Below are 72,089 nucleotides of genomic sequence, written 5' to 3' on the forward strand. Positions count from 1 at the left end.
AAGAGACGCAAGACCGGAAGACATCCTCTTGTTCTTGTGCTCCGAAGCTGCACCTCCTCGCTACACGTGAGCTCGGGACAGAACGAAGAGCCAATTTTGACCCACCCACCAGCCCCTGAGGACAGCCAGTTGTTGTATAATAAAGTGAATTTATAAGTATGTTTTCGTTCCGTTTACAGGTTGTTATGGTATCAGTTTGATGTTGATCATAATAAAGAATGGTGTCTGTTGTGTAGGTTTTACGATTAAAATGATTTGATATAGTGTTGCATTTGAAGCATGCTCTTTCGGTCGTAGCGACCAATGTTTTCATAGGTTTGAGTAGAATTGTCGTATTTATTTTTGGTAGGCGGTAAGGTCATGATCGGTGAGCACTAATTAGAAGATCCCTATGAGTGGGCGTCACCCAACACGGATGGGAGCGCTCGGGAGAGGTGGCCATTGGCCCCTCAATGGGGAGGCGGTCCCGTCTAAGGATGGGTCGCCGGAAGTAAAGGAAAGGCGGTCAAGGCCCCTTCCTTTGTAGGAGGGGTTACAGCCCCCTCCTGGTGAATTTCCCGGGGCCAGTGTCATCTGCGACGGCAGATGCTGTAAGTCGTGTGGGGTGGGGGGAGGTTCACGATACCTTCTAGATACCTCACACGAGTCTTCGAACGACCTTTAAATGGCGTCGAGTCTTAAGTGCCCCCGTCAAGTCAAGGGAAATTGTTAGTAGTTGCACTTGAGGTAAGCCTCTGTGCTGTCGCCCCTCCCAAGTGGGAGGGGTAAGTCTGGTTAGGGATCTTGACACCGGTTATGACCTTGCCGTTGGCCCTTAAACGTTAGGATGTACAATTTCAGTATTTCTAGAGAATGTTTTTTGTAGGATGCTAGTTCGGCTAGGAGAACCTCTGTATTAGAGAATATGTTAAGGTTAGCCAAACATCGCAATGTGGTAATGAAATTGTACATAACATGAAACGTTTAATGTTTTAATTTTGTTTTAATAAATACGGCCGGGAGGGTCACTCCCTCCCACTTCCAAAAACTTCAAGAACTGTTTCCGGTTTCCCTCCTTTTGGGGATTGTGTTGAGAGGGGGTGGCGGGTATCTCAGCCATATAATATTCCTGAATGATACCATTCAACAAACTACTTGTCTTGGTTTAGCTAAGATAAAAGACTTAAACAAACCGTCTAATCCGAAGCCCATACCTGATAGTAATAGCACTACGGATGTGGAAATAGACGTATCCCACATTTTTCACCAAAACAGAACAAATCCTGATTGGACAAAATGGTAGATCTGGCCCACATACACTAATAACTGTCAAGATCGATTCCTGAACAAAACACAGGGGTTCAAAATTACCAGGCCAGACCCAAGATATTCCCAGAGACAACATCCAGGGATAGTTACAACATACAGTGTAGGGAAACTATGCCTTGAGTGGCTACAGAAATCCACGCTGGCTGAAATTAAGCAACACTTGACTTTACTTAAAGAAGGTGCTGACTTGCGAGATTTCATAATGGGACTTCGCAAACAGTGTCAAAAACGTTTCATAGCGGCCGGTATATACGCTGCATACAACTAAGCTTGGAAAGTAATGCAAATTGAAACAGTGGAAAAAATACGAGAAATTGATCGTATAAATTTGGAAAAATCACTTTCTGTAGTGGACAATGGGTTAACGACTCTGTCCTCCAGAATATATTCACTGGACAGTATTGTATCATCTGCCTTTGATATAATAGAGCAAGACTTGCTAATGTTACAACATGGTCAGTCCCAATTGCGTTCTATTGTACAGCTTGGCTGGACGTTGCAAAACCTATGTTCAGGCTACGTGCCATGGCGTCTAATCAACATAACGTCATTATTTTCTATCTTTAACCTTACTGATAAACAAATCAGTTTGGCACAAAAAGGAGCAGACTATACGATTCTGAGCATTGAAAAACTTGAGAGATTACCATTGACAATGTCAGAGAGACCTGTCATTGAATGGATAATACACGGAACAATTACAATTCCGATAACAACTTTCCGGTTTAAATATTGCCAAGAATATATACCAGTAGGCCAGTATGAAAGGTTGGGTAAAGGATACAGCAAATCAACCTGGAATTTACCTTACACACACAAATGTTATAGTGAAGGGAAAAAGGAGGTATTCCTTAGTGGTAATAATTGTAAAAAAATCCCTAAGCGGTACACTTCTGTGTCAAGGTATTAACTTGCATGGAGCCTGCGAAGGGTCTTCAAATAACCTTTCATGTCACCTGCAAGGCACTCCTCCAACACAGATAGAGCCATTTTTCAGACAGCTATCCAACGGCAGCTATGTTCTAATAAATGACCACAGCTGTTGTGGAATGGTGCCAGGAAAATCCTATCTCGCAACCGTTACTTCCAGGGTCATTTGCTGTATGCAAGTATTGTATCCAAACAGCAATCCAGACAGGGAGGCGGCAATATGGCTTTATGTGAATATCTCTTCTATTCGAATTGATACTTTAAGCAGAATGAAGTCTATTCTTTTACAGACTACTGTGCCTTTGACCTCGTCCAAAGAAACGTATTATCTGCAAGTTGCAAGGACAGCGGCAGAGATACATACCCTTTTATCTACAAATTGCCCCGTGCATTTCGTAGAAATGTTAAGTCAAATCTTAAACATGTCTGATACCAGTGGCACCGCACATGTATTTAAGACAATTTTTTCTGGACTGTTAGCACCCTTTGAAACAGTTCTGGGCATCTTCCCGAATTTTGTCCATGCTGTCTTTGGCGGCCTACCTTTAATTTTGGGACTTGTAGCAGGAATTTTATTTTTGTTCCTTCTGCTCCGATATGGCAAGCCAAGCCCCAGACAAGACTCCAGCAACGATGGAAGGAACGATCTTAGCAATACGCTACCGAGACAAAATCACTAAGATCCTCGGATTAGCCCGGCTAAGAGATCTGAGTGCAACTGTTTTCTTTCATTCAGACCAATCTGGCAAGATTGCATCTTACCTGTGCTTTGATGTCTGCTATGCGGAGAAGAATGCGTGTTGGACGTTTGTCTTTCACTACCATCAGCAGTTCCAATGGATATCTACGCTTTGCTTTGTCTAGTAACGACTCATGCAACGTGTTGTCCCCAGCGGCTACCTATTCTGATGACGGCATTCGTTGAGACTTCACCATTACGAGTAGGTAGCGGTGAAGTACGAGAGGAAAGCAGCACCAAACAGGTACAACCTTCTGTGAGCATTGCTGATCCAAACATCGATGATAGCAATCACGCTCCAAACTGCACAGTTACAGCATATTCAAACTTGGTCGACCTTTCACCTGATGTTGTAGACCAATTTTTTGCAAGCCTGTCTGATATGATGTTCTCCCCTGAACAACGAGAATAACTTTTAAAAAAACATAAAGCACACAGCCTTCCCTGAACTCTGAATTTGGCCTTCAGTTTTGTTAAACAAAGCTACTAAAAACATTTGGAACTATTTTTTCCCCTGAGCACGAAATTATTTTTTCTTTCACTTCAAAAATATTTACTTTTTTTGGCACATGATACTCTGCTTAAAGTAGAACTATTCTTAGAGAACAGAACTTCTATTTTTAGAGACACTAGAGACAATCTTTTACCTCAGCCTCTAGTAGATGTACAGCATTTTTTTTAAAATATGTGATGAAATGGTCTTGACTGTCTTTTCTGTATACAGAGCCATTTCATGTGTAATTTTCGCAATTTCATTCAGCTGATATATATATGCATTTAACTGAATGCTACCATGCTTGAAAAACGTACAGTACCAATACTCATTTTTCCGTGTATACACCATACACCATTTCAAATGCAATTTATGTATTTTGGGGTGGGTTGGAAAACACACATGCATCGTTATATGTTTAATATTGCTTATTGTAGTAATGATGGACATTAATACGTGGAGTGGGTGTTGTGTTTCTATCTAGGACCCTAATTAAATATTCCCGATTCATGCCCTTATGTGGTTATAACAAATAATATCCTTATAAAGGCATAGGAATCATATCCATACTTAGTAATAGCCCATGCGGTCCAAATAAGGCAAGGCTACTCCCATAGACTCCTAGATGGCACAACGCGTTCTTTAAACAAACCAAGCCTCCAGCAGCCCGGGAAATCCCCCTGCTTTTGTTTTGATTTGCACAAGAACTTCCTGGAGTCCAGAAAGAACTGTTAGTTCTTAGTGACGTCTTATGTCCAACCTTACGTCAAACCCAGCACCTTTCAGGTATAAATATACCAACGTTGCCTTAAGCAAACACACGGTGGTTGGGAGCAGAGCGACGTTCTACTTGCCCGGGAGCCCAGCTGTTATGAGAGTCGAAGGAAACTGCCCCTCCCTTTGACGCACTGAGAGAGACGCTGTCTTTTTCTCCAGCCGAGAAAATCCAGCTCCGGTGTTCCCAAGTCACCCTCGCGGGTTGCTGGGAGATCGAGTCCTGAGAAGCGAGATACAATACCTCCTTCATTCTATAACCAAGGTACGGAGCTTATTAAAACCTTAGAGAGAATTCTTGATTCAGATTCTTGGCAAAAAACCTAACTTAACTTAAGACTGCAACTTACTTACTCCTTCCCACGTATTAGGCTTAGGTCAGGTACACCGGGGTAGGCGTATCTTAGAAGCACCAGTTGAGTTCGTTAGTCAATGTTTTTATGTATGTATATATTTTATCCATTTTAAAGTATCATATGGCTAAGAAACCATATCAATGCTTTTACAGTATTATTTCATAATACTACTTTTACTGTATGTACTTTACTTTATGATAAGTATTGCAATTGTGGCAATTCATTTCTCTTGCATGAGAAAGAAGACTGCTCAATAAAATAACACCTTTTATTGAAAACGCCCGTCTCTCTATTTCTCTGCACTCTGGTGCAATTAAGCATGCACGATTGACTGAGTAAAATAGCTGTCTATTGTTTTCACACGACTCTAGAGATACACACTTTATTCTGAGGGAGCAAAGTTTTAATGTTATATGGTTGTCAGAAGCTAATCCCTTCTTGTCTGAACCAGGGAAGTTTACCCCTCCCTATTCACTCGACAAAGTTTCTAGTGACCTCTGAGCTAGCTGACAAAACTAATTAAGTCTAACATAGTCAGTAGAGACCTAGATGACCTCAGTCCTACGTCTACACTGCTGCTTATGTTATTCCAATGCGCAGAGCCTATTGGGAATATAGGAACTACACTACAGAAGCTGTAGCTGACAGAGTTGAAAGAAAGCAACCAGCCAGGACAAACAGACACATGGTGAAATGCAGATGTGAACAACTGGAAAGAAAATGGCACTCTGGCAGAAACTGCAGTGATCGAGCCATCTTCAAGGTTGCCCTTACCAAAACAACTAACACCTCCTCCTCAAAGTCATGAAAAAGAAGAGCCTGACACACATTATCAAGACATCAAGGCCAGCACCAACCAGACCAAAGAGCTTTTTGCCATCATCAGAGAGTTCACCTGTCCATCAGCCACAAAAAACTCAATCCCTTCCTCACATGAACTCTGCGACTCTCTTGCACACTACTTCCACAACAAGATATCCACCATATACAGAAACTTTGATCCCCAAGCAATGGACCTACTCAGTACCCCCATTCCTGTGAAGACAGCCGCCGACCACCCGTTCACTACATGGGAACAACTCAGTACAGCGGACACCAAGGCCCCAATGAACTCCATCCACTCATGAGCACCCACTGACCTGTGCCCCCATCAACTGTTCAACCTCAGAAGAGACAAGAACAGCCACCAGCTCACCACCATCCTCAACCACAACCTCATTCCTGATGCGAGGAAACATTTAGAGGACCGACCACTCCTCAAGAAACTCTTCCCAGACCCCAACAGCCTCCAGAACTCTTGCCCCATCTCGCTGCTCCACATTTCCCGCAACAGTCCTGGAGAAGTCCATCAACCTCCAACTCACCAAACACCTGGAGAGACACAACCTTCTAGACCCTTCCCTTTCATGATTCAGAGCCAACCCCAGCACCAAAAGGGCCCTGGTCACCGCAATAGAAGACATTGGCACCATACTCGACAAAGAGAATCAGCCGCACTGATCCTTCTCAACTTCTCTGCTGCCTTCAACACCATCTCCTACCTTATCTTATCTTATCTTAATGGAGTTTTATATAGCGCTCTGTCACCATAGGTTTCCTGGCGCTGATTGGGTGCTGAGAGATGTGAAGGAGGGGAGCTAGTCAGACTGTGTGAAAAGACTGGTTTTCAGTAGTTTTCTGAATTCCAGAAGGGAGTTGGAAGATTTAAGCGGAAGGGACAGTGGGTTCCAAAGTTTGGGGGCCAAGTGGGCAAATCTACAGCCACCAAATTTTTTTTAGCTTAATTGGGGGTGCAGCTAGGAGATGGCGATGAGAGGACCGTAAGTTGCGTACCGGACAGTAGGGAGTGACTAAGGATTTGAGGAAGGCGGGAGAAGTTCCAAACATAGCTTTGAATGTGAGGCAGCCGATCTTGAACACAGCCAATGGAGTTTGTGGAGTAGTGGTTTCGCCGACTGCCGGGATTTTATAGGCCAGTCTGGCCGCCTGGTTCTGCACAATTTGGAGCCTGTGGAGAAGATATTTGGGTAGGCCATGGTACAGAGAGTTAGAAAAATCCAGGCGGGAGAGCACCAGGGCAATCAAGACTTGTATCAGGGCCTCAGGTGTAAGGAGATGGGAGACTTTCCTGATTTTTCTTAGCTGAAACATGCAAGATGATACAACAGCACCCACCTGAGGCTTAAGGGAGAGCTCTGTGTCTATGATGACCCCGAGACTCTTAGCTGACTTCGCCGGGACAGGCGGGGAGCCAAGCTCCACTGGCCAGAACTGTGGGCATCAGTAAGTGGGGCTGTTACCCGGGAGGATTAGCTCTGTTTTCCCCGGGTTTAACTTGAGCTGGTTAAGGTTCATCCATTGCTGGATGTGTAACATAACCGCTTGACAGTCAAGGGCTGCATTAGGAGAGTTGAGGGGGAAGATAATTTGTAGATCGTCTGCATAGTTGAAGACGGTAATGTCCCACCTCTTCAAGGAATGGATAAGCGGTTGTAGATAAAGATTGAAGAGCAGGGGGGACAGGGACGATCCCTGGGGCACTCCACAGGTGGATAGTTCCTTAGCGGCCATGAAAGGGCCTAGATGTACCGCCTGGGTTCTGCCTGTCAAATAAGATTTGATCCAGGCCAAAGCCAGGCCCCGGATGCCGGCTTGTTCGAAACGGTGGAGAAGGATGTTATGGTCAACCGTGTCGAACGCCGCCGAGAAATCCAATTAGACGTGCGCCTGAGGAGACCCTTTATCGGCATTGCCCCTTAGAGAATCCATAACTGCCAGGATCACAGCCTCGGTGGAGTGAGCAGGTCTAAAGCTGGCTTGTTTAGGTTTGAGGTAGTTGGTACGCTCGATAAACTGAGAGAGGCAACTGGTGACGTGTGCCTCCAGGAGTTTGGATAGGTAGGGCAGAAGAGAGATAGGCCGTTAGTTGCCGAGGTCCTCCGGGTCGGCTCCGGGCTTTTTCAGTAGGGGTACTAAGACAGCCTCTTTGAAGGAATTGGGTACCATGCCCGTTTCAAGGGAGGTGTTTAACAGAGGCAGAATGCAGTCCGGCAGAGCCAGGCAAATGTTGCCAAGAACAGAGGGAGGGCAACAATCGTTAGGTGAGCCGGATTTAACTCGGCCTTGCGAGTTTTGCCAGGGTAGGAGAATCAAGGATGGGTAAGCATGATAATGAGAGTGGATTTCCAGGAGAGGAAGCTGATTTAACAGCGGGAGAAACGGAAGGGATGGTATTCTTAATCTTAATAATTTTTTCAATGAAAAAAACATTTAAGGCGTTGCAGGACTCTTGGGTGGGGGCTTGAGAAGGGAGGGTTCTAGCGTCAGACGTGAGCTCACTCATAACTCTGAAGATCTCCTTGGACTTGTTAGGGGCAACAAGGATCCTTTCAGAGATCCTACCACAGACTCGTCAACCTAATGCACCCAGAGCAGAATCAAGGAGGACACTCTTAGAGGAACGGCATCCTTTCTCTCGGGGCACACACAGTAGATCCGTTTATCTCCCTTCACCTCACAGTCAAAGTACACCATTTTCGGCATCCCAAAAAGCTCGTCCTTCAGTTCCCCTGTCAATCAATCAATCAATCATGTCATTTGTAAAGCGCACTTGAGGGTCTCAAGGCGCTGGGGGGGGTGCTGCTACTGCTCGAAAAGCCAGGTCTTGAGGAGTTTTATGAAGGTCATCAGGTCTTGGGTCTGCCCTGGGTGGATGGGGAGGGTGTTCCAGGTCTTGGCGGCGAGGTGGGAGAACGATCTGCCTCCGGAGGTCACTTTTCGTGCGTGGTCGGTGGGTGTTGGAGCGGTTCCCAGTGCGGTCGGCCACCAGGAGTCGTCCCAGGCCAAAGGGGTGGATCGGAGGATAAGGACCTCTGTCTTGTCCACGTTCAGCTTCAGTCAGCTGTTCCTCATCCATTCAGCGATGGCCTTCATTCCTTCGTTAAGGTTGGTTTAGGCGGTGTGGGGGTCCTTGGTGAGGGAGAGGATAAGCTGGGTGTCATCAGCATAGGAGATGATGTTGAGGTCATGCCGACGGGTGACATGGGCAGGAGTGCCATGTAGATGTTAAACAGAGTTGGGCTGAGGGATGAGCCTTGGGGTACGCCGCAGATGATCTTGGTGGCTTCTGAGCGGAAGGGGGAAGGCGGACACTCTGTGTTCTGCCAGAGAGGAAGGAGGTGGTCAAGTCCAGGGCCTTCTCTTGGATCCGGGCGTTGTGGAGGCGTGTTCGTAGTGTGTGGTGGCAGACCGTGTCGAAGGCAGCTGACAGGTCAAGGAGGATGAGGGTCGCCGTTTCTCCTTTGTCCAGCAGGGACTTGATGTCATCGGTGGTGGCGATGAGGGCAGTCTGGGTTCTGTGGTTGCTGCGTAACCCGGACTGGGAAGGGTCCAGGGTGTTATTCTCCTCGCGGTAGCGGGTCAGTTGTTCGTTGACGGTCTTCTCAATGACCTTTGCCGGGAATGGGAGCAGGGAGATGGGCCGGAAGTTCTTGAGGTCCTTGGGGTCCGCCTTGGGTTTCTTGAGTAAGGCGTTGATCTCGGCGTGCTTCCATCTCTCCGGGAAGGTTGCTGTCTCGAAGTAGGTGTTGATGAGTTTCCGGACATGGGCTGCGATGGATGTGCTGGCTTTGTTGAAGATGTGGTGTGGGCATGGGTCTGATGGAGATCCGGAGTGGATGGTGTTCATGATCTTGATGGTGTCGTTGTTGTTTATGTTGGTCCAGGAGAGCAGTCGGTTGGTGCGGATGGTGGTCGTGGGGGGTCTCAGTTGTTGTTGGGGCAGTCGTGGCGTTGAAGCTGTCATGGATGTCTGCGATCTTGCAGTGGAAGAAGGTGTCCAGCGAGTCGCACAGGTCTTGCGAGGGTGGGACGTCTTTGGAGCTGGTGTTGAGAGTTCCTTCACGATGTTGAAGAGCTCTTAGCAGTTGTGCGTGTTGTTGTCTTGGCGGTTTTTGAATGAGGCCCTTTTGGCGGATCTGATGAGGTGATGGCGTCTGCGGGTTGCATTCTTGTGAGCTGCGTGGCTGTCCGGTGTTAATTCATGGAGCCAGATCTTGTCCAGCTTTCAGCAGGTTTGCTTGGAGGCCCAGAGGTCTTCAGTAAACCAGCTGGCTTTCTTGTAGGTGTGACTGTTGGAGGGTTTCTTGATCGGGCGAGGGTATTGGTGCAGTCATTGATCCACTGTCTGAGGTTGCAGGTGGTGGTGTCGGGGTCGGTGGGGTCAGCGAGTGGGCTCTGGGCGAGGGTGGTGGTTAGCTGGTGTTCGGTGACTTTGCTCCAGCAGCGGCGAGGCATCTGTTGGGTGCGGTGGTGCGTGGTGGGTTTCTTGAAGGTGTAGTTTATGCTGCGATGGTCAGTCCAGTGGAGTTCAGTGGTGTGGTTGAAGGAGACGTGGGGGCTTGCGGAGAAGATGGGGTCAAGCTGAGGGTGTCGTCTGTGTTGGTCGAAACTCTGAGAGTTTTCCTGTGGACAATGGCGATTCCTCTTCCTCCTCCTCCTCGGTTGGTGCGGTCCCTGTGGGTGATCTTGTAGCCTTCCAGGACAGCTATGGCTATGTCGGGTGCCGAGGCGGGGTTCAGCCAGGTCTCAGTCAGGAAGGCGACGTCTCGGGAGGTTGAGTCGAGTAGGTCCCAGAGTTCAACGGCGTGTTTGTGGGTGGAGCGGATGTTGAGAAGGATGCACCTGAGATGGTGGGGTTCTTTGCTGGTAGGCAGCATGGAGGGGCGGATACTTGTGAAGCTGCAGTTCTGGCCGCTGAAAGCTCCATGCGTGCGCTTCGGGCGCCCAGGAAGCAGGTGTGTGATCATCCGGTGTTGAGTGCGTGGAGGGTTCTGGCATCGTAGCTTTGTCGGGTGTTGTGGCATTTGCGGGATCCAGGGGTCCTGGCGCTGGGCGCGGTCCAGGCACGGACGGGCGCAGACAGGCTTGCCTTAGGCTGCGCGGCCTCCATGTGTGGGGATGTAAGAGGGGGAGCAGCTGGGAGGCGGGAGCGGGGTGGCGAATGGGATTGCGGGGGAGGCGGGCCGCAGGAACGCAGCGGCGTGAAAAACGGGCGGGCAGCAGGAGAACTGGGCACAGGAAGGAAAAACAAGTTTAGGCAAGAAAGCAAGTACAGGCACAGATGAATAAAAACAAGTCTGGGTAAGAAAGCAAGTACAGGCACAGGGGAATAAAAACATGTCTGGGCAAGAAAGCAAGTACAGGCACAGTGGAATAAAACAAGTCTGGGCAAGAAAACAAGTACAGGCACAGGGGAATAAAAACAAGTCTGGGCAAGAAAGCAAGTACAGGCACAGGGGAATAAAAACAAGTTTGGGCAAGAAAGCAAGTACAGGCACAGGGGAATAAAAACAAGTCTGGGCAAGAAAGCAAGTTAGACACAGGAAAAAAAACAAGTCTGGACAAGAAAGCAAGTACAGGCACAGGGGAAAAAACATGTCTAGGCAAGAAAGCAAGTTAGGCACAGGGGAAAAAATACAAGATTAGGCAAAAACAATGCAGGCAGAGCCGTGCAGCAGGGTGGGGATCGACCTGCCTGCGAGCAGGGTCAGAGGTCATCATCAACATGATGCCGCTAGCAGACATCTTCAGAGCCCACATCATCTCCCGCACTGACAGCTCCTCGTCCTGTCACTCTCAGCGGACCCCACAATGATGAAAAACACCTTTCACACTTGCATGAACAACGTCTCAGCCTGGAAGGACAACTCCCGAAAGCTCAACACAGACAAAACCAAAGTACCGATCTTCGGCAGTCACATTTCCCTCTGGAATGACTCCTGGTAGCCATCAGAGCTCGGACCCACCCTCATGCCCGTAATCTCAGCATCATCCTAGACAGTGATTTCTCAATGAAACGATAGGTCAACACTGTCTCCTCAGCCTGTTTCTACACGCTCTGCATGCTCTGCATTCTTTTCAAATGGCTACCCACCGGCACCAGAAAAACAGTGGCACGGGCCCTCATCACAAGCCGTCTGGACTTTGGCAAGGCACTCTATGCAGGCACCACCTGCGAACTCAGACTTCAAATGATCCAGAATGCAGCAGCCAAACTGATCTTCAACATGCCCATAATGATCCACATCTCCCAGCACTTGAAAGACCTCCACTAGCTCCACATCCAGAAGACATGCCATTTCAAGCTTCAGACCCACACCTACAAAACCCTCTATGACCAAGCACCAGCATGCATGAATCAATGCCTAAACTTCCACCAGCCACCCAGCAACGTCAGATCTGCTCCCCCCACACTCGGACAGACATTGCACATCTGCTGCATCAAAGCATAATCCTTCTCCCACCTCGCTGCCAAATCCTGGAACTCCCTTCTCCTTCAAACATCACCCTGATTGGTGGACTTCAGGGAGGGACTCGACCTGGCTCTTCCACTGAGATCCTCATCCCAGCGTGTGCATACCCTCATGGGAGATAAGTCATGCTACATAGGCACAGTTTAATTGACTGATTGATCTATCTTTCTCACAAATCACACACATTCTACATGCGCATATGGGCTGTATCATGGCGGGGATACAACCAAGCACAGCAAATTAATTTAATATAATATTTCTCTGAATTCTGGCTTGGTTTTTAGATTATACCACAAGGAAACAGTGAACAGGGTTTGCCTCTGTATCTGAGCTATGTTGTCTAAAGTAATGGACTATCTCATTGAAAAGTCGTGTTAAATATATTCACTTTACACACTACATGTGCATAAAAATAAGTACACACCTGTTCAATGAGCTCATCACGATAGAGCCCCCAGTCTGATATTCAGAAATGGGGCAAGCTCATTGCGGTTGAAGTAGGCAGGCTGTCAATGATGTGTTAAGGAGCACCAAAAATGCATATATGCATTGGGTCTTCCCTCCAGAAATTGTGAAATGTAGGTTTTGTACCAGGCACTATTCTATAATGCTTTTAGTAGTAGCAATGGGATTACTTCAGTTGTATGTTTGAACAATGGGATTTTGCATTCTGTTCTCATGCCTGTGTTTTTATTTAGACAGCATTTTTTATGAATGATGACAGTCCATTTAATAAAATGTGTACAGGTGTATCTGTAGGAAATCCGTATTTTCTGTGTGGATTCATGAGATTGTTTACCCTTTTCTGGACTCTATTTTTGCTGGCTTTAGAATTCTATGCACTTTATCTTTGCTAAACAGGTAAGAAAATGCATGTGGTCCCACGTAGGGTGAAATGTGCAATTGCAACAAATGATGGACGGAATGCTGAATGATTCAAACATTCTCTCCCAGTCAAGAGATCTGGGTTAAATCCATTGTTCTTTTGCCCATTAAGCCACCCCAGTTTGGACCCAGCCCTGTGCAAATCAGTCAACCTGTGCCTCAAAGGGAACAGTCCAGGGCTGAACTGCCAAGCCATGTCCTCTCTGGACCAGAAACAAGCATCCTGGGACCGGTTTCAGGGTATGTCACCCTTCATCAGCCAGGCTAGCTTGAATCCAGTGGAAGAGTGAGCAAGGGACCCATGGCTGGGCATAACCGTCCCACTTTGGGCGAAAAGTATATATTTATTGTATTTTTTATTGAAGAGTTTTATATAGCACTAGCCAAACCCGAGGGTATCAGAATGCTTTACAGAATGGGTAAAAACACACAGTTTGGCAGTCGTATACATATTGAGTAATGGCGCATTGGAAGTCTCAGCGCTCTGTACAGCATTGCAGGAAAGGAAGACACAGAAAATCACGATATTGAGCTCATTGACTCGAGGCAAGCCATCTTTAGGGAAGGGGGTTAAGAGGGAGGGGTCAGGATGGGGATGAGGTAGAAGTCTTAGTGACAAAGTGTCTGTGGCCTGTAATGTACAAGCTTAAGCATTTTGGCAGCGGCTATCCATTCGGGAAAGAACGCAGATTAATATACATCTTGGTAGTGCCTTTAAATTGAAGCGTCTTTTCACTGTTTGTGATCTGACATTAGTGGATGGATTCTAACAATCTTTAAGGCACTACTATATGCAGCGTCTGGCTAACTTTCATTCACTTGTGATTGAGAGTGCTCCAGCGCCTACAAGTGCATCCAGTTTGTTAAGTGAGACTGCAGCTAGCTCTGGCACCTTTGTGCACCACTTCTAATATACCTGGAAGTGCAGCCATAGTGAGTTCCGAAAATTGCTCCTGTCTTTAATTTCAGAAAGTTCAGCTACTCTTTCTAGTGCCTACAATTACTGCCATATCTACTGTATCGCAATGTATGGCTTTTCACATGCTTCTCCATTTCACCAAAGCTGACTGTTACTGAGTTTATATGTGATAACCCTATGAGCGCTGGCACATTCTGAGTGTGTATGAATACAAGTATTGGGGAGTGTGGAGCCTAAACCTGGTTGGGAAGTTGGTGCCTGTGACAGCGACGGAAAGGTATATTACATATGCTTTCTCAGCTCTTAATTTGAAATGGCTGATGCAGGTGGGGCCCACCAGCACCTATTTATTGGGACTGTTATCTATTTTTCTTAGTCAGACTTTCACCCAAAGCAGAGAGATAAAAACATAAAAAGAAGAAAGAAAGAGGAAGAGAAATATGAAAAAACAGTGACACAGGAAGAAAGCAGTAACAAAAAAAGAACATGCATGTGTTAAGGGAAAGGGGTGACCGGTGCTGGATGAAATAGAGATGATGTGTAATCAAGTATACGTAACATTGCTATGCGGCATCCCCAATATTCATACTGCCAGGATTTGAACAAAACTTTATGCACCAGCACTTACTGTTTTACAAATTAAGCACTGCAGCAAACTGCATCATGTATCACTTTTGTGCACCCAGGAGTGGGGGGTCAGTGGACGAGGCTGTGACTAGGAGTTGCTGTGTCTCTGAGAGGTGTTCCGCCTTGGGGAGATAGCCAGACCGACGGCATCAGCGCTGTCAGGCGTGTGGTCCGGATGTGTTTCTTGTATTGGCCTGCAGGAGGTGTGTGTCATGCCGGCAACTGCAGGAAGCAGAGCATGTCTGCACTATGGAGCAGGAGCGTGAAACCACCACAGGTCTGCACTGTGCGTGTTCTTGGTCAAAGCTCTGAGCTACAGTCACTAAAACACATTATCATCTCTCACCCACATGCAAAATGCTCTCAGGTACGTGCATCTCTCGCAGACCAGTGAACAGCAGCTTCATGCATTGAACACATGCAAAGCTCCGAACCACGTGCTCTAAGGCTGTCTCCCCCAACACATATGCTTTGGAAGGTGGTTTGCACTGTTTTGAATCCGGTGGCCTAGTCACAATGCTTTCCTGGATGTCTTTCAAAATGATGACTGAAAGACGCTGTGAAAAGGGAGTGCCTCACACAAGAAGGGAGTAAAGGGAGCTCAGGGCCTCCAAGCCCGATGTTACTAAGTGCAATGTCTCGTTTTTGAAGCTATATTATAGACTAATAATAACACTAATAGTCAAACTAAATGGCATATGTTTGCTTAATTAATTGAATTTGGATTTTCACTGCTCTCATTCCTTTTTCTAATGTTCTTGATCAATCACTTTCCACTACCTTCCTCCTCCGTCTCCAGCGCGTGGACGCACAGTTTTTGTTAATCGAACGCTTTAAAAATCTGCATTTAATTATTTTTTGGTTCTTCCATCTCTTTCATTTTCTAAGCAATTCAGATGTGCATGTTGATTTGTTGAACCTTGCTCGTGCTTGCAATTATTGACCGCTTGCCGCCCACAAAGCTGAGAACACCAATACTCCACTTGACTTCATTCAGTTAACTGCAACATACTGGACTTTCCACATCATATCGGACAAAAGACCAGCTAACTAGAATGGTCTTAAATTGAGGTGCAAACCCATGGGGAACCATCGTGTTTATTGAGCAGCGAGCTGCTCAACGGAGATCCACATGACGTGTTGACATTCTGTGAAACAAAGAGATAGACCTCCCAAGTGGGGATGGCATGCAATCCTGACCTAAAAAAGTAAAAAGACATCTCCTTTTCAACATTGGCTCTCTTACATTCCTTTGGGATAGGGACTAAAGAACACCCAATACTTGCTACTGTCATGCTGCTTCACTTCAGCCACCATCTTGCATGGAAGCTCCCATATTGCAATTGTCCAAGGTCGACTAAATTTACCTTTGCCACCATGTGCTAGTTTTCGAGTACTTGAGCAGTACCAGTTGAGAATGTGGGTGGAGCAACTAGAGTAAGTGGCTGGAGCCACTGCTAGAAGATGGTGGGGCCGCAGGAAGTGGGTGTGGTCTCCCAAAAAAATGTGAGCACCTGCACTTCATAGTTTACAAATTAAGCACTGCCGCCTCAATAAAGATAGACGTGAATCCAGTGCTAAGTTGTATACCAACATAAAGGACTTGGATGAAGTGCATAAACAGTAGGGTTCCTTTGCAGTACGGTGCCAACTTACAGTGGCCCGCAAACAACTTAAGGCTTTAGATATGGATAGGGCGGAAAACACCATGTTGCGCACAAAACAGGTATACAACACAGGTGGCAATAAGGTGGGATGTTATTGGCTCACCGTCTCCGCTCCCAAGCCATGCTGCAAAGGGTGGAAATGCTCATGAGTGCAGACGGTAGCGCAATCCACCAGGATGGGCTCATTGTTAAGACGTTTGAATGATTCTACGCCACCCTTTACAAGGCAGAGGAGCTGGACTCATGGAATGTGACTTTGTATCTGGCGCATGTCCCCCTAGCTCGCATTCCCCATGGACATATGGCCAAATTAGATGGAGATATTTCCCCTGTGGTGGTTCTCATGGCCCTACAATGCCTCCAGCAGAGAAAAAACCCCAGGCATGATGGGTAAAGCATCGATTTTTAGAAACACATTTTGCCATTGTTAGCTACCATATTAGCATGCTTTTATAACTCCTTTAGTGCTATAGGAAATCTGACAGATAAAATGCAATTAGCCACCATAACGGAAGTTCCCAAACCTGGTTAGGACCCTGTGCAGTGCTCCTTCTATTATCCAATTTCCTTACTCAACGTAGATGCCAAGCTTTTCACTGGGGTTTTAGCACATCATCGAGCCCCCTATATGCAAGGTTAGTGGACCCTGATCAGATCAGATTCATACCAAGAATAGGCTGTAGTGACAGTACAAGATGCATTTGTCGCCTATTGGATAAGACGCAGTGCTCTTGTATTCAGGCCCTTCTCCTTTCCATTGATGTGGAGTAGGCCTTCAATAGGGTCCACTGGCTGTATCTATGTTTGGTGTTGGAGAGGTTTGGTCTAGGCCCACGGTTCTGACAATAGATTCAATGTGGTTATATTTACCTCTAGAGCAATGGTGAGAGCCAATAGGGCCCTGTCTCATCCCTGCGGAAACTGGGTATCACAGGCATTACTATTGGCAGCAGGGAGGATAAAGTGACATTATACGCTGATGAGATCCTGTTGGTCTTATTGAACCCACATGTTTCACTTCCTGCGGTAATGCAAGAGTTGGCCTCTGGTTTTAAAACAAACTTATAGAAGTCCACAGCAATCAGCCTTACCATCCTGAAGACTGAGCACGCGCTACTGGAAAACCGCTTCCCATTTTCCTGGAGTACACACGGAATAGGATATCTGGGGTTACAACTTTATCCCACTCCTGGGTGTACTGTTGAATTCAACTGAGCTACACTGTTCGTTACTGCCCGTTCAGACCTTTCTAAGTGGAGGAGAAGTGGTGTCTCTTGGTTGGGGCACCTAGATGCAGTTAAGTTAAGTTACAGAAAATACTACGTTATGCAGATCTTGCCTCTACAACCCCCACCACTGGTACTTTATAAGATACAACACCTCCCTGAATAATTCGTTTGGGAGGGAAAATAGGTGCATATGTTGAAGAAGCAGGCCTACCTCTATCAGTCGGAGGGAAGGCTGGGAATCCCACACTTATTGTGCTACTACCAGGCAGTGCCCTTGCACTACAGGGTGGAATGGTCTAGACCTAGCACTGAAAAGCATTATTGTTTTATAGTTCATTCTGTGGCTGGTATCCATATTTAGAATGTGCCATGGCTACTGAAACAACACGCAGTACAAAAGGGGTGGTGATGGACGGAGCATCTGAATCAATCAAACACTCACACCCAGTCAAAAGATCTGGGTTTAATCCATCACCGTTCTTTAGCCCACTCTGCCACCCCAGTTCAGATATGGCTATATGCAAATCAGTCTGACCCTGTGCCTCATGGGAACAGTCCAGCCCGAACTGCCAAGCCATGTCTTCCCTGGACCGGAAACAAGCTTCCGAGGACCGGTTTCTGTCATTCCAGCCGTCTTCAACCCAACTGGCTTGAATCCAGTGGCAAAGTGAGCAAGGGACTCACATCTGAGCATACCCTGCCACACTTATGGTGGCCAAAAGCGGTACAAAAGGGGGTGGTGATGGACGGAGCATCTGAATCAATCAAACACTCACACCCAGTCAAAAGATCTGGGTTTAATCCATCACCGTTCTTTAGCCCACTCTGCCACCCCAGTTCAGATATGGCTATATGCAAATCAGTCTGACCCTGTGCCTCATGGGAACAGTCCAGCCCGAACTGCCAAGCCATGTCTTCCCTGGACCGGAAACAAGCTTCCGAGGACGGGTTTCTGGCATTCCAGCCGTCTTCAGCCCGGCTTGCTTGAATCCAGTGGCAAAGCGAGCAAGGGACTCACGTCTGAGCATACCCTGCCATACTTATGGTGGCCAAAAGCGGTACAAAAGGGGGTGGTGATGGACGGAGCATCTGAATCAATCAAACACTCACACCCAGTCAAAAGATCTGGGTTTAATCCATCACCGTTCTTTAGGCCATTCTGCCACCCCAGTTCAGATTTGGCTATATGCAAACCAGTCTGACCCTGTGCCTCATGGGAACAGTCCAGCCCGAACTGCCAAGCCATGTCTTCCCTGGACCGGAAACAAGCTTCCGAGGACCGGTTTCTGGCATTCCAGCCGTCTTCAGCCCGGCTTGCTTGAATCCAGTGGCAAAGTGAGCAAGGGACTCACGTCTGAGCATACCCTGCCATACTTATGGTGGCCAAAAGCGGTACAAAAGGGGGTGGTGATGGACGGAGCATCTGAATCAATCAAACACTCACACCAAGTCAAAAGATCTGGGTTAAGCCATGTTAGCTTGTTTCCGGTCCAGGGAAGACATGGCTTGGCAGTTCGGGCTGGACTGTTCCCATGAGGCACAGGGTCAGACGGATTTGCATATAGCCATGTCTGAACTGGGGTGGCAGAGTGGGCTAAAGAACGGTGATGGATTAAAACCAGATCTTTTGACTGGGTGTGAGTGTTTGATTGACTCAGATGCTCCGTCCATCACCACCTCCTTTTGTACCGCTTTTGGCCGCCATAAGTGTGGCAGGGTATGCTCAGACGTGAGTCCCTTGCTCACTTTGCCACAGGATTCAAGCAAGCTGGGCTGAAGACGGCTGGAATCCCAGAAACCGGTCCTCGTTAGCTTGTTTCCGGTCCAGGGAAGACATGGCTTGGCAGTTCGGGCTGGACTGTTCCCATGAGGCACAGGGTCAGACTGATTTGCATATAGCCATGTCTGAACTGGGGTGGCAGAGTGGGCTAAAGAACGGTGATGGATTAAAACCAGATCTTTTGACTGGGTGTGAGTGTTTGATTGACTCAGATGCTCCGTCCATCACCACCCCCTTTTGTACCGCTTTTGGCCGCCATAGGTGTGGCAGGGTTTGCTCAGACGTGAGTCCCTTGCTCACTTTGCCACTGGATTCAAGCAAGCCGGGCTGAAGAAGGCTGGAATGCCAGAAACCGGTCCTTGTAAGCTTGTTTCCGGTCCAGGGAAGACATGGCTTGGCAGTTCGGGCTGGACTGTTCCCATGAGGCACAGGGCCAGACTGATTTGCATATAGCCATGTCTGAACTGGGGTGGCAGAGTGGGCTAAAGAACGGTGATGGATTAAAACCAGATCTTTTGACTGGGTGTGAGTGTTTGATTGACTCAGATGCTCTGTCCATCACCACCCCCTTTTGTGCCGCTTTTGGCCGCCATAAGTGTGGCAGGGTATGCTCAGACGTGAGTCCCTTGCTCACTTTGCCACTGGATTCAAGCAAGCCGGGCTCAAGACGGCTGGAATGCCAGAAACCGGTCCTCGTTAGCTTGTTTCTGGTCCAGGGAAGACATGGCTTGGCAGTTCGGGCTGGACTGTTCCCATGAGGCACAGGGTCAGACTGATTTGCATATAGCCATGTCTGAACTGGGGTGGCAGAGTGGGCTAAAGAACCGTGATGGATTAAAACCAGATCTTTTGACTGGGTGTGATTGTTTGATTGACTCAGATGCTCCGGCCATCACAACCCACTTTTGTACCGCTTTTGGCCGCCGTAAGTGTGGCAGGGTATGCTCAGACGTGAGTCCCTTGCTCACTTTGCCACTGGATTCAAGCAAGCCGGGCTGAAGACGGCTGGAATGCCAGAAACCGGTCCTCGTAAGCTTGTTTCCGGTCCAGGGAAGACATGGCTTGGCAGTTCGGGCTGGACTGTTCCTATGAGGCACAGGGTCAGACTGATTTGGATATAGCCATGTCTGAACTGGGGTGGCAGAGTGGGCTAAAGAACGGTGATGGATTAAAACCAGATCTTTTGACTGGGTATGAGTGTTTGATTGACTCAGATGCTCCGTCCATCACCACCCCCTTTTGTACCGCTTTTGGCCGCCATAAGTGTGGCAGGGTATGCTCAGACGTGAGTCCCTTGCTCACTTTGCCCCTGGATTCAAGCAAGCAGGGCTGAAGATGGCTGGAATGCCAGAAACCGGTCCTCGTAAGCTTGTTTCCGGTCCAGGGAAGACATGCTTGGCAGTTCGGGCTGGACTGTTCCCATGAGGCACAGGGTCAGACTGATTTGCATATAGCCATGTCTGAACTGGGGTGGCAGAGTGGGCTAAAGAATGGTGATGGATTAAAACCAGATCTTTTGACTGGGTGTGAGTGTTTGATTGACTCAGATGCTCCGTCCATCACCACCCCCTTTTGTACTGAAACAACACGTACAGGCCAGAGTCTATGTGTCACCGGTATTTTGGGTCACAATGGGAGCTTCCGACAAGGTTCAAGACCGAAAGTAACTGTCTATACCCAGACACCTATTATATGGAACCCAGATTTCCGTACTGTGTTGTGCGGCTCCACATTCATTCGCTAGCAGAAAGTCAACTGCAAGAGGGTTCTTCTTTGATGAAGAAGGCCTCATGGACTTTTCATACATCCAAAATGCATATGGTCTTCTGCCTGCGACTTCCTGGCAGTACACTGAATTCCAACACTGGGTCTCCCCTATTACGTATGGTAATCTTCATTACTCCGGGTCCCCTAGTCCTCAACACCTTCGTCTACAAATGAGATCATTCTATCTCCGACAGAAAAAAAGAAAGAAGGAATGCTGGACTTACCCCCACCCCCCTCCCACCCGGAGTACAAAAGGGTACAAGTCCCAGCATTCCCTCTGAAATACCAATCCCAAGATGAAGGCCGGCACACAAAGGGAGGGAGGGAGGGAAGTCACGAAGGTGTCGAGGACTACGGGACCCGGAGTAATGAAGATTACCATACGTAATAGGACATTACCCCCAGGTCCCTCCGTCCTCGACACCTTCGTCTACAAATGAGACATACCAAGCAGCAACCCGGCATTCATCCACAAGAAAAAACACAACAAACCACCAGGACAGCACAGAAACACAGAGATTAATTGGAAACACAGAAATCAAGGGCGAGCACAACCCAACACCCCCAAAGCAAAACCGCCCTCCACACCCAGCAAATTGGGAAGGCGATAATGCTGGATAAAAGGTATTGGGAGAAGCCCAAGTGGCCGCCCTACAAATCTCAGAGAGAGGAACACCCCGGACCTCAGCTCAAGATGCCGCCACCCCTCTAGTAGAACGACCCTGGACACCCACCGGAGGAGGGGAACCAGAAAGAGAGTAGGCCAAAGAAATGACCTGCTTCAGCCATCTATTAATCGAGACAGAGGAAGCCTTGCGGCTCGGGAAGCAGCCCCAAAGGAGACAAAAAGATAATCCGAAACACGAAAGGCAGAAATGCGCGCCAGATACACACGCAGAGCCCTGCACACATCCAGCAAGGACCAACAAGGACCCCCCGGGGAATCAAAATCAGGGCCCAAAGCAGGCAAGACCAACTCCTGGGCCCTGTGAAACTGAGAAGCGACCTTAGGCACGAAAGCAGAATCAAGGCAAAGAACCACCCCACCCTCCGAAAAGGACAAGAAAGGTTCACGCGCAATCAAGGTCCACAACTCACCAAGGCGGCGAGCAGAGGTGATGGCCACCAGAAACACCACCTTCAAGGTAACAAACTTCAAGGCCACGTCCGACAAGGGCTCAAAAGGAGGATCCAGCAAAGCCCAAAGGACCAAAGGCAAATCCCACAAGGGAAAGGAAGGCCTAGACACAGGACGAGAAAGGGAAAACCCACGGAGAAGACGAGAAACCAAGTCCTCATCATCCGATAGGGACCCCACGGGGAACGAAAAGCCCTCACAGCCGTCCACTGAGCCCGCAATGTGGACACAGCCCAACCCCTCTCGAAACCTTCCCACAAAAATTGAAGCACAGTCTGCAAGGAACACAGCAAAGGGGAAAGGCCCAACCCCGCACACCAACGACAGAAATTACTCCAATGACGATCATAAGAACGGAGGGTAGAAGGTCTACGGGAACCCTGAAGAGCCACAGCTAAATGCTCAGGGAAGCCACGTCGCCGCCACCCCTGCCTCTCAACCTCCACACCGACAGCTGCAACCGGAGAAGAGACAGGGATAGGGACGAACGCAGGGGCGACGGGGACAGGGGGAGAAATCAAGGGCCCTGGATCGCCAACAGACGAACTGTCGGAAACCAAGACCTCCAAGGCCAAAAGAGCAGGACCACAACCACATCCCGAGACTCCAGACACAAACGCGCCAGAAACCGAGGAATCAGCGCCAGGGGAGGAAAGGCATAAAGCAGGCGCGGAGGCCAGGAACCGACAGGGCATCCACCCCCCAACAACCTTCCTGCTGGAATCGGGAGCAGAAGCGAGACAGCTGCACATTCTGCCGGGAGGCAAAGAGGTCCAGAAAGGGACGCCCAAACCTCACGCACACAAGCCAAAACGCAACCTGGGTGAGAGACAACTCCAACGACCCCGGGAAGCAACGACTCAGGGCATCCGCCACAAAGTTGTCCACTCCCTGAATTGAATCGCCATCAGAGACAGAAGGTGACCCTCTGCCCAACAGAGCAGGGGAACAACCACAGCGTTCAGAGAGGCCGAACGGACCCCCCTTGATGGTTCAGATACGCCACAGTCACCACATTATCGGAACGCACCAGAACGTTCCGACCCAGGAGCAGGGCACAAAACCCTATCACAGCCCGACAAACCACCGTCAGTTCCCTCTAGTTGGAGGAGCGGCGATACTCCAGGACGGACCAACGACCCAGAAGGGACTGAGACCCCAAGGTCACCCCCCACCCCAGGGAGCTCGCATCCGTAGTCAAAACCAGAGAAGGGGAAGGCTGCAGAGGGAGACCCCGAGACAGATGCAACCCGGTCGACCACCAAACAAGAGTTGGGAGGACCACGGAAGGCACAGGCAGAAGGAACTCCAAATTCCCAGACACAGGATCCCAATGGGACAGAAGATAACCCCACAGGGGGCGCAGGCGGAACCGAGCCCAAGCCACCGTAAAGACAGTCGCTGCCATCAGACCCATAAGCCTCAACCAGAGGCGGACCGGAAAACAACCCCCTGCCCGAAACAGCCGAGCCAGAGAAACCAGGGTCAGGACACGAGGGACAGGCAGGAGCACACGGTTGAGGTCCAAACGAAACCGGGCCCCAATGAACACCAAGTCCTGAGACGGGGACAACTGACACTTCGGGATGTTGATCAGGAACCCGTGCTGACACAACGCGGAGCAAACCATCTCCTGCGCCTCCAACAACAGGACCCGGGATGGAGCATGAATCAACCAGTCGTCTAAGTAGGGGTACACCATCACCCCCTGAAGATGAAGCCAAGCCACCACCTTCGTAAAAACCCTAGGGGCAGACCGCAGACCGAAGGGCAACACACGAAACTGGAAGTGACGCCCCTGAACACAAAACCTCAGGAAGCGACGGGACCGAGGATGCACCGGGACGTGGTAGTAGGCATCCTGCAAATCCAGGGTACACATGAAGTGACCCGGAAGCACCAAAGGAAACACCCGCTGCAGAGTTTCCATGCGAAAGGGAATCTTTAGAACCCACCGGTTCATAACTCTCAAATCCAGAACCAGGCGGTAACCCCCCGCAACCTTAGGCACAAGAAATATCAGGGAATAAAAGCCCGACCCCACCTCTGCCGGAGGGACCTCCTGAATGGCCCCCTTCAGAAGAAGAGCCTCCACCCCTTGAGAGAGATGACCTCTTTTGGACCGGCAAGCAGGCCAGGGAGTCAGGCGGACACCAGAGTCTGGAGGGGGAACAGAGAACTCCACCACATAACCCTCGCACAGGATGTCCAACACTCAAGCGTCGGAACAGGACTGAACCCAGGCTTTCAGGAAGAAGTGCGGCCGCCCTCCTACCAACAACCCAGGAACCACAGCCAAAGAGTCAGGAACGAGGCTTAGCAGGAGGAGGGGACCTAGCCTTACGATCCAGACCCGACCAGAAGAAAACCTCCCCTGGCCCTTCCGAAACTGCCTACGAGAAGAAGGGCGGAAGAAAGGCCTAGGCTTAAAGGGAGCAGGGGCAGCAGAAGAAGCCTTAAAAGAAGAAGAGTGCTTCTTTTCCTTAAATAGCTTGTGCAATTTGTCTTCCAACTCCCCCCCAAACAGCATAGAACCCTGGAAGGGCATACGCAGAGCACAAGACTTCTGCGCAGAGTCCGTCTTCCAGTCCTTCAGCACAAGACTGCGACGAGCCGCCACACAAGCGCCGCCGGAGAGGGCAGCCGCCCGCACCACGTCAAAAGAGACATCTGAAAGCAGCTCCACCAGACGCTCTATGTGTCCAAGAAGAGTGGAACAGTCCGTGGAATCATCCATAGACTGATAGAGGGACTTAATGTCACACAGCAAGGACTGCGACACGTAAGTACCATAGACACCAGACCTCAAGGCCAGATGGGAGCCAGAATACACTTTCCGGAGAGCAACGTCAGCCTTCTTGTCCACAGGATCCTTCAGCACAGCGTCCTCCGACAATGAAGTGCGATCCACCAAACTTGCCAAAAAAAAGAGTCAATGGGGATCGAAGCCATATCCTGCATTGGGTAAAGCTGGGCCATAAAACGCGGAACCAGAATACAATCCGGATCAGCCCACTCCCGCTTCAAAAAATCCTTAATAAAGAGGTGCACCGGGACATCCACCATGGCAGAACTCTGGAACTGCCTTAGCAAAGAACTACCAGAAGTACTGGGGGTAGCCACATCAGCGAAGCCCATGTTCTCCTTGACATGACGCAAAATATCCGGCAGAGCGTCCTTGTCAACGTACTTCCCCTTGAGATCAGAGTCCCCTGCCACCGCAGACTCATCCCCAGAGGAGTCCGAAGAAACAGGAGCAGAAGCCGCCCCCCTGCTGCGAGCTCTGCCAGCACCCATCTCAGCAATGGTCTCCTTAATCAAGCGCTTCAAACGCGCATCAACACCTCCATCAGGGCGCCTGGACTTGGCCCTAGGAGAAGGAGAACGAGATGAACTCGAGAAAGAGGAAGACGACCTCTCCCTATGGCTTCGCTTCTTAGAACACTTGCCCATCATCAGAAAATGGCCAACAAAGCACAGCACAGCAAACAGAAAGTAGCAAGAAGCAGGAATCGCCAAAAACCGCTACCCGGTACTCACCACTGCCCCGCCATTTAAGCACCAAACAATTAGCCCGGGACAGGAGCGCCTGACCTCCATGAGGACGGAAGTCAGGCAGAGGAAACCGGAAGGCGTCATCACACCACAGCCAAGCCGGCTTCGAGCAAGAGGCCACGCCCCCCAGAAAGCCAGGCAGACCGGGAGGGGCGACCATCGGGCAAGCGCTGGACCACGCGGAACACCATCCACGCGCGGCCATACCAGCGCGAAACAGCCCCCACGGTACTCCCCCCAAGCCCGGCAGGGGAGGAGAGGCAGAAAGTAACCAGACGACAACGTCCAAGTAAGTCCGGCGCGGGAGCTCCGAGCTCCTCGCGCTTCAATTTCCACTGTCAGAATGACAGAAAAAAAGAACAGAGGGAATGCTGGGACTTGTACCCTTTTGTACTCCCGGCGGGAGGGGGGGTGGGGGTAAGTCCAGCATTCCTTCTTTCTTTTTTTCAGTCGGAGATAGAATTATCTCATTTGTAGACGAAGGTGTCGAGGACAGAGGGACCTGGGGGTAATGGCTTCTCACACGCTCTTCTGACAAATGCCTTCTCTCTGACATCTATGTTTTTCTTAAAGTATCCCCAACTCCTGCCAAATCGCTTGCACAGTCGATGGGAGAAGGAATGTGAATGCACATTTACCACTAAAAATTGGAGCAATATCCTTCACTGCACACATAATACCTGCCCGTAATACATCTAGCAAAGACATCTTTCTCAAGATTGCACATTATTGGTACTATTCTCCAGCTAAGCTTGCCCGGTGGAAGAGGGGCCTTAACGGTCTTTGCTAGCAGTGCGGTGGTCACCTTGGTACTCTCACCCACCTTCTCTGGTATTGCCTCAAGATACAGCATCTTTGGACTGAGGTTCTCGCGGCAGTGGATTAGATCTAGGACACCAACATTCCTCAATTCGCAAGTTATATCCTCCTGGGTTTACCGAACCCCTTGGCATACCCCCTAAAATCCACAAAGGGTCGAGCAATTACTTAAATGACTAGGGCCATCAAGCAACTTCTGCTCGCCCGGTGGAGCTCAGACAGAATCTAACGAGCATGGAGTGGCTAACTAAACTGTGGGAACTAATGGGTTTGAAGAAACTGACAACGACCACGAATAGTACATTGCCATACTTTGGTAAATCGTGGGGTCCATGCAAATGGTGTCTCTCAGACAAATTTAGGGGATTGGCCTGTCCTGCATATTTGTGTGTCCTCAGACTGACCCACCTCGAACATGCCCTGGGCTGACACACAGAGTGCCTGCCCTCCCGTTGCCCTCTCCTCCCCTCCTCTTCCGTGACTGTGAGTGTTTCACGGTAACTGATGGATATCTTCCCTTTATTTGGCCTGTATGGACCCTCCTTTCGGACACCTTCCTTTCCGATTTTCCTTTGACTGTTTTACCTGTTCTTGTTCATTATTGTCCCCACCGGCCAGTGGTGGTTGTAGGTGGGAATGATTGTATTCTCTGCTTAAAATTCAACAAACGGACTTAAACCATAAAATAGCATCATATAAACAAACGTATTATTGCAAGGCTGAACGATAGACTGAAGAACTTCTGCAACAATGGAGAGGGTTCATTAAAGACCCCTGACACAGCTCACATTTGCACTGTTTGCACTCTGGGGAGGGCTCGGCCATCAGGGTTAACGATGAGACCATCAGAGACCACTGTGCTAGAACAGAAGACCCCACACCGAGGCCTAGATTACCCATCGACAAAGGCTCCCCTATTCGTAAGTCTCTGGATGCAGCGGACTGCTTTTTGTGACCCATCCTTGCCTATCACCTATCTCCTCTCCCTCCCGTCTCATTTCCATCCCTCCCCCACTCTTTTCCTTCCATTGCCCTTTCCCACACTTCCCTTCCCCTGCTTAGGACCACGTCCTCTTATCATATACATAGTTCTAAATTTACTTTGGGGCATATTATAAAGAAACAGTGTTAAAATTATCGCTGCTTTGTATTGTATTGTATTGTATTGTATTGTATATTGGATTTGTATAGCGCCTTATCACCCAGGGGTCTCTAAGCGCTTAGCAGAGGATGAGCACAGTACTAATAGGGGAGAGAGTTAGACATTACCCCAAGCCTCCTGAAACAGCACCGTTTTTAGCTTTTTCCTAAAAGGTAGTAGATTTGTTTCTTTGCGCAGGCTCTCTGGCAGTTTATTCCATGCACTTGGAATTGTATGGGAGAAAGTGCGCCCTCCTAAAGAGGATAGTTTAAATCGCGGACAGACCAACAGTGCAGCGTCTGCTGATCGTAAATTCCTGCTGGGAGCGTACGGGACTAAACGTTCCTTGATGTATTTTGGAGCGTGTCCGTACAGGGCTTTATGCGTAATGCATAGGCCCTTGAATTTGGCCCGCTGTTTCACCGGCAGCCAATGGAGTTCGTGAAGGAGAGGGGTAGCGTGAGTCCTTCTAGGTTTGTTGAAAATCAGTCTGGCGGCGTCGTTCATGACTATCTGAAGTCTGCTCAGCAATTTTTGAGGGATAACGACATACAAAACGTTGCCGTAGTCCAGACGTGCCAGGATCAGTGCTGATACTGCTCTCCTGAGCGTGTCTACCGTCAGGATAGGGGAGAGTTTACGCAATTGTCTCATTAGGCCCACACATGTGCCCACTACGGCTGAGACCTGGGCTGACATAGTGAGGTTGGCATCTACGATCAGGCCTAGGCTTTTCACTGTTTCTGCTGGTATTGGGGATGGCCCTAATTCAGTAGGCCAAAAGAGATCGTTCCAGGGGCTAGATGCCGTTGTGATCGCCAACACATCGGTCTTATCAGGATTTATTTTTAATGAGTTGGCCGTCATCCAGTTCACGGTGAATTTTAAGATATTTTGCATTCTCTGATAAGCCATTGGACAGTTGTCAATTTGGATGATGATCTGCGTATCATCGGCGTAGTTGTATATACTGCAGTCCATCTGATTTAGTGTTGAAATGAGGGGTTGCAGGTAAGCATTAAACAGTAAGGGTGATAATGCTAATCCCTGAGGGACTCCACATGTGATACCTGCTGCCTCCGATACCAGGTCAGCCAATTGCACTCTCTGAACCCGTTCGTCGAGGAAGGAGGTCAGCCAGGCAATGGAGGTGCCCTGGATACCGAGATCACACATCCGCGACAACAGTAGGTCATGCTTAACCGTATCAAATGCCGTGGAGAGGTCTAACAGCACCAGGGCACACGGGTTTTTCCTATCTGCTCTAAGTCTCAGGTCGTCCAGCACGGAAAGCATGACCAATTCCGTGCTATGGTGGGCCCTGAAACCGGCCTGGTTGGGTTCTAGCAGGAAGTTGTTTTCTAGATGTTGAGAGAGGGTGGGCAGCACATGTTGTTCCAAAATTTTAGCTAGGAACAGTAGTTGTGAAATGGGCCTGTAGTTTTTCAAGATCTTTATATCAGCCCCTGCCTTTTTCAAGAGGGGGATCAGGCGAGCTTCCTTGAAGTTGGATGGAACCTGTCCAGTTGTAAGTGAGCTGTTCAGGAGTGATAATATGTCGTCCTCCAGCCCTGACCAGGCTTGTTTGAAAATCCTCGGAGGACACGGGTCCGCCGGTGAACCTGATTTAACTCGGCCCATCACTGTTCTCACGGTTTCCTTAGTGAGTAAGGGTAGTGGATTAGGGGCTGGGTGACTGTTGGGGTAATTTTAATAGTAGTACCCAGACAGTCCAGTCTGGGGGTAGTCTCGATTTCTGACAGGAGGTCAGCTATCTTGATGGTAAAAAATGACAGAAATTTTTGTCAGTCTTCTTGTGAGAAGGAGGGGGGCTGTTCCTTCTTTTTTCTCAATTCTGACAGAACCTTAAAGATTTCTTTCTGGGGATTGGGAGATGTGCAATTCTGTCTTCATAAAACTCAGCTTTCCTGGCCCTAATAGCTTGTTTATAGATGGTTAACTCTTTGGCATATAAAGTTTGAGTGTTGGAATCATACCCCTTGCGCCAGGCTCTCTCCGTCCGACGCAGGGAGCGTTTCAAAAGCCTTAATGCATCATTGCAGGAAAGTGCAGCTAAAGCGGCGATAATGGGCTTGATAATATTCCCTTGTGAATTCCCTTAAAAGCCCATGTTTTGGTATGACTATGGGCTTCTATGGGAATTCTCCAGGGCATATTATCAAGCCCATTATCGCCGCTAAAGCGGCAATAATGTTAACGCAGTTCTTGATAATATGCCCCGCTGTTCTTGCAAGGAGCCTACTGACTGGTTAGAGTGAATCACTTTACTCTGGATTCTCGAAGGCTCTTAGGCAGCCCTATATATATATTTGAAGACGAGAAAACCCGCTCAGGGTAAGGTTGGTACACGGGCATGTCAACTGTGCAATGTTTTACTTTTCTGTATGTACCTTGTAAAACCCATTACATAAATACATTAAAAAGAGTCTCTGCACATTCATAATTATCTTTGCAATCAAAATATGGCACCTTGCATTTTGCTTGTGTACATTTCAGCCTCTTCTGAAGTTCATTTTAGGGCGCCCCCGCGTGATTCACGTCCGCAGGGAGGGCTCCTGTGTGGAATATCTAAATGCACATGAAGGCCACGCGGCTGCTGTCCAATTAACCAAATCTGCTCTTGATTAGAGCTGTCAGCTGAGCTGCTTATATGTTACAACTGGTGTTTGTGATTCCGCAGAGGGGCGCACTCCAGTGTAACAATGCGGCACTCTGTCTGTGACATCACAAGTTGGGTGAGGAATTTAAACAACCATCACCATGATAGAAACTTGTTTGAACGCTGGTTTACTTGTGGCTGCAATTCAAACAAACAATCCGGGGTCATTGGTAGTGCATTCCTTTGCACAGTTTTATAACTGCCAGTGAGGTACAGATGCCTCCAATGAAGATGTTGCTACAGACCAGCAGCGTGAAATAACATGAACTAAACATTTAAACTGCATTGTGTGCGTTAACCCGGCAACTGCTTGCACGGTTGACCCCTTCCTTCAATATTTTAATTGTCCTATCCTAACCAAAGGCAGGCACGTTCCTTCCTTGGAAATCCCTGATAATGAGGACAAAATGTGTAGTTCACTCTGACATTTACTAGTTTCGCTAAGTCAGGGGCAAGTTGCTCTGTCGTTCTAGTGAACGTCACACGACTACTTTCTTAACCTAATTGCACAATTACACAAAAAAGCATTGAAACCCATGACTTCTCCGAAAATGCATGTACCCTACACGCATGTTCCCAGAAGAACCACCATTTTCCAGCGTGGATGTTCAGGGTGAATACAAAACAGCTGCTGGTAGCTCTTCTAGCAAGAGTTGTTATTTCAAACTCTGATGTTAAATGTACTCCCCTTCAATTTGAAATAGGTCTACCTGCTGAACATACCATTCCAAAGAGAACCAAACATAAAAGTGTAGGTTGGAAATACCAATTTTAGAGCATTTCTGTGACATGACTTTTTAGAGCTTAAATGCAAGTCTCTCCCAATTTGAAGAAGGAAGTCATGTTTACCGCATGGTTGGACATATGTTGTCACATGCCCCTCAAACTTTTCGGAGTAAAGCTCTTGCATGTAAACATGTATATTTAAAGTGAATAGATCTCAAGGTTAGTGTTGTCAGTGAAGACCTATTGGCTTTCTCAATGCTGTTTAGCACCAGCTCATGCATGAATCACAACACATGTGCACATAAACGTCATAGCCCTTCAGTATCCTAGCGAGATGACTATACCCTTGGAATGCGTCACCACACGTGCGTGCATACATTTTGTTTTGTTTTTTCAATTACTATTCCAAGAGGTAAGACAACAATCTTGGAGTAGTAAAATAAAATAACAAATACAAAAACATGTGTTTTGAAAGCAAATGTGCGCGCATTTATACAAATGAATGGCTCGGCCCTCCTAAGAAATAAAACGAAAAAATGAAATAAAAAATTTTGGGACGTGGGAAAACAGAAGAGCAAGATGGAGTAGGGAAATATGAATTAAACACAGCCAATGTGTGTGCAAGATTCTGGAAGCAGAGAAGGAGCAACGTCAGAGGTGTGCGGGTATTATTAAAACAAATGGCAAGTAAGAGTGGTGGAGGAGCAATGTATGAACAGAGTGTGGGCGCACAATACAAAAATCCCATTGTAAGTAGTGGCATTGTGCACAATAAGCCTTTCGACAACAGAAAACTAAAGCTGTCTGTAGGCGAGACCTAAAACGGGCGCTTCTGTATTAAAATTGAAATTCCCTTCTTTGTCATGATTCTCGGCACTTTTTGTGACAGTAAGTTATGCTTGTGCGTGAGAAAAATTAGAAGCAGGCAATCAAGATACCACCTATGACTAGAGGTGTGGAAAATACACATTTTATTTTGTGTAGTATGGGTAGTTTTGAAAACTTTGCAAAATGATACATATGCGAAATACCGCTTCCAGATATCACTTATGAATATTGCGCTACTTCGTATTCGTTTTTCACTCAAGACACCAGCAGGAAACCAAGTTGAGGAAGAAATGTCTGGTTCGAGGAAAAAATGTTTCTTAGCAACATATTTTCTACTCACACTCGTCTCTAGCTGGCAAAAATCCTTTGATACTTTGCATTATGTGAACTGGTGAGAATGTAGCACGCATTTCGGGCAACGCAAAATTTCCAGACAATTCCACTTCAATCCTGGATGAGGTGTTCTGACAAAGAACTGAAAAGAGAAGGTTGAGTGGTGAGTTATTGAGTAGTGCGCCTGTTCTATAGCCTTGGTTGATTTCCTCTCTTTGAAAATGTATTGCTTGTGCTTCATGGTGTGGCTGAGTAAGATCTATAACTTTAAATCTGAAGTTGAAAATATACTGCAAACTTGCCGCATGTTTTTGGATCATCTGGCACCTGAATGATTTTGAAGTTTGCAGAACACTGCACATTTGTGCTCTTTTCTAAGTGTAGCATAGATGTCCACAGCATGAAGTACTTAACTGAGTGTGGGAGCTCAAAGCGGAGGCTTTTTCCTGCACCACATCTTGCTATTCTCACAAAAGCTCCCAACGTGAATAAGGTAATAAGCGATGTCACGAATGCTGCCCATTTTGCTGCTTCTTCCACCTACTTTTCGTTTTTGAATTTTCAATCCAAATCCATATTTAGTTTTTGGCGGTACACAAAAAGTACAGACTAACCTCTTGCAACAGTGGAGTTCTAAACATAGACATGAGAATGCTTTTGATTATGTGATGTTTATCATAGCACTAGTCTGGTATGTACAAAAGCCCATTGGTTAGTTACAACAGTGCTCATAACCATGAAATGTAAATATTTTTCCAAGAGAGGCATGACTTAGGAAAGCAGTGATGGACTGGGAGATAAAAGCAGCCCTGGAAAATGTGCGTGTACCTTACCCACAGGGTAGTGAGTGAGTCTGACCATCTCCAGGAGGATTTGGTAGGGCCCACTTTACGTGTCCACAAACAATTGTGTATCCATTCAGAGTGTTTTACCAGTTTGGATAGCTGTTGATCCTTTCATCCATTCAACCTCAAGAGTGGTCCCTGGTCCTCAACGAGCAAGGGGTGTCCCCGAATCCTTGGTGGTTGTGGGAGGTGTTGGAGGAAAGGGAGGTTTTTCAGATCTTTTCTAAAGATACGGAGAGTGGATGTCAGTATCAAGTGCGTGGACATTGTTTAATAAAATTCCCTTCTTGCCTGCTATAGTCCCTATTTAACGTGTTGGAAAAATAAGTCAGACCGAGAAAAGTTTCTAATTTCAAGAATTTGATTCTGTTGAACACAATTTCAAATGCAGCTGCGTTATGTAAACTAATAATCCAAATACAATTTATTTAGGAGATTTAGGTGATTTATAATGCTGTTGAATCACTTCTGGAGGGGTATCTCAGTGCAAGGACGTAGCTGGCGAGAGCTGAAGAGCAGGTATCTAGAAAAGGAAGGTTTTAAGTAGCTTTTTAAGCGCAGGTAGTCAGAGCATTGGTGCAAATGGATGGGGAGCTTATTCCAATACGACGTGGCCAGGTAAGAGAAGGCCTTCCCTCCTAACCTTGCTCTCCTAAAGCAGTGAACCCTAAGAAGGGCTTTAGTGCCCGAGCGAAGCGTTCTACTTGGGACGTAACTGATGAGCCTTTCTGCCAGGTAGGAGGGCCCTTTATTATGTAGCGTCTTTGCACAGAACAGCAGATCTTGAACCGCACACGCTGGTGCACTGGGAGCCAATTCAGCCGGCGCAGCAGAGGAAGGGAGGGAGTCTTGGAGGGGGTGTTCAAGACAAGGCGCGTAGTGGTGTTTTGAACCACCTGTAGGCGCCGCAAGGATGACTCGTTAGCTGAGATCAACAGAGAGTTGCAGTAATCTAGACGACTCAGCAAAAGCGCCTGCATTAGAGTTTTACGTGAAGAGTCAAGAAGCAGAGGAAAGACTCTCCGAAGTAATCCCAGTACATGGAAGCAAGAGCCGACAGTGGCAGTCGCATGCTCCTTGAGGGTCAGGGCTAGGTCAAGGCGAATGCCTATATTTTTTACACATATCTTAGGTGAAAGGGGGCGCCCAGGTCTCCCGGTCACCATTCTGGTGTCCACCACAAAGGGGCCTCACCGAAGAGTATAATCTCCATCTTAGAGGCATTAAACTGGAGGAAGTTATTCTTCATCCAGCTGGAGAATGGCACTCATCCCAGAGGAAAGGAGGCTTGAACTGAGGGGGTGAATTTACTAAAAGAGTTGCGTATCATCCGCATAGGATATTGGGATAAATCCTAATGACCTCAGAAGGTTGGCCATGGGAGCCACATAGATGTTAAATAAGGTAGGGCTCAAGCAAGAACCCTGGGGTACTCCCCTCGTAAGTTCCCTGGCCTGTGAGCAGAAAGGGCCCAGATTGATTGTCTGAGATCTAGAAGAAAAAGAACTTGACATCCACTGCAACACTGCCCCTCTCAGTCCTATCTCCTCCAGTCTCCAGAGCAAGATAAGGTGCGAGACCATATCAAATGCAGCGGAGAGTACCGGGATTGTTCATTCGCCACTGTCTAGGGTCATTTTGATGGTATCCGTGACCACTAGGAGGGCAGTTTCCGTGCTATGCTTAGGTCTAAATCCATATTATGTAGGATCTTAAGCACCAGTAGATTCTACATACTCTGACAACTGCTTATTGATGTGTTTCTCCAAAACCTTGCTCAGGAGCGGAAGGAGAGAGAGGGACGCAGATTGGAAAGATCTGACATAGGGACCGTAGTATTTTTGCGAATAGGAATGATCTGAGCTGCCTTCCATTCTAACAGGAGAAAGCCCTCCTTCATAGAAAGACTAAGAAGCGGGGTAATAAATTGAACCAGGAGAGGGGATGGAGAGACTCCAATTTCAGCCGGGATAATATCAAGTGGGGATCCTGATTTTACCAAGCCTAGTAAAGCTTCCACTACTTCAGGGGTCACCTGGGGGAAATTATCCAGCACCTGCATGAAATCAGGCCCCTGTGCCAAATAGACAGGGAAGACCACAGTACTCCCCCATGGAGTAAATTTGTCATAGATAGAATAGATCTTCTGAGTAAAAAACCTATTGATATCATTACATAGGGCCCGGGCTGGAACCTCTACTGAGTCGCAAGCCTTAGGGTTAGTAAAGGTCTTCAGGATCTGGAACAGCTTTTTTGATGTGTTACCTGCCTGTGCTAGCTGAGAGGCTAGGAACATTTTCTGGTGGTATAAGGCAAGAGCTGTCTTGAAATTTTCCTTGTCCCTTTCTTCATGTTTTCTTCGCCAGCGCCTCTCTAAATTCTTACATCTCCTTTTTTCAGCCTGAAGCGGAGGAGTACCAGACCATTTGCGGGAGCCTGGTTGAGGAGGGGAGAGATTTCATGGATGCTAGTTGGTCAATGGCTTGTTTGACCGCCAAATTATGCAAGGCTAGCCCCTCATCTAATTTAGTGGGTTCGATAACCCAAGGGGCTGAAAAAACGTTTTGAAAGAGGTCTTGGGTGATTTTGTATCACTGTCTGCCGACCTGATGGGGTATGGTATGCAAAACTACCTCTCTGGCATCTTGTAGGGGAAATTCAATTAAGGAATGGTCTGACCAGGTTAGAGGAAGGGGCTGTTCACATCTAATCCCAGGGGAGTTGGAGAAAATAATGTCAAGCGTGTGCCTGGCTGTGTGCGATGGGCCATCATTATGCTTGACTAAGTTTAGTGCTTGCAGGTCCGCTAGGAAAGAGGATACTTGCATATTGGCAGAACATTCGCAATGCACGTTAAAGTCCCCCAACAGCAAAAAATTGTTGTTCGAAATAGCATAGGGTGCAATAAGTTTCATTAGTTGGATGGAAAAATCCTCAAGGGGACCAGGGGGGCAGTAGACTAGAGCACCCTTCCAGCTCGACCGAGGGTGTAAATCCAGGCGAAAAATGAGAATTTCTAAATTCGCATTACATTGTTGATCGAGAATAGTAACTTCAATTCCCTCTTTATGGATAATGGCTATCCCCCCCTATTTTAAGTGGTCTATCCTGTCTGATTATTTTATATCCTTCTGGAAGAGCTAGCGCAATGGCTCGGGTAGCACAGGGCTTGAGCCAGGTTTCTGCAAGGAAGCCAAGCTCAGGGGAGTCGCAGCCAACTCTTAGAACAGGAAACTGATATGTCCATGCTTTTCCAAGAACCATGTTGAAATCCTGGAACTGAATGTAATGCATGTGGTGAATACTTCAGTCTGGCACAACTTAGCCTCCAGGGCCTTAAAACTGGCTGCAATGATGTCCCTCCTAAAGACACCTGTTCCAACTTTCCCCTAGCATCAAAATGAAGGAAATACGTAGACACTCACTCAGTCTTCTATGGCCATCTATCAGGTTTCACCCCGTTTATAGCAGAGGCATGCTTGGCCGCCACCAAAGATGGCTGCATTAGGTACAAGCTCCTCATCTCATCATATATTTACTACAGCTAAAGTTGTATTCAGGGCTCTGGGAGGACAGTGTTGTGCAGCGGTGTTCTTCTGCCAATGAGGAAAGTGTGCCATGACTTTTCTTCCTGTCAGCACCTTCTTGTCTATCAATGGTGCAAGGGTTTTTTTATCTCATCACAGGAGCTGGTCGCGGAGGCCATTTTCTCCCAGAATCAGCCCAGCTGAGATTAATGATGGACTCCGTTCTCTTCATGGCCTGTTGATATGTTGATGTGATTTTCATGACAATGTGGAAAATAAGAGAATAATTATTTCCTCAAGGACGTACATGACTTTTAGGTGGAGAGACTTCTTTTCTCTCAACTGTGGGGCACTTGTAATACATTTGCAAAACATGGGGCTATATTATTGCCCTCATAAGTAATTTATAAGTAATTTCTGAATTTGGGCTAATTTTCCACTGGCCTTTTATCACTTTTGTTTGTCTGTTCATGCTCCAGTCCTATCTCAATACCCTTGTATGGGTAGGATTAAAAAGCTCAAATCTATATAAACTCTGGTACCAACAGTTTCACTGACATCTGCGCCTAGTCTGACTGCAATGGAATCTAGTGTCACTTCCAGTGAGTTACTTCCCTCTAATATTCCGAAACCTGTAGCGCCGCCTTCTTCCTTAAAAATCACACACTGCCTCTTCTGCAACTAAGAGACTTAAGCATGATACTCATTCACCTGACAAACCATCCTCACCTATTAAGAGATCTCTGTAGATTAGATCAGAGCATTTTGTCCTTTTGTTGAGGAAACAAATAAGCTCATGCAGAGCCTGGATGACAAACGGTCTCTCACAGAGGGGAGGATCTCAGAAGTGGAGCAGAGTGTCTATGCCATTTAAGATGATATGCACAAAGTTACCAGGTTAGAAAATGAGGTGTCATTGTTGAAGAGGCAATCAGAAGATTTGGAATATAAGAATAGACTGAACAATCTACAAATGTATAGTCTTTCAGAAGAGACAGAGATATCCTGTCCCCATTCTTGCCTTTTCCACCTCAGCTTGTTGATTTACCATCTTCAAAAGTATTAAATGTTCAAAGAACACATCAATTGGGTTAACATATGAATTCAACCTCTTCTTCCTCCAAACCCAGAGGTGCCATCCTCTTGTTTCTGTAGTTTACAGACCTCCTCAAGGTTCTCTATGTGGCATTGGCTAAGAAGCAATTGATTTGGAACAGTAGAGTTTTCTTACTCAGGATGTTGCCAGGGTCTCTACCGATTGCCACAACAAATTTCTTGACCTTCGACCATTACTTTGCGCTCTGGGTACTCATTATGGGTTCTTGCAACTGTGTATTATTAAAGTCAATTATAAAGGCCAGACTATTACCTATGAGGACCCCCTGAACTCTGGAAGTTCAGTAACAATTATAAGAGTTAGGTTATAGACACGTTGAGACCTTCTCAGCATTAATGCATTTCCTGGATAATCAGTTTTATTGTTTGCAGTTCTTCTGGCTTTCAGATATTTTTCTGCATTCCTTGTTATCTTTATGAATTTCTTGGTTATTTATGTATTGTAGCCATGATTGTGATGTTATTAACATTTCTCTTTTGTTTCCATTGCAGATGTGTTCAATAATGTGTAGTCCTTGTTTAACCTTTTTATCATATTATCCATATTGGCATTGACATGCATTACTCCCTGGTCGTGGTACCTTCATTTGGTGTTGTCACCACCCTTTCACCCTTTTCCTTTCACTCCAGTCAGATAAGTCCTTTCTGTATTCACTTTCTTCACATGTATGGTCTTTTTTGCTCTTATTTTATTTACATTTTTCTCATCTGTGCTTTTCTCTTTTTTTCTTATCTTTTCCTTATAATTGGTGTCTCCCCATATTTGCCCCACTTGCTTGTTCTCTATTGTATTGCTTTTGTTTTGGCGATAACTGGTGAAGACCAAGTGAACAACCATTTTTTTTACAGTCAATATCGTTCAAGGATGGTTCATGAAATATAAAAGGTTTTACTAACACAATAAAGAGGCAGACAGTTCTTTCTTATCTAGGCACGTTTGATCCAAATCTGGTTCTTCTCCAGAAATCTCATCTTTCTGAACTTGAGGCTCAGAAATCTCAAGGGAATTGGGGAGGGATGTCCTTGCTTCCCTTGCCCTTAACAAGAAAAATAGTGTTATTATGCTCTGTAACAAAAGATTGGATTTTACTGTCTTACCGAATGAAACTAACAATGAAGGTAGGTGGATAATTGTTAAATTTTTGATTAACAAATTCCTTTGGTAATATCTAATATTTATGCACCCACACAGAATGATTATAATTTCTGGACTAATGTGGGGGGGAGTATCTTCAACATATGTATGATTTTTTTCTTTATTGGGGGGGGGACTGTAATTAGATATTGCACCCTTTTTAGACCATCAATCCTCCAATAAACACCGACCACATAAAATGCATATGTAGTTCTGCTCCGCCATGTCTAGGAGAGCCTTTATTGACTTATGGAGACTTTGCGATCCCACTTCCCAAGATTATACTTTCTGCTTCCCAGTCCATGTATCCCTATCCAGATTGGATCATATTTTTTTAAGAAAAGTGTATCTCAACATGTTGTCTCCAGTGAGATTGGGCCCATTTTTATTTCAGATCAGGCCCCGTTCATTACTGATTTGGACATAAGTCCTGTTAGCAGACCAAGGGGTAGATAAGGATATAATAACTCTTTATTGAAAGACTATACTTTTTTTAGACTTTGCTTCATTTGCTGTAGAATTTTTAAAGATTAATAACGATCCTACTCTATCTGTCTCACTGTTGTGAAACACATTTCAAGCAGCTCCTCTTGGTTTCATAATAGACTATGTAGCTAGAAACAAGAAGGATTTTCTCAAAGAACATAAGAAATTGCTAACATCCATCAAAAGCTTAGTGCATCAATTTTATTAGTCTAAAATCTAAGACAATCTCGCATGATCTAGTTTAGACCAAATTGCAATTTAAAGAAATTCTGCAAATGCTGCCTCCTTCATGTTGCTCAAAAGTAGTGCTTGTTACTGTGGTGGTTGTAATGAAGTTGGAAAGCTACTGGATATTTATCTGAAGAATAGGAAAAAAAACAACAGAATAGATCATTTAAAGGATGCGTTCTGGACAAAAATACTGCATGACACCAGAACAAATAACTCAGCAAACATCTGGTGCACTATAAAGAGATTGGATGGCACTCTCCTAAAAGTGCTTCCTACAACATCTTGGAGACAGCATGGTATAATTTTCTATACGAACACTTCCACAACCTTGCACAACCTGATCAATCCACTATTCAGGGGGAAGGTCCAGCAGCCAGCAGTTTCTCAGAACATCTTGCACTGAGCTGCGATCAGGCTATTTCCGGGTACCCCATCATAAACACCCTGATCCTGAATTAAATTGCTAAAGAAAAGAACACAGAGCGGGGGCACCAGGACCAGGCGGCATTCCATCAGCCCTCTATAAGGAAGACCCAACCTTCTGGGCTACCCAACTAGTTGCGCTCTATTCAACCATCCTGGAGAAGAACTGCACCCCCCCCCCCCCGCCCATGGCATCATTCGATTCTCCCTCCCATCTTCAAGTTGGAATACAAAAAGATGCCCAGGAACTATATCCTGATAGAATTAATCGACTACGAAGCAAAGTACTTTACTGGCATGCTGCTGGACTCACTACAAACATGGGCTGAGACAAATAAAATCATAAACCCAAACCATACTGGGTTCATAAAACAAACAGGGACAACTGTGAACCTCATTGCACTCTCCTCACTGATCGACCAGGCAGAATTCAACAACCATCCTGTATATATGGACTTCATTGACTACAAATCCACCTTCAACAGGGTTGATAGGGGGCAGCTTTGGCAGAAACGAATATATGACATTCCAACGCAAATAATTGTAGCGCATGCTTTTACAACGCAGTTTTAACATCACAACTACCATTACATCTCATAATTTTACAATGCATGCCATTACAACGCGTTTTTTAAAACTACCATTACAACACATTCCATTACAATGCATACCATTACAATGAACACCATTACAATGCATAATACCTTTAGGGCAACAGTATGGCAAGTGTTAGATAGCATAGGGGTAAAAATTACTATTCCCACTCCAGTGAGAGCAACAGTAGGGTAAGAGTTGGATAGTGTAGGGGTAAACATTACTATTCCCACTCTAGTGAGTGCAACAGTAGGGAAAGTGTTGGATGTGTAGGGGTAAATATTACTATTCCTATCCACCCCAAAACCCATACCCAGCCTAAAACAAAAAAAATCTCTATTACTTACCTTATAATGTGTTGTAATGGCATACGTTGTAATGGTATGCATTGTAATGGCATGCGTTGTAGTGACATACGTTGTAATGGCATGTGTTGTAATGGCATGCAATGTAAAGGCAGTTGCGTTGTAACAGCTGCGTTGCAAAAACAGTGTGATGTAATGACTGCATTGTAATGGATGTTTCCTGCAGAAACTTGCACACTTCAACATCCAAGACATTCTGCTCAGGGCCCTGCAGCTGCTGCATCACAATGCGTGGGTCAGAATAAAAACTGGAGACGGTTGAGCCTGTCACAGCCTATAACAATTATGTATGGCCCCAAGCAAGGTTGCGTTCTAGCACCTACCCTATTCAAGCTGCTTCTATCTGACTTGACCCCGGCCCTGAACACAGTCAACTCTCATCCGCCCAAACTGGGCGTATTTCGCTTTTCAAAACTACTGTATGCAGACAACCTGGTTGTCATCAGCAAAATAAGGACTGGCCTGGAACGCCTCCTGGATGCAACCATGACATTTTCAACTAGGAAAAGTCTGTCAATCAACAAGACGAAAACTAAGATCCTTGCTGTTTGTGGGTCCAGAACACAAAAGCTGACAAGGTCTCTGGAGCAGGGGAAACTAGAAGCAACCAAGTGCCATAAGTACCCAGGAGTCCCTTTAACGAGAACGGTAGATACAGGAGCCAGATGAACAAAATAGAAAAGAAATGCACTGCACTATTGTTTGCTCTAGGATCTATGTATACAAAGAAAAAAGGATCCACAACTCATGCCTGTCTTTCAAGTGGCCCAGGCAAAGGTTCTCCCAACCTTGACATATTAGAGTGAGGCACTTAAAGGACAGGAGATTACAACACTTGACAAAACACTCACGAAGATCTATAGGACAATTTTCCAGCTTCCCTCTCACACATCACCAGCTCAAATAAGACTTGAACTTGGCATATGCAGACAGTCACTGGCACGTAAGGCGGCCTTTGCAACAAGCTGTCATAAGCTTAGGGTCTCAAAGAAAGGCACTCTGGGTCACCACCAATGGACGGAACTGGCCACAAAACAAAGGTCGGCGGGAAAGTACTATCTGGCTCAAGCCCTGAGCAGGCGTGGATTAATACCCATTTGGAACCAATCCATCAGCCATCAGGAAATCAAAAGGGTGGCAAAAATCAGCCCCAAACCACTTTCACTAACAGAAGATAAGGCCATCCTCGCTGCATGGAAACACGGCTGGATGACATTGTGCACCTGTACATTTTTGAAACCACAGTGCTACTTAAGCAATCCGTACAACGAAATGACATAGGCACAGTTCATGAAGCTGAGGATGGGGGTAATCCCTATTCCAAGTCATCTTCCAGCTTCGAAAAGGGGTGAGGAACAGGCAACGTGCTGGCTCTGCAAACAGCAAAAAGAGGACATAATACATTTACTGTGTATGTGCCCCACCCTCCTAGAGGATAGGAGGGCTCAGCTACGATGGGGGTGGATCACTAAGGGCACAGGATCCTGTAGGGAAGAAGTGCTGGCCTGCTTTGACCCATACAATATTATGTTAAACACTGTGCTTTGGTCAAATTTATTTATTGTTTCTCAAGAAAGATAGAGGCCCTGGGTCACAGAGGTGAAGGGCTGAGAAGCGACCAGGTCACCACTAGACCCCTTAATCCACTGTTTTGAATGCACTCTCCTGAGGGCACCCCCCTCTTTCTTGAGATTACTAAACATGACCAAGCTCACACCATCAGGTTAGGGAGCACAGGCATCTAGACAGAGCACAAACATCTTTACCCAAACCTATTGCATCCTATCACTTGACTAGGCCTACATTTGTGTATTTGTGCCAACTGCTCGGTTTCTCTTATTCTATTCATGCATGTATTTTACATTGTTGCACCATCGCTTTTGAAATATGTAAAATTAGATAAAGGATTTTAATCTCTATTTCTTTTATGAATGTATTTTACTGAGAGGGTACTTTTTAGAAAATAGGTAAACTCGTACTCAATGCCATTTTACTCATGTTGCAAAGGTTTTTAATTAATCATGCAATAAAGTCTTAATATACTATCAAGGCTAGTTGGCTTGTGTCTAGATCTGAAGCTTCAGGGACATAACAGGCTCCTCCTGGAAGTTCACTCTGTCATCTGAGAACCTCACATTCCTCATAGACGGCAGCCTCAACGACAACCATGGACTCAGCATCGCAGCCTTGCAGCTCCTCGGAACCGACGCATCACTAGCTGCTACTGCAGCCCCGATGCCGGACTTCGCATCGCAAGCCCCGTTGACGATGCAACTGGACCTCTCACGGTAACTTCGCCACATCTCGGAATCAACGCATCGCTTCGGTTGAGTGGTGCTTCTTCGCCGTGAATCCACGCAATGCTCTGCAACCAGCATTTAAGGTACTTCGTTCAGCCGGCCTAACTGGGTTTCTGTAGCCTGTCCGTGCTCCAATGTGGACAGCCTGAACTTGAGACTTTGTCCTGGTCAGGCGCGGCCAGATATCCCTAATAGTGCTTTGTGCTTTGTTGCGCTATATTTCACTATAAACTTTAAAATTCAATATCTACTGTTGTACTAATTTTATTTTTGTCATTTTGGTTTTATTTTATTCATTAAAACTTCCTCTATTTTTCTAAATCTATTATGGGCTCCTTTTGTGGTGTGTTTTCACTTTTGTACTGTTAGTAGCATATATATATATTATTGAATTTCAAACAGTGAATAGGAAGAAAGGGGGAATGTGGTAAAAAGGGGGAAAGCATACCTTACACATAGCAAAGCATCATGAAGTAGTGACATTTAGGCATAGACAATGGAGCTCATAGCAGAAAAGGTAGCCACAGCATTTCACACCACGGAGAAACAAAAGTGCAGGTCATGCAGAAATGGGCCCCTTCAGCCACATGGCCGATCTCAGCGGATAGTCACTCATGAATGAGAAGTATCTCCCAGAGTTTGTGGGGCTGCCACTGCCTCCAATTCTACAGCCACATCTCGCATTCACAAATACAGGGCGAGTGGGGCCCAGATGTCTTTAGGCCCGAGTGCATTGGCATAAGTTCCCAGTAGTTAGACAGCTGTTCCTGGCAATACGTGGCATCCTGCTACCAGTCAGCTGTCTCTGGCACAGGCCGTCTCTCTCAGTGTATAGCAACCTGTCATTTAGCCAGTGCAAGCAGCATCGCAGTGAGGCGCTGAGACTCAGGGGTGACCTCCTCCACATACCCCAGGACAGCCACCATCTGCTGAGAAAGATGACCAGTGATCTAGGTTAACTCGTGTATACACTAGTCCAGAAACATGTCACCTCAGTTCAGTCCCAGGCTATATGTAGGAAGGTGGTCTGCTGAGCAGTATATCACAAGCATTGTACATCCTCCTCAAGTCACATCCTGAGCAGCTGAACAGGTGTGTGATAGAATCTGTGGAGGAATTTCAAGTGGATGAAGCTTAGTCTAAAGTTTGGAGATAGATCCTTCAATTGGGTGCAGTAATTGCGCCACTGCTCTGCAGTGATGGGGTGTCCGCTTCCCAGGCAACACAAACCCCAAGGTCAAATGCGGATGCCTTCTCCTGCATTGTGGTACATATAATTGATTCGCTTGCATAAGGAGGGACTGACCGTCAGATATTCTATAGAGTAAAGGAGGGGAGGGGCTGCTGGGAAGGTGCTTTTTAGAACGCGGCATATAGTGCACTGCTGGTGATAGAGAAGGACCTTGAGTCCAGGGGGCTGGGGGCGAATGTCAGTACCAGGAGGAAAGAGAAAGTTCTCAGTTTGGTATAGATCATCAAACGCTAGAAGTCCCAATAGTTAAGCACACCGAGAGGCCCCCTCGTCAGTCAGCATGGGGAGGAGAGGATTTTTGGCTAGTGGAATGCTGGACACATATATTCAGGGGATATGTGCTCACCTCTGTAGTCCATCCCAGGCCCAGTAGGCGCAGGTAAGCATGGGCCAATTTTGCGAATCTGGCGTTCGCGAATTTTGCGAATTTGCAAACTCGCAATCCGCAAAGTCCGCGAATTCTCGCGAATTTGCAGATTTTTTTTTTGTGTGTTCGCAAGGATTTCTGCCAGTTCGCAAGGATTTCTGACAGTTCGCGAGGGTTTTGTAACAGTTCGCAATCGCGAACCTACATGTCGGCTCGCAACGGTCACGATTATGTTGTTCCTACGTCTGGTTCATCATCATAGGTTCCCAGCACCCTCTGTTTCACCCCTGCCACCCTCTGTTTTACCCATGCCACCCTCTGGTACATCAATGCCTTATGCCACCCTCTGGTTCATCATCACTGTAGATTATGGGGGGAAAAAGCAAGCACACCTGCCTGCTTCAACTGACATGAATTAATTTGGGGTTGATTTATTAATGTGTCACTGTTTTAAAATTCCAGTCTGGCACCTGCATCCTTATCTGTAATTTGCTTTCTGTTGCAGTGCAATTTTTTTTTCCAGGACCTTTGTGGCCTACTTGTAGCTATTCTATGACCCTGCTGTGAGGGTCAAAGCAGGGTCATACAATTGTTGCAAATAGCAACTGAACAATTGTTGCAACTAGCAACTGAACTTTGGAGGGGCCCTTGTCAGGAAGCACTACAGGGAACGGTTACTAATGATGAGTTTGAACTTTTGAACCTGCTTTCACTTTTGCAAAACTCCTTTTTCTGCAGAGCAGCATTACAGCAACTTTAATGTCCCACCAAGCTTATATGAGAAAGTTGATTTCTAATCCAAAAGTTATCAAAAGAAAATCAAAAGGCCTCAAATCTAAAAAAGTGCAGGCAAATGTCAACCTGAGGAGTTATTCTGATAAAAATAATCATTTTCAGAAGGTCTATGCTGCTTGCTAGTAGATTTCTTGTGCGGAATTGCAATGTTTGTAATTTCGCGAGTGCGAGATTGTTGCTGCCCGCCGCACCTACATGTTCGCAATTGCGAACTTACACCACAAAGAAAAAAAATCCGCTGCGTGCGAATTTGCGGATTTTGCGGGAAATTCGCGAATCTCGCGGATTGCGAATTTACCGAAAATCCGCAAAATCCGCCAGCGTAACGGATTTTCCGCCCATGCTTAGGCGCAGGCAATTGTGTTGACCTCAGCATGAGGAGGCCTGTCCATCTGGTATAGCGCTGTCCTCAGGGGACACGGACTGCTTGGTCAGTCTCCACTGCAGTGTGTGGATGATATGAGGTAGGCTGAATCCAGAAATGAATGAACTGGGCTGGTGCATAATAGGAGTAAAGATGCATTTCAGGAGCGTTAAGGCCACCTTGCTGGCAGGGCAGTATGGGGTTTTCCCATGCTACCCTCAGCTGTTTACCTGTCCAGGTCAGGGATACTAAATTAGAATGAAGCCTTTTAAAATGTGATATTTATGATTAAGTATAGGAACTTAGGGATTACAACCATTTTGATAATCAATCAATCAATCACGGAATTTGTAGAGCGCGCTACTCATCCGTAGGGTCTCAAGGCGCTGGGGGTGGGGGGAGGTCCGCTATTGTTCGAAGAGCCAGGTCTTGAGCTGTTTCCTGAAGGAAAGATGGTTCCCGGTCAGTCGTAGGTGGGTGGGGAGGGAGTTCCATGTCTTGGCTGCCAGGTAGGAGAAGGATCTTCCTCCGACGGTGGTCTTGCGGATGCGTGGGACAGTGGCGAGGGCAAGGCTAGTGGAGCGGAGCTGGCGGGTGGCCGTGTAGAATGTGAGGCAGTTGTTGAGGTATGTCGGTCCCATGTCGTGGAGAGCCTTGTGTGCGTGGGTGAGGAGTCTGAACATGATCCTTTTGCTGATGGGGAGCCAGTGCAGGTTTCTCAGCTGGGGAGAGATGTGGCTGAAGCAGGGGGTGTCCAGGATAAGTCGTGCTGAGGCGTTCTGTACGCGCTGGAGTCTTTTCTGTAGTTTGGCTGTGGTACCAGCGTAGAGGGTGTTTCCGTAGTCCAGTCGGCTGGTGACGAGGGCTTGGGTGAACGTTTTCCTGGTGTCGGTGGGGATCCAACGGAAGATCTTTCGGAGCATGCGCAGGGTGTTGAAGCAGGATGAAGTGACGCGTTGACTTGTTTGGTCATCGTGAGGGAGGAGTCTAGGATGAAGCCCAGGTTGCGTGCATGGTCCGTTGGTGTCAGGTCCCGGAGTCCTCAGGATCTTACGATGCTCTATGGGGTCCACCTCTCGACAGCCCCTGGGTCTGAATGGGAACAGACACACAGGAATGATCGAGCGAGGGATTTTCAGGAGGGGTAGGAAGGGAGCTGCTGGGAGGGGAAGCTGAAACGAGAACAAAAGCACCATGAGACAAGCACAGACTATTGAGTATAACTCTCAGCTAGTAACAACACACCCCCACCCTATATTGTAAAGTGAAGGCGGTATACCTGGAGAGGAATAAATGGTTGGCTTTGCCTGGCAATCAGATTATTTGAACTTGTAGCTCAATCTAAAAACACAAGAACCAAGTGGTCAGTTTTCCTCTTTGATATACTTGAACCAATAACACCTGTAAATTCACATACCAACGTAAAGTCCTGATAGGGCTTCAACAGGGGTCAATATGGTAGGTAGCCAGCCAGGCGAAGCTCATAAGCCCCTGTTGCATAAAATAAAGAAGGAAAACAATAGTTACGGTCCAATGCCCCTGTAACGCAGCGTCTGGTTACCTCACCAGACAATTACACGAGGCAGGTTATGTGAGCAACACTAAAGTTTCTGTTCCTTAAGTTACATATATGCTGCAACCAGTAAATGCTGAATATATCCTCAGCTTGACAATACTCCCAATGTTATTCGAGCACTTCTTGGCAAAGCAAGTCACAAACAAGAAAATCCAAATTTCCCTTGCTCCTGTGGGAATCTGGACCAAGAGACTGACATTCGAGAAGAGCAAACACTCCGTAATTAATGTAAGAAAGTCTTTCAAAGGAGCTTAATCTTAAACTCCCCCGAATACTGAAGCTCTCCTGGCAATCCGATCAATCAGGGAAGAACAGACGAACCCGCTAAGAACCAAGCGGACTTCAAGGAGATTCAGAGAAGGAGCCTCAGCCGAGGGCTCCTCCGGAATGGAAGGCACTGAGAAACGCAACCACACCAGAAGCGGAAGAGCGCTTCGACAGTACGCACCAACCAGGACCTTCGAAATTGCAAAAAGGATACGCTGGAAACTTCGGAACAGCCTACCGTCTCACCACGAAACCAGAATCAACGGCGGGCGCTGTTGTTTCTCCTCCGGTAATGTTCCTTCCGCGTGTGACGTCATCGACACGGGCGTCGCACGCAACCTGGAAACATGGGAATTGTAGTTGCAGTTAACGCAAGGCGTCTCAAGGCAGTGTTCGAGACAAGACACCTCCGTGGACCCTGACAGTACATCCCTCTCCCGAAGAACACTGACAGAGACATGGTTTGTTCGGGAAGCGGTGATGGAATTGCTTCACAAATTTGGGTGCATGAACATTTGAGGCAGGCTCCCAGGAGTTTTCTTCATTACCAAAACCCTTCCATGCTACCAAATACCACAATCTGGTGCGGTATATTTTGGAGTCTACTATACCTCTCGCCTCATATTCTTCTTCGTTATCCACAGCGACCTCTGCAGGAACGAGTTTTTTATGTGTTCGCGTGGGTTTCACCAAAGAAACGTGAAAGGCAGGATGAATGCGCAATGAGGATGGCAGAGCCAGTTTAACCACCACTGGATTGATCAGTTTGACAATCTTATACGGACCTATGTATTTGGGATTGAAAATGCTATAACGTTTAAAGCGTATGTTCTTGGTGGATAACCAAACGTAATCACCCATCTTATATACAGGCCCGGCTTGTCTGTGCTTGTCCCCATAGGCCTTGTATCTCGCCTTGGCCTGTCTTAACTGACTCTTGACATGCTGCCATGTCTTGTGAATGGTCTGTAGTCTTTCCTGTACTTCGGGGACATGGGTGGCTGAGCCAGGATGGTGAAAAGGTAGAAAATTAGGATGGAACCCATATGTGCTGAAATACGGAGCAATCTTAGTGGAACTATGTTCTGCACTGTTATACGCTATTTCAGCTAGCCATAATCGGTCTACCCAATCTTCCATAGTGACCTCCACATAACATCGTAAGTACTGCTTTAGACTCTGATTGACCCTTTCAGTTTGCCCATCTGTTTGGGGATGGAAACTTGTAGATGTGCTAGATGTTACTCCCAAGGCCTTACACCATGTCTTCCAGAACCTTGCTGTAAACTGACTGCCCCTATCTGAAATTATCACTTTGGGTAATCCATGTAACCTCACTATGTTGGTGAGAATTAATCTGGCTAACGAACTAGCTGAAGGAACCTGTTTACAGGCAATGAAATGAGCCATTTTGGTTAAGTAATCGACCACTACCAGGATGGCAGTGCACCCTTGATCCCTCGGCATGCCCACCACAAAATCCATTGAAATGTTTTCCCAAGGCAACTCAGGAGTGGGAAGTGGTTGTAGCAATCCTGCTTGTCTGGAGTGTTGCACCTTCATTTGACTACAAACAGGACACTCAGCCACCCACGCAGACACGTCCTTCCTTATGTTAGGCCACCAGAATTGTCGTTGTACTCGTTCCAGTGTCTTGCTGAACCCGTTGTGGCCCGCACTCGGAGCACTGTGGCACCACTGGAACACCTGTTTTCGTAATGCTTGGATGGGCAACAACAGCTGTTTCTGTCTCATCGGAAGGCCCTGAACCATCTTCCACTCATGGTGTTCACATAACCATTTCTTCCATTCTTCTTTCTGGATATTTCGGATAATACTTCTGAGAAACATCTGGGTACAGGTGACGCCTATCACCTTCTTTGGGTTGATGATGGACTCCTCCCTTACTTCGGTTGGTTCCGTTTTGTTGAACTGCCTTGATAATGCGTCCGCCTTCCTGTTATCCTTTCCGGGCCGGTATGTGACAATGAAATCGAAGTCCGCAAAATGCATCATCCAACGCATTTGTCGAGGTGTTAAATGGCGGGCCGCAGCCATGTATTGCAGATTACGGTGGTCGGTATACACTGTTACTACATGTCTAGCTCCCATTAAGTGATGCCTCCATTCCAGAAAGGCGGTTCTTATTGCCAACAACTCTTTTTCGGCTATCACATAGTTCTGCTCCGCCGAATTCAGAGTGCGCGAGAGGTAAGCTACAGGATGTAACTGGCCGGTATCTGAGTGTCGTTGGGACAATACTGCTCCTACAGCAGAATCGGAAGCATCCGCTTCTACGATAAAAGGTTTACTGGGATCAGCGTGCACCAGCACAGGAGCTGAAACAAAAGCCTTCTTCAGGTCATCGAAACCCCTCTGAGCATCCTCCGTCCAGTCAAAGGGCACCTTCTTTTTTAACAACCTCGTCATTGGGGATGCCATAGCCGAAAAATTTTCAATGAACCGACGATAAAAGTTTGCAAACCCAATGAAACATTGAATGTCCCTTACTGTTTTATATTAGGGCATTCCCGGATGAAGTGCCCTTTCCGGCCACAATATAGACACAAGCCCTTCTTTCGTCTATATTCTCTTTCTTACGTAGTTAACGGAGACCTCACGGCGCCTATTTCCATGGGTTCAGGTTTAGGCGGGCTTGCACTCTCCGGTCCTCTGTGATTCTCATATCTTGGTGTTATCTGGTCCTTTCTTCGATTGTCTCCCTTACGATCACTGAGGCGATGATCCAATCTCAGAACCAGGCTGATCATGTCTTCGCAAGTACTGGGCTGAGGATCGATCTGTGCAAGTACATCTTTCATCTCCTCTGTGAGGCCAGTATAGAAAATGGCGTGTCTCTTTTCTTCAGGCCATTCGTTTTCCGCTATGAGCCGTCTAAAATCGTTAAGATATGCAATCAAATCTCTATTCCCCTGTTTCAGGCCTAACAACTCCCTGTCGGCTGACAATGTAGCTGATCTGCGATTGAATGTCTTCTCAAAATCAGAACGAAAGGCCTCCCAGTCTCTTAAAAGGGGATCATCTCTTTTCACTAAAGGCACTGCCCATTGCGCAGCATCTCCTGCTAGGTATGAGATGAGAAAAGCCACCCTGGCGTGATTGGTGTTAAATACCTTGGGCTTACAGGAAAAATGTAACAACACCTGTGTAAGTAACACCTGCACCTTACTACTATCCCCATGGAAACGTTCTGGGGGGGCCAGGGGTATCGGGGCGGGAACCTCCACTACAACGGAGGATGCCTGCTGAGTACCAGCACTGAAGGGATTGCGACTTAACCTATCCACCTGAGCCTGCAATGCAGCAGTCTCCGTTCTGGATGCTTGTAACTCAGTTTGGACCAGCGCCAGGGCTGCCAAGATATCATCCATAGTGGACATTGTATCGTAAGATCGGAAGGACTAAATTTCTTGGGCCGTTGATTCTGTCAGGTCCCGGAGTCCTCAGGATCTTACGATGCTCTATGGGGTCCACCTCTCGACAGCCCCTGGGTCTGAATGGGAACAGACACACAGGAATGATCGAGCGAGGGATTTTCAGGAGGGGTAGGAAGGGAGCTGCTGGGAGGGGAAGCTGAAACGAGAACAAAAGCACCATGAGACAAGCACAGACTATTGAGTATAACTCTCAGCTAGTAACAACACACCCCCACCCTATATTGTAAAGTGAAGGCGGTATACCTGGAGAGGAATAAATGGTTGGCTTTGCCTGGCAATCAGATTATTTGAACTTGTAGCTCAATCTAAAAACACAAGAACCAAGTGGTCAGTTTTCCTCTTTGATATACTTGAACCAATAACACCTGTAAATTCACATACCAACGTAAAGTCCTGATAGGGCTTCAACAGGGGTCAATATGGTAGGTAGCCAGCCAGGCGAAGCTCATAAGCCCCTGTTGCATAAAATAAAGAAGGAAAACAATAGTTACGGTCCAATGCCCCTGTAATGCAGCGTCTGGTTACCTCACCAGACAATTACACGAGGCAGGTTATGTGAGCAACACTAAAGTTTCTGTTCCTTAAGTTACATATATGCTGCAACCAGTAAATGCTGAATATATCCTCAGCTTGACAATACTCCCAATGTTATTCGAGCACTTCTTGGCAAAGCAAGTCACAAACAAGAAAATCCAAATTTCCCTTGCTCCTGTGGGAATCTGGACCAAGAGACTGACATTCGAGAAGAGCAAACACTCCGTAATTAATGTAAGAAAGTCTTTCAAAGGAGCTTAAACTTAAACTCCCCCGAATACTGAAGCTCTCCTGGCAATCCGATCAATCAGGGAAGAACAGACGGACCCGCTAAGAACCAAGCGGACTTCAAGGAGATTCAGAGAAGGAGCCTCAGCCGAGGGCTCCTCCGGAATGGAAGGCACTGAGAAACGCAACCACACCAGAAGCGGAAGAGCGCTTCGACAGTTGGCTTGGGTGCGGAGCCCAGGGCAGGCGGCCACCAGGAGTCGTCCCAGGTGGAGGGGGATGTTCCCAGGATGAGGACTTCCGTCTTATCTGAGTTCAGTTTCAGACAGCTGAGCTTCATCCATTCCCGTGACGTCTTTCATTCCTTCCTGGAGGTTGGCTCTAGCGGTTGCGGGGTCGTTGGTGAGGGAGAAGATCAGCTGGGTGTCGTCGGCGTAGGAGATGATGTTAAGGTTGTGTTGGCGTGTGATGGCTGCGAAGGGGCTCATGTAGACGTTGAAGAGGGTGGGGCTGAGCGAGGATCGTTGAGGTACGCCACAGATGACTTCGGTGGCTGCCGACCTACACGGGGGGAGGCGGACTCTCTGGGTTCTGCCAGCGAGGAACGAGATGATCCACTGTAAGGCCTTTCCTTGGATTCCGATGTTGCTGAGGCGCTGTATTAGGGTGCAGTGGCATACGGTGTCGAAGGCTGCCGAAAGGTCCAGGAGGATGAGGGCCGCTGTTTCCCCGTTGTCGAGCAGGGACCTGATGTCGTCGGTGGCTGCGATGAGGGCGGTCTCGGTGCTGTGGTTTGCTCGGAAGCCAGACTGTGAGGGGTCGAGGGATCCGTTAGTCTCGAGGAAGGCGGAGAGTTGTTTGTTGACGGTCTTCTCGATCACTTTTGCCGGGAAGGGGAGGCGCGAGATGGGGCGGAAGTTCTTGAGGTCTGTGGGGTCGGCGGTGGGTTTCTTCAAGAGGGCGCTGAGCTATCCTGCCTAGCATGGATAAGGGAAATCAGGTCTAGGCAGGTATACGTTCCTCGAGTCATGTTATGGCTCATCTGTAGTTCACCTGCCACAGCTCAGCAATATCTCTACTGAGCCAGACACACAAATATCGGATCGGTTCCTTCGCCCACTGCAGTGGGTACTCGTGTTCAAATGGACATATGGCAGCATTGAGAGGGTAGAAGGAGAACTTCGACCAGTTGATGAAGATTCTGGAGAAGCCACTGAAATGATTCACTTCACAGATTATAGGAGAGAGATTGGACTTGATGTCCCAAACATATAGGGTGATATCCTCTGCGTGGACAGACACCAGAATTCCAGTGAAGTAGAGGCTTCTGTCAGGGTGATGTTGGTCTAATTGTGCAGCCAAGGGCTCCTTAGCTAATCCAAATAAAATCGGGGATAGAGGGCACCCTTGCCTGGTGCCTTTCATGGCAGGAAATGTGGGGGTAACCCCGTTGATGAGCAGCCGTGTCGTAGGTGAGAAATATGATAATCTGGTCAAGCACAGGAAGTGTGTACTGAAGCAGAGACTAGGAAGGTGGCAAAGTAGATACAGCCATTCCAGTGCGTCAAATGCCTTAGTGGTGTCTAAGAGCACTGCAAGTGCCTCAGGTTGACAGTCTATGGTATGTTTAAGTGCGAACAGCAAGTGGAAGTTGTGCATTATCGACCAACACCAATCCAGATTGGTCCGGTTGGACAATAGTGGGCAGGAGCAGCAAAAGGTGGTTAGCTATTAGTTTGACAAATATCTTCTTATCAACGTTTATCATTGGCAGTGGCACATAAGAGTCACACCTACCTTCTGGCTTGCCAGGTTTCAGAATAGTTACAATGACCCCTTCAAGCACTGAGGGAGGGAGCTGGCCCAGGGGCAGAGAGTTGTCATATATTGCTAATAGGTGGGAGCAAGGAGTGAAAAGTATTCCTTGTAGAAGGAAAGTGGTGTGCCCATCAAGACCAGGCACCCGGTCACTAGGCATGCTCAAAATGTGCCGCACTATTTCCTCTGTCGTAAGGGGGACATCCAAATACAAATGGTGTGTGTTGTTGAGCGACAAGATCTGGACTGTTTCCAGGTACGTGTTTAGAACCTCCAAGTCAAGGGCCATAGTGGCAGTATACAAGTTAGTGTAGTAGGATATCATGATTTGCACTATCTCATCTGACCTGGTGTGGGGTACCTGCTTGTCATCCAGGAGTTCTGCGATGTATGAACTGGCCCAGGGTTTATGAAGAAGACCCGCAAGATTCTTGCCAGATCTCCTTCGCCCTAGCGATGCTCCACTGCCTCCCTATTTAGATAGTGGGTTTCCAAGAGTGCCTCCTCCTCATATATGGACCGTTTTACCCTAAGGGCAGCAAGGATCAATAGATTATTTGTAGCGTAGAATTTCAAAGCTTGCTGAGTTGCATATGACCCAGATAACGGTTTTGAATGCCTCCCAGGGCGTGGAGGGGGAGTCAACTGACCCCTGGTTTTGGGCAAAGAAGTCTAGGATAGCCTTATGTGTTAATCCAGAAACACTCCACCACGTAGTGTGTTTGTGGGCTAGCTTCCATGTGAGGGACTGGAATGGGACATTGTGGATAGAGAGTTCCTGCCAGACTAGAGCATGGTTTGTCCAGAAGAAATTGGCCACATTTGTAGCCCAGGCAAGGGTGTCACGTGTGAGGAGCCAATCTTCTATGCAAGACCATGTGTTGTAAATGGAGGTGATGCAGGTGCCTTAAGTGTTATGCACATGTCGCAGGCGCCAAACATCATGCAGATTGTTGTCTCTAATGATGCTGTGCAATTGAGCTGCAGTGTCTGGATGGGGTCTCCAAGTGTCGCTGGAGCGATCAACAGTGTGGTCAAGATAACATTGAAATCCCACCCCCAAGTAATTGTGCCATGCCCCAGTGTAGATATTCCGGGCTATCAGTATATGGGCTGTATAAGAAGGTCAGCCTTACTGGAAAGTTACATAGGATACCCTGGATAATGACACACCTGCCTTCCAGGTTGCAGAAAGTATGCTGTGTGTGTCAGTGTACTTCCTTGCATAGGAGAATGACCATGCCACAGGCATAATTACAATACAGAGAGGCATGTAGCTGCGGCGAGGGATGTCAAGGATCAGGTGAGCAGAGGCGTTCTGGATGCGTTGGAGCTGTCGCAGGAGTTTAGCCGAGGCTCCTACGTAGAGGGCGTTTCCTTAGTCCAACCTGCTGCTGCTGACGAGGGCCTGGGTGACTGTTCTTCTCGTTTCAATGATGGTCCACTATTAGATCCTGAAGACCATGCGGATGGTGTTGCAGCAGGAGACGACTTTGACTTGTTTAGTCATGGAGAGCGTGGAGTCGAGGATGAACCCTAGGTTGCATGCGTGTTCCATGGGTATTGGAGCGGTTCCCAGTGCAGTCGGCCACCAGGAGTCGTCCCATGCCGAAGGGGTGGATTCGAGGATGAGGACCTCTGCCTTGTCTGAGTTCAGCCTCTGTTGACTGTTCCTCATCCATTCAGCGACGGCCTTCATTCCTTCATTCCTTCGTGAAGGTTGGTTTTGGCTTTGGTGAAGGAGAGGATCTGGGTGTCATCGGCGAAGGAGATGATGTTGAGGTCGTGCCAGTGGGCGACGTCGGCGAACGGTGCCAGGTACATGTAAAACAGAGTTGGGCTGATGGATGAGCCCTGGGGTACGTTGCAGATGATCTCGGTGTCTTCTGAGCGGAAGGGGGGAAGGCAGACGCTCTGTGTTCTGGCGGAGAGGAAGGAGGTGGTCCAGTCAAGGGCCTTCTGGTGGATCTGATGAGGTGATGCTTTCTGCGGGTGGCATTCATGTGGGCTGCGTGACCAGCTTTCGGCAGATTTGCTTGGAGGCCCGGAGGTCTTCAGTGAACCAGCTGGCTTTCTTGTTGGTGTGACTGTTGGAGGGTTTCTTGATCGGGTGAGGGTGTTTGCGCAGTCGTTGATCCACTGTCTGAGGTTGCGGGTGGCGGTGGCGGGGTTGGTGGGTGGGCTCTGGGCGAGGGTGGTGGTTAACTGGTCTTCGGTGACTTTGCTCCAGCAGCGGCGAGTCCCCGATATTCCAGGTCAAGCAATTAATTGATGTCATGGTGGTCGTAGGGTGCATATGAGATCCTCAGCTGCAGCACCAGGGATGCCTGTCTCTAGTGTGGAGCTGTTAGGAAAGGGGTAGCTCCATCATGTTAGGTAAGGTATGCAAAAAAACACAGAGGAAATACAACAACTGAAAATCCACCCTCTGCCCACTTCAACTCCTCAAACATGTTGAAATTGTCCAACCCACCATCTACCCTAACCTAGTACCAGAAAACAATGCAACACATTGGGTGTCACTCCAAGGGAGCAGCAGAGGACCAGGAGGACACCACAGACAGTGGTAGTCTGGAATGCTGAATGGAGCTGAGAAGAACCCCAGTAGGGGTTGGTGCAGGTAGTCCAACAGGAAAGACGAGTGGTGGCCTCGACCCAATAATGGGACCGGCACCCCCAGTTTTGAAACAATTAATGCATCATTACTACGAAGGGTAGGTAAAGGTCAGGTGAGTTACAATCTCATCTATAGCAGAGAAACAACGCAGTACAGAAAAAGCAGATGTTTGATTTTTAGTCATTATTACTGAGGCAGCCGTCACAATCATTTCCAGGATCAATTGAAGGAGCAACAAGGGGGAAGAGGGGGTCCAACTCCGAGCACCTCACCCCTGCATCGCTGGCAGGATCGCCGCTCTAAATCCTAGGGATGCGGCAGTAGCAGAGAAGCCATTCAGGCCCAGCCACCTCCTCAACTGTTTCGCGCCGGCTCACTCTCACAAGGTCCATCCTCTGGGCTAAATTCCTCACAGGTAATTTCTCAGCAGATCTCCTGGGGGGCCCCACAAAAGTAGACCATGGCCGAAGCTCCCCAGCCAAGTGCTGCCCTAATCTGTCTCCGAGGCAGAACGTGTGGTGCCAGCTAGCAATGCAGATCTCAGTGGAGGACCTGGCCCAAGGCGGCCCACGAGCCATGACTATGGAGCACCCCCAGGGTCCTCCAATGAAAGAAATTAGGAGTGTGCACCACCCCACTGTACCCTCCACTGCAGGTGCCAGCTAAAATCATCCCATCACTGTTGATGTGTGATGAAGTGATTTCGGCAGGGCTCTCTGGCCTAGGTTAATTAGGGGTTTGCTTGTGTCTCACCCTGACAAGGATTGTGGTTGCTGCTTAAGAGAGTTTACACTCCAGTCAACCAACAACCCAATTTCTTACACAAACCCTGCCAGGAAAGCAAAATGCTTAGACCTGTGGTTTGGCCAGTACTCATATTATCAGATTCCATCAGTCTTGCAAGACTCCTGCTTCTGATGGTGCTATTGATGCAGAAGAAATGCCGAGTGCTGTTCTCCCCGAAAAGTGATCCAGAAAGTATAGAGGATAAAACATGTAGGGCCTCATTTATGAGGTGCTGCATCACTTTTACGCCGCCGGTGCGTCACTTTTTGTGACGCACCAGTGGCGTAAAAAATTAGCCTTGTTGCGCTATATTTACAAAGTGATGCATCTAAGTAGATGCGTCACTTTGTAAACCCCTGCACCACATTATACCTGCGCCAGGTATAATGTATGTAAGGGGGGCGTATTGACGCAAGAAAGGGTCGTAGAAGTGACGCAGTGAAATCTATGAGATTTCACTGCGCCACTTCTAGGACACAAATGCGTCAATTTCTTACGCCTGCCTCACAGCAGGCGTAAGACTGACGCAGGCCCTTTCACATGGGGCTTCCCCCATGTGAAAGGACACATTGCTGGAGTTGCGTCACTTTTGAGACACACTCCAGCAATGTGTCACTTTTGTGCCATACAGATACGTGAGAAATACTGACGTATCTGTAACTCCTTGCGACATGATGCGTCATATTATAAATATGACGCATCCAGCATGTCGCAAGGAGGGTGCAATGAAAAGTGACGCATCGCTGTTTTCACGCGTCACTTTTCATAAATGAGGCCCGTAGGTTGTTGTGATTTAATCTGAGGAAACCTGATCAGTCAGTCATTCATAATTACAGATTTATACCAATCATCTTAATATAAAACAAGTTAACTCTTCACCAAAAACACTATAATAGATGGAAACAAATATTGTAGAAATAGCGCATGGAAAAAAGGAAACATTTTTATCAGTATTGCATTATTCAAGATAAGTTCTATACCTTTTCCCCAGGGTTCTTTCTCTAAATACGAACTTTGTAACATCACGACTAATCTCTTTTGGCAGAACTAGCGACTCTTAAACTTAATATGTGGCATGTGGCTAGATCCAAATATTTAAAAAGCTCTCTTTTAATCTGTGCATGCTCCTTATGAAGGACAGGAACCAAACTCTGATCACACAACTCTAGCCTTGATAGAATTTGGAAGAATCCTTAGAATAGGTTACAATTGGAAATAAAATACACTAATGGACATTAGGCCCTGCTCTGGGTTAAAAAAAACCCAAGTAAACAAATGCATTTAAAGCTCAGCTATGAGAACCAGCAAACTGACTACAGTGGTGGAATGCTTCGGGGTAAGCCACATACACACTGGCTCGCCAATTCAGTCTTAGTTTCGACACAGATCGTCTAACGTGTTAAGAATTGGAGTGGTACTACTGGGCAGCTCATGCTAGCAGGATTACATAGTTATGAGCTCAGACCTCACAGGACAATCATTTCCATCAGCTCCTCTTCCCAGGTGCTTGTATGAAATATACCTGCCCATTTAAATGCAACCGTCCTAAATTTACAATCAGATGATATTAAAGCCTTTATTGGATAGACATACTGCATATTTTCAAACTACATGAGATTAGGTATTTTACAGCGGATTAGGCTTAACAATAACCTGACTTTTTTGGAACATCAACATTTTATGTCTTAAGAGATGAATAATGCTTTAAATGTCCTCAGCTTAAATACCTTTAAAAAAAAGTGTCACAAGTAGGGACTGAATCCTATCGCTGCTGCGGGTTTGGGCGTTCAATCTATTTCTGGCTGTTGTTCCACTGTGGGGAACGATGCACAGTCCAATTTAGGCAAAACGTCAGATAATTGGGCTGAAGATCTGAAACATCTATTTCTAAGAAGGCAGCGCCGGGATCATTTCTTAGCATTGTGCACTATATCAAACTGACTTAATGTACACTTGTAATCTATTCGTACCCGGGCAAAAATGTATTATACATCAAGGTGACCTTTCCACAGAAGAACATCTGCATGCCTTTGGTGCATAATGAGGATGCTAACTTCACAAATATGTTTGCTGGTTATCCTTCTATTAGTTCTTTTGATGAGGTTTGGCAAAGAGCAGCTCTATGTGCAATCTCCATGACAAGAACCATGGAGTGCCTCATTCTTGGCTTTGACCCAACCATGCAAAGCCGTGGGTAATTCAAAGGTTTTGTATGGAACTGACCTTCAACCGCCCAGCTGAAGCTAGTTGGATTCCTCAATCGCCAATAGATTGTTTTCAAAAACGTAGTATTTGTTTGTCTTTCAACTAGACGTAATGTTAGTGTACAGAAGCAAATGGCAGCCAATGATTGACTACTTGAAGGGAAGTACTAACCATCAATAAATCTCTTTTATTATGTTTTTAATTCACTTATCTTGTTTGTGTCTTGTGTCTCCACCTTAAACATCGGGTTGCCAGAATCTGTATGAATATAATTGCTCAATTCACTTTCTTTGCCTTTGTTATTATTATAGTTATTTTTACACAATATAAATGGTATAATTTACAATGCTATGATATTCACTGTACCTTACTTTCTAATTCATTTTGTACGACCACCTTTGCCGAAGCTCAATTAAAGCAAGCATTGGCAATGCCAACAGGTCTCGCATTTGCAAGAGTTAGTGCTATTGGCATTGTAAATGGCAGTGTCTTTTACCCATTTCGGGAGTGGATGTAGGTGGTGTGGAGTGGAATTATGTGGGTTGAACTGTAATTTTTAGTTGTGAAATTGTGTGGAATGGTATTTTGTGTTTGTTGGACTTGGCACTTTTTGGCAAGTTCACCCCTAAACTTTTTGCCTTTTCTGTGACCTGGTGTTGGTGGTTTTAGGCCTCTGGGCACTTTAGCACTGGGGTCCAGTGTAAAGTGCGTGCGCTCTCTGTGTTACATTTGTAAGGTTGTCCTGCCCTCCCATAGGAATCCATAGGGGATTCCCTGATCAGTGTGTGTCAGTAGTAATTCCTGTTATGGAAGGGGCAGTTTGTTCAAGTCTGGTATGTATAATATTGTGCGAATAAATGCTGCGCAATGGTGTGCACAGATTTATTGTGGTTATTTTGGAAATGCCACTTTTATAAGTTGGCCTTTCTGTGTGCTATGTGTCTGCCTGCCTGATGTGAATTGCATATCTGGCTTGTGAGTGACAGGGGCTGGGAGGTGTGTGTGGCTCCAGGAGGGGGAGTGGGAGTCAACCCTTGGCTGAATGGGACACCTGGGCTGGGAGTAGTGGGAGAAGTAATCCCCTAACCTTGAATAGGCCTGTGCCCAGCCTGCACAACGCTGGCTCTGCCCCTGCGGTGTGTCTGATCACCTAGCCCCCCACCTAACAAAGGGAATGAGGAGCTTGCAAAACAAAGAGCTCCAAATACCACCTGAACCAGTTGCATCTGGTTCCCCCATGCCCTGCACTAAAGACAAAGGAAATGTTGATATAAATATAGGGGCTGTGACCCTATGAGGTGGTTTAGTTCCATGATGCCTCTGCCAGCGCTTTAGTGCGCATGAGCCTGCGTGGGAACACCTATTTAAGGCAAGTCCCTTTGGATACCTCCCCCTGACAAGGTAGCTGATCGCTGTGATAGCGCTTTGCGCGCTTTGCCGTAATTTGTATTTTTAAAATAAGCCTGTTTAATATTTGCGTTTGTTTTGGTTCTTAAACCCTGTTTTTAATGCCCTCTTACTTGCACGATAATCGGCCCCTGCACCGCCGCTTGGGCGGGTCTGGTCCTGGGGTAGGTGCCTTGTTCTGGTCGCCATCTTGGAGTGGGGTGAGTGGGTTGAGGCGCTTCTATCTGCCAGCGCTTTAGTGCGCATGAGCCTGCGCGGGAACACCTATATAAAGCTCCTCCCCTAGCGCAGCGGGATCGCGCAGCGGGCGTGTCCTCGCGTGGCCGGAGTCGTGCCAGAGTCCTGCTCGTCTACGCCCGTCCGCGCTAAGGACGCGCGGGCCGCGGCTGGACACTATTGTGTCGCAAGCATGATCCATCAGTACTCCAGTCAGGCTCTTCGCCTGATCAGACGAAGTCTGCCCTTTTGTTCGCACTCGGCTCAGCATCCCCTGTGTGGTCCCCGTACCTGCCCATGTGGTTGGTGGGAACTATCGGCACCGATGATGGCCCCTAGCCAGGTATTGTTACATCGGAAGAAGGAACTTCCTCCTCCTAGTGCCATTAAACTCTGGCACCATAATGTCAGATCCCTGTCGAAACATCATCGAGATATTTACGAACTTATCTCTTTAGAAGGCCCTGATGTCTTCTTTATGACGGAGACCTGGCTAGGCGATGAGGATACGGCCATTATTAATCTGGCCCTCCCCCCGGGCTACGCAATCCATACATTAAATCGCAAGGGGAGAGGCGGAGGGATAGCTTTGGCTTTTAAAACTTGCTTCACTTGTACTTGGAAGCCTATGGACTTGGTTGGCGCAGAGTGTGCCCATTTTTCCATCAGCATTAGTCAGAATCAAACACTGTCAGGTCTTCTGATATACCGCCCTCCAGGGAGTGACTGTGCTTTCAGGAAAGCTCTTCCTGAGCTGGTAAGCTCTCTCTCTCTGTTCTCCTCCAACATTACCATCATCGGCGATCTTAACATTCACTTTGATGCCATGGAGATACCAGCGGTTAGAGGTCTGCTGGACGATCTTGAAGCAGTACAGCTACCCCAACTGGTCCGTCATCCGACCCATGAGGGTGGTCATATTCTTGATCCGGTTTTTACAAACCTCCAACTGGCTGAGGTCTCACCCCCTAGACCCATGGGATGGAGTGATCACCACCTCATTGAGCTTTTTATCACAATGGTGACACGATCTACTGGGAAGCCCGATAAAACATCTTTCAGGCTGAGGAAATATAAATTTTATGGTCAAGTAATGTTCCCTAGCGTGTACCCCACCGACTCCATGTACCAGCTTAAAGTGCATGTAACTTCCCTCCTGTGCCAGCTATGAAGACGCAAATACATTTGCGTCCACCGTTAACATGTCCTCTTTCAGACCCACTCTGAATGGGTTGAATAGTCCGTTCCTAAGTATGCCATGCCAACGTCTTTTTGTAGTGTACTCTACACGTTTTTCAGCTCTGGCAAAGTAGGCCCTGAATTTCTGCCATCGAGCCTTTTTCCGTTGCTTTCTGACTCAGAAAAGCATCAGCCCAGGCAGCCTCTGTATTCATGACCTCTGTCCTACTCCCTGTGCGGCCCATGGCGTTTAGCTCAGCCTGCTGCCTGCCAAGACTGACTACAACCTTCGAATTATCTGTTCCGCTCCTCGAAAATACATTCCTGCCTACTAGTTTAAGTAAACATTCTCCCAGCTGCAGAGCACGAGGGCTGGCCTACTGTCTTCATACAAGTAATTCATAGCCTCTGTTACCATGCTCCCAGAGAAGGCCCATGCCCCCACGCTTCTCATGCAGACACTTAGGCACTTATACACGCACTCTCAGTCAGTATAGAATAGCTTCTGCCCCAGAGACCTTTCCCTCTAGATAGTATGGTTCCCAAACATCAGATATCAGATATGATAGAAGTACGAGTTGATCTGACATGCCAGACTTCTGTCTCTTTCCGCTAGTGTAAATGTCAAGTCCCTTGCACCCTCCAGTTTCCACGTCAATCACACGTCATGCAGCTGCGCGCGCATCCAAGCTTCAGATTTCTGCTGACATTGAAACATTTTGCTTTGTGCCACCCCCTTTGTGACACCTACCTGTGACGTTTCTAGCGCACACCTCTAGTTCACGCCTAGTCCACGCCTTCTGATTACGTACTAGCAACACGTGAATGCTGTTATCTTGTTTCTCTCAGCTGTTACGCCTACTATATTGCTTTCTATGACATGAATTAAGTATATAAGCTATGTATTGTCAATAAAATATTGCTCTATCCCTTCCTGGACCCTGTGTGGTGCCAGGAATCTGATATCCAGTTCCGGAACGATTCCTTTTTAAGGAATAAAACCCCTAAGAACTCTAACACCACGGACTCTGTTTTCTTTCTTTCCGATTGAGTTATTATTGATTAAGTACTTACCTGCATAGAAATTAAGATGGTAAATTAAATATTTACGACATTTTGGCGCCCGAACAGGGCTGAAAGAGCACTCCGTAGAGAAGACAGACTCAAAGAATCAGATAAAGCCCAAGAAAACGAATTAGTTACTGAAGGGATCCGAGTAAAAACAGAGCAAGTAGACCGCGCACAAAACAATCTCGTAAACGGTATGTATCTCGTGGCCGAGGGTTCGCCTGAGACCACATCAGAAATACCGAAAAATCTGCCGCCACCATTGGTTCCAACTAAAGTAAATCACAAGACCACTAAAGATATATTCCTGAATTCCTATCTAGAGGATGTAGCACCCGCTTACACCAACCCGCCTGTCCGTGTCCCGCCTACTGACGGTGACGGAGGTGGCAACCCGCCACAACTGCAACCAGGTTTCCCCGTTCGACCGACTATTCCTCCACCTCCACCACTTCCCGTACCTAAAGTTGATCTACTGAAACCGCTTCTACCTGACCCTACTCACAGCCAAATTCAAGTACAGATACAGACTCCACAGAGAGATAATGTTCAAGCTTCCGCCTCAGGAAGTGCGATGGGGGGTCTTCGGACGCCGCCATTAACACACAGATTACACCTTAGGGATATACAGAGTCCTCTCACGTTCAAATCACCCCGTCTCGATATACTCAAAGAACCGCTTGCAGTTTGCAGATAAGATCCAGTACCCGGTAAAGACGATAGAATGATGATGGCATCACTACGGTTACGATCCGCCACTGACTACCTGCTGCTATTTGCAGGAATGAAAGAGCACCTAGATAGAATATATCACTTTGTTCAGACTGGGAAAGACCCTGAAAGTATTAAGGATGCCATGGCGCATCAGAAAGTTGACACTCAAGCACATATACTACGTTTTTTTATAAACTGCCTAATAAGAGAACGAGACAGGCCTGAAACAGAACAGGATGAATTAAATGCACTCAACAAGTGGGGTCAAAATATATCTGATGGAAAACATGATAAGGGAACTTGCATAGCCAGTATGTACAAGAAAATAAGAAAAGCAGTGATAGAAATACACGAAAACGAGAAAGAAAAGGCCTCCTCCGAGGAGGAAGGAGAACTCGAAGAATCAGAAAGGACTACAGATACGATAGCGTATGTAGGTAAGGGAACTTACCTTAGGAAAGGCATTCGTCCAGAAAGCAAGAGAGTTTTTCTCTCTGGCTTAACAAACCCGAATTCTCCTGAACATCGGTTCCAGGAGACTGATAAAAGACTTCGAGACCGAATAGGGTACCACGTACTCAATTCTATGGATGAGCAAGAACTAGCCCGGTCAGCGATATTATGGGCTGACAATCCAGACATGTACAATGATGACACCGTACCACAGACATTCTTGAACCTTTCCCCAGACGAGCAGAAATTAGCAGGTGTATACATGATGCAGCACCTTCTCACGTTATACAGAAACAAACATTCTGATCCAGGTCCCTTACACGATACATTAGAAGCACTACTCACGGATAGATGGAGAGGTCTAAGTACCAAGTTAATACAAATAATTCTAGAACAGCGACACAGATATAACACTTCTGTAAGCTCCGAATATGTTCCCGCTCCGCCCCCAGAAAGAAAAATGTATCATATGGAGCGTCTGCATGGTCTTGAAAGTCAGAACCCCTTACGAGAAGTACACCCAGTTATGGGTGAGGATCATACCTTGAAACGTGTGTATGTACACACGCCTCTGACCAAGTTAGAACTGTTAGAAATGAAGAAACTAGTACCGTGCCATGATAAAGACCCTGCAGGTTTTCACAGAGAGCTTAAAGACATGTTACTGATGGGGGATTACACATATGAGGATGTCATGAAAATGTTAAAAGTACTGCTGCCCACGGGCATCTACGAGAAACTTAAGGAAAAAGAATGGGAGGTAGGAGACAAAAAGATTGTATGGGCAGAAATAGAAGACGAAGAGAACAAACGTGTCCCAGGGGTAGGCCTTGGGGATAAAACTAAAGCATTACCAGGTTTGATAGTACAGGTTCTGCCAAGATTACTGACAACTAGAAAGGAAGACTGGGATGCAATATCAGCATGTAAACAGAAACCAGATGAAGATACTAGTGACTTCTATTCAAGATTCGAGAAATGTTTCATTATTAACAGTGGTCTTAAACCAAGTAGCGAGTCGTACCCGCATCTTTTTGTATCAAAGTTAGTCGAGAATTCCCTGTTAGCAGTTAAAAACCGTGTATACAAGGTCGAGAGTACATGGCAAGCAAATACGCCATCACAGATGTTGCAAATGTTACAGTATCATCAGAACAGAATTAGAGAAGAACAGGACCATGAACAGAAACGTATGAAAGACACGAAAATGAAAATGTTAGTGGCCCAATCAGTTCCAGCGGACAGCCAGAGAAAGGGTACGACCCAGACAGGTCACGCCACAGCTCCCGTTAAAGGGACATGCAACTATTGCAAGCAGCCAGGTCACTACGTACATGAATGCCCAGTTCTGAAACACAATATAGCAACAGGTAAAACTAAAGAAAGACCGCATCCACCAAGACAAGACCAGGCCCAACAACAGACTTCACAGAATCCACAGCACATGCATGCTTCATCTCATACAGCACAAGCGGTAGCGGTACCACAGCCACAGCCCATTGCCGCGACTCAGCAAGTTTCCCAACAAATGTACCAGTATGCCCAATCTGCTTACCCCGATTACCCACGATACACATGAAACAGCCTAGAGAGGGAATTCGGCTTGCCTCTTATTGAGATTCCTGTAGATCAAGAGGGTCCTTATGTACACAGTCAAGTATTGGGAAAAGACAGAAAGTTTTTAATAGATACAGGGGCAAGCCGCACAACAATCAGCCATAACGAAGTCCCAGGGGCACCCCTCTCAGGCTCGCAGAATGTTTCCCTTGGTTTTTCAGGACAGCCCATCGTAAATGAAGTATCAGAACCAGTTCCCCTGGCTGTGGGTCCATTATCACGTATTACAGACTTGTTACTTACGAAATCATGTCCAGAAAATCTGTTAGGTATCAAAACGCTGAAGGCTCTAGGAGCCATAATATGCTGTTCCCCGGAGGGAGTTAGACTTTTTCTGCGGGATTTCAAGGGCCATTATGTACTACGACAGTTTGATGTCAGATTGAAAAATGTACCAGATCACTTGTGGGCAAAAGGCCCAACTGATGTAGGTTGTATGCATATCACACCATACCGTGTTACACTGAAATCAGGTGCTGTGTTACCCCGAATCAGACAATACAAGTTACCACCCGATGCTGTAGTGGCTTTACTGAAAATCATTGAAGAGCTCATTGTCCAAGGAGTGGTCGTAGAGACCGACTCCAATATCTGCAATTCCCCTATCATTCCGATTCTTAAACGTACTGATCCCAATGCAACGCCAGTATATCGGCTGGTGATTGATCTGAGAGAACTGAATAAATGCATCATTCCACAGTACCCTGTGGTTCCCGATATCTCTTCCCTATTGACTGCTATTGATTCTGAAGCAACGTTCTTTACTGTAATTGACCTCAAGAACGCCTTCTTTAGTGTACCGATTGATCCAGAGAGCCAATATCTCTTCGGATTCAGTTTAAATGGACGAAGTTTCAAATTTTCCCGCGCACCTCAAGGATTCACAGAAAGCCCCAGCATCTATAGCCAAGCACTGAAAAGACAACTAGATTGTATTCAAATGCCAGTTAACACCGCTTTACTGCAATACGTCGATGATCTGCTGATCACCGCACGAAGTGAGCCCGAATGTGAACAAGCATCACTGACAGTTTTACATTTTCTGGCCGACAAGGGACACAAGGTGTCTCCTTCGAAGCTACAATTCTGTGTTCAGCAAGTTGTGTACTTGGGTCACTTGCTGTCCAAAGTGGGGAGACAGCTCACTCCCGATCGCATTCAGTTAATTATAAATATGCCACGACCCCAGACACAAAAGGAAGTGCGGGCTTTTATAGGCCTCACCTCGTACTGCAGACAATGGATTCCTCAATATGCATTTCTAGCCAAACCACTCATTCAGTTAACAACACAGGAGGCAGCAACTTCGACTGTCCTCCCTTGGACTCAGGAACACACACAAGCCTTTGAAGAATTAAAGAAAGTTTTATGCCAAGCACCAGTTTTAGCGACACCATGTTACAGCAAACCTTTTACACTTTTCGTTACAGAACGTGATGGTACAGCGTTGTCTGTCCTCACCCAAGATCAAGCAGGTTCACATAAGCCTTGCGCTTATTTTTCAAGTACATTGGATTCAGTAGCCCAGGCACTCCCTGCGTGCTTGAAGTCCGTAGCAGCGACCGCTTTAGCAATCAGACAGAGCGACTCAATTGTTTTAGGACATCAATTAACAGTACAAGTTCCACATTCTGTAGAGGTTCTTTTAAACAGAACCCAGACTCAGCACCTGACTATAGCACGACTGACAGGTTATGAATTAACGCTATTCCAACCACACATAGAAATCAGACGCTGCAGTATTCTGAACCCCGCAACATTGTTACCTTCCATTACGACAGATCCAGCCCCGCATGATTGTATAGAGATCATTAATGCAGTAACAAAGCCTCGACGAGACTTAACAGATGTTCCGCTGACAAATCCAGACCTGACACTTTATGTGGATGGTTCATGTATGAGAACAAGTACAGGAGAATTAGTGGCCGCGTATGCCGTGACCACTGAAACTGAAGTTAAAGAAACATATCGTATTGACACACTGTCCGCTCAAGCGGCAGAGCTTATTGCTCTGACCCGAGCCTGTATACTAGCCAAGAACAGAAATGTTAACATATACACTGACTCCCGTTATGCGTTGGGAGTTGTACACGACTTCGGAATGTTATGGCAAGAACGAGGTTTCTTGACCTCTCATGGTGCCAAGATCCAACATGGTCCCCTCATTCAAGCACTGTTAGAAGCAATACATCTGCCTTCAGGCATATCAGTCATGAAGTGTAAAGCACATACTAAAATTACAGATTCTGTTTCCCAGGGTAACGACCTGGCAGACCAGACAGCAAAACATACAGCATTGACTCACACTCAGACAACTGATGTGACACAGACAATAGTACCGACACATTGTATGACAGTCAGGGATCCCGCACTAGATGTAATTGATATTCAGACACATGCTACCTCAGATGAAATAAAGAAATGGACTGAACTAGGAGGGATCCAGACAGATCAAGGTTGGATGACGAAGGGAAAATCTACATGGTTTCTCCCCGACTCTATGGTTCAAGTCATAATAAATACAGCACATAGTCCAGCACATCTAGGAGAGAAAGCGATGTTAGACAGTTTACAAAATCTCTGGCACAATAAACACTTACGAGCAGCAGCAAAACAGAAAGTGCGTACTTGCATGATCTGTTGTCAGTTCAATCCAGGTAAAAGTGTCCCTGTAGAGCAAGGTGGATTTCATCCTCCTGATCACCCTTTTGAAGTCCTCCAGATGGATTATATCCAGATGGACCGTTGTTGAGGATTCAAATATGTCCTCGTAGTTGTTTGTGCACTTTCCCGTTGGACCGAAGCATATCCAGTCCCAGATTACACTGCTCCGACCACTGCCAGACAGCTGGTTCGTGAATTCTTCCCACAATACGGCTTGCCTCGTGTCGTCTACTCAGATAACGGACAGCCATTCTCATCCGAATTAATGAAGCAGGTTTCACTTCTGCTAGGATATCAGTGGAAATTCCATTGTGTCCGACATCCCGAAGCCGCAGGCCTTGTAGAGAGGCATAATCAGACATTAAAGATCCGCCTTGCAAAAATATGTCAAGAGAAAGGGGTCGACTGGATAGTCGCCCTGCCAGTGGCACTGTTCTATATGAGAATGGTTGCCCATTCGAGATCAGGACTATCCCCGTACGAAGTGGTTTTTGGCAGACCACCGAATATGTGGGGGACGCCCATTCCTAAGAAAATTACTGATGTTGATTGTAATATGTTCACAGATTACCTTGCCTCCTTGATGTCTGCACTCCAATCATGTCGTTCACAGGTTGCCGCAGCTTTCCCTGACAACACTGATGTAAAGCCGCATGATGTCCGTCCTGGCGACCTAATCTTAATAAGGAACTTTGACAGGAAAAGTCCGCTGGAGCCCCGCTGGAAAGCGCCGAAGACCGTCCTTCTTACTACGAGGACCGCAGTGAAGGTGGAGGGAAGAAAGGGGTGGATCCACACGAGCCATATTAAAAAATACAACGAACTGAAACCAGATCCAGACTCGTCCACCCCTCCCAAAGACTGTATCGAATCTAGTGACTTTAAAGTTTCAGAACGAGAAAAAACTCCCCAAGAAGAATATAAGTTAAAGCTCCGATCTAGCAAGTCAGACAGTTTAATTGTTTAAGTCCTCCCCTAGGTGAATCGGTTAAATAGTTTCTGACATGTATCCCCTAGATCGAGATAGAGAGAGAGAGAGACAATTCAAGAAGCATACATATTGTAAATCGCTCCGCAGTCACTGTATAGTGACATTATTAATTATGTTCTTTCTAAGTATTCTGATCATTATTGCAAGTATACTGCTTTCTCTCTACTACCCTATTTTCAAGCGTGAACAATCTGCTTACAATGTTTCTGCTGAACATTCTTTTAGCAAATTACCTCCACATGAACTTTCTTACAGACTCGCGCTGCGCAACAACACATTCATTAGTATGTTACATCACTCCCATCAGACTAATAATGCTACAAACTGCTGGATATGTGGCCGACTCCCTCCCTACCAGAAATACAAGGGAGCTCTGCCCCTCTTACGTACCCGTTCACCCACAATGGCTCCTGTGGAGCCTGGTTTAGAATAATAAATTCCGTAGATCCTGATATTGCTGTTTACAAAGGGAGCTGGGTTTGGGGAAACTTGAACTTAGTTCTGCTTAAATCCTGTTATCCTGACAAGAAGGGACTCCCCATTAGAAAAGGAACTGATCTAGAAAATGAAGTATATGGATTAGGTAATTACACAATTAACCTTATGATTCTTACTGTTGAGTCCGAAGCTGCACCAGTTCTACCCGCTATGTCAGTACTACCAGTCACTGGTGAATTATGTGTCAGTAAGAAAGGTTCAGTACACTTAGGTCATAGTAAATGTACTACTGTGGTCGAATTCAGTGATCAAGGCAAGTCTTCTTTTAGAGCTACCCGTCATTCCTACTTTGTTTGTGGTCATACCGCATACATACGCTTACCTCCAGATTGGGATGGTACCTGTTACATTGCATTCCTTCTGCCACCTGTTTTTCTAGCTCCTCCCGATTATCACAGAAATACGAATCTAGTAAAGAATAGACTCCGAAGAGGTCTCTCGCTTGTCGACTATACAGAAACGGCATGGGAACAGTATACAGATTTCAATAAAGGATTCTTTTTCTTCTTAGGCCCCGTCCAAAATAGTAAGCTAATCCGCAGATTAACTAGAACACTTGAAGCAGTAGTGAATGAAACTGCCTCCGCCCTGGGTAACTTAACAGAAGAGCAGTCCGCCATGCGGGTTGTTGTCCTTCAGAATCGTCTTGTTATTGACGTCATCTTGGCAGACAGAGGCGGAGCTTGTAAGGTCATCGGGTCAAGTTGCTGTATTTTCATCCCAGAAAACGCGCCAACAGTATATCAAGCCATTACACGTCTTCATAAAATTGCAAATCTGATACATCAGAATCCAGGCACCTGGACTTGGTCCGGTTGGTTCTGGACAACGTTAACCGCTTTGGGATGGAAGATCCTATCCTTCCTAGGCATTGCCCTCGTCATAGTATTCAGTTGTTGTCTGTGCCTACAGTGTGGGCCAGCGATTTGTGGACTGTGTGCCACATCATGCATTGAACATTCCAGTTTTTTCTCAAAACGTGAAAGAAAGAAAGATGAGCGAATAATGTTACAAGAACAGACTGATCGATTCATGAGGATCGATATATCATGAAGGGTCCGTAGGGAACAAGGAGGGAATGAGGAAATATAAATTTTATGGTCAAGTAATGTTCCCTAGCGTGTACCCCACCGACTCCATGTACCAGCTTAAAGTGCATGTAACTTCCCTCCTGTGCCAGCTATGAAGACGCAAATACATTTGCGTCCACCGTTAACATGTCCTCTTTCAGACCCACTCTGAATGGGTTGAATAGTCCGTTCCTAAGTATGCCATGCCAACGTCTTTTTGTAGTGTACTCTACACGTTTTTCAGCTCTGGCAAAGTAGGCCCTGAATTTCTGCCATCGAGCCTTTTTCCGTTGCTTTCTGACTCAGAAAAGCATCAGCCCAGGCAGCCTCTGTATTCATGACCTCTGTCCTACTCCCTGTGCGGCCCATGGCGTTTAGCTCAGCCTGCTGCCTGCCAAGACTGACTACAACCTTCGAATTATCTGTTCCGCTCCTCGAAAATACATTCCTGCCTACTAGTTTAAGTAAACATTCTCCCAGCTGCAGAGCACGAGGGCTGGCCTACTGTCTTCATACAAGTAATTCATAGCCTCTGTTACCATGCTCCCAGAGAAGGCCCATGCCCCCACGCTTCTCATGCAGACACTTAGGCGCTTATACACGCACTCTCAGTCAGTATAGAATAGCTTCTGCCCCAGAGACCTTTCCCTCTAGATAGTATGGTTCCCAAACATCAGATATCAGATATGATAGAAGTACGAGTTGATCTGACATGCCAGACTTCTGTCTCTTTCCGCTAGTGTGAATGTCAAGTCCCTTGCACCCTCCAGTTTCCACGTCAATCACACGTCATGCAGCTGCGCGCGCATCCAAGCTTCAGATTTCTGCTGACATTGAAACATTTTGCTTTGTGCCACCCCCTTTGTGACACCTACCTGTGACGTTTCTAGCGCACACCTCTAGTTCACGCCTAGTC

The sequence above is a fragment of the Lissotriton vulgaris genome, chromosome 1_1 (assembly GCF_964263255.1).
Source record: "Lissotriton vulgaris chromosome 1_1, aLisVul1.2, whole genome shotgun sequence".
In the NCBI taxonomy this organism is placed as follows: Eukaryota; Metazoa; Chordata; class Amphibia; order Caudata; family Salamandridae; genus Lissotriton; species Lissotriton vulgaris.